Genomic DNA, 67,500 nt, shown 5'->3' on the forward strand with positions numbered 1-67,500 from the left:
CGGCAGGAGCGGGGGCGGGGGCGGAGGGCGAGGGCGAGCGTGAGAGGCGAGCGTGAGTGTGAGTGAGTGTGCAAGGCAGGGTGAGTGACGGGCGCGGGGCCGGCCGGGCCGGGAGGCGGGGCCGCAGCGGCAGGACGGGGAGGAGGGGCGGGAGGCGAGCAGCAAGGCCAGGGACCCGGGAGGCGCGGCCGCCCCCTGCCGGGCACCCGGCGGCGGCACAGGCCTCCCAGAGCAGGGGGCGGGGCTTCTGCAAGGACTGTCCCCGAGGCCACCCCTCCTAAGGCCCCGCCCCCTTCTAACTTCTAACTCTGTTTCCACCTTCCTCTGTGCTCGCCAGCAGCTGGTCAAGGGACCAGCCAGGGTCTTCCTGGATATAATGCTCTGGACCGGTCAGTTGCTGACCCACCCACACCCCCAAGGTAGTTCCCCATAAAAGGTTCAGTAAAAGTACCCGAATCTCATTGTGGCAGTAACTGATCGCATGGAACTGTCCCCTTTGGGGGCGACGTTTTTGTACTTTGCTATTTGTGCACGGAAATACGTGGGTCTGACCTCCAGCCATTGGAAGCCAGCATAGTCCGTCGTATTTTTAGGATCAGAGCGATAGGGCAGAAGGGGCCTCGGAGAGGAGAAGGTGGGGTTAAGTGGCTCAGAACCCCAGCATCCCAAGTCTAAAGTCGGCAGGGACTTCAGACACCCCTATCGACACAGAAATTGCCCGGAAATTGTAAAGAGTTAGGAGAGTTGCTGAGCTGGAATTGCAAGCCCGGTCTGGACTCCAAATCAAGCTTAGTTTCTGCTGTGACACTTTGTGGCTCTAGTGTGATCCTTAGTAACATTATTGTCATTGTTACACTTTGGGTTCAGTTGTCTTTGGTCTGTATCTATTTATATTGGAGGAGCTAGCTTGTACAGGAGACAAAGTCAACATTTGTCTGACCCTCTCTTAACTTAAACCTGGTGCTTCCCAAATCCTACATCTCTATATACATGCTAGCTCTTCTTATTCCCGTGATTTTCTGAATTCATATTTGTCATGCTTCAAAGGGCAATAGTGTTCCACTTAGCACAACTTTGTTGCCATATCACAAATGCTGAGGACACAATTTGTTTCTAGCTTTTTGCTGTGGTGTTTAGGTACTATGGGCCTCTGACACAGGGGTCCTCAGTAATAGGATTTCTGAAAGAGTTCTACCAGTGTTCCAACAGCATAGAATTATCATGAGATCATAGGTGCAGAGCTACGAGAATTCAAGGAGTTGATTCAGTCCAACCCTCTAATTGCATAGTTCAGGAAACAGTTACTATATCTATTTCCCCATATAAAAGTTGCCCTTTTCCATCTTTTACTATATTTGTCTGTAACCCCCACTTAGGAACTACACACCAATTGGACAACAAGAGATCAGGCTTACTACCTGAATTAGGCAATCTATTACAGTCCTAAATTTTAGGTATTAAAAAACAAAAGGGGCCACCATAATTATCTCAGTATTTTTTTGTAAACCCTTACCTTCCATCCTACAATCAATACTATGTGTTGGTTCCAAGGCAGAAGAGTGGTAAGGGCTAGGCAATGGGGGTTAAGTGACTGGCCCAGGGTCATACAGCTAGGAAGTATCTGAGGTCAGATTTGAACCTAGGACCTCCTGTCTCTAGGCCTGGCTCTCAATCCACTGAGCTATCCAGGTACCCCCCTCAGTAATTTTTTTTTTTTTTTAGTCCTTACCTTCTGTCTTATGATCAAGGTTTCCAAGCAGAGGTGATAAGGGCTAGGCAATTGGAGTTAAGTGACTAGCTCAGAGTCCAGATTTGAACCCAGAACTTCCTATCTCCAGTCTGTGACTCTCTATCCACCGAGCCACATAGCTTCCTGTGCCCCACCATTAGTTTTTCTTTAGCCCTCTGATTAAACTCTGGAAATACTTTAGTCAAAAGATATATTTTTTCAATTAAATTTAGAAAATATTTAATATTCACTCACACTGTGTTGGGTACTAGAAACATAAATAATAAAGATCAGGCAACTACAACACAGCACACAAAAAAGAAAGAAGATAGCCAGGGGCTCAGAATTTAGGTTTTCTACACTCTTAGCCTTATATCTCTGACTTATCCTTCTCTTCCCCAAAGTCTCAAGAGTCTGAAATCAAGAGATACTGTGAAAAAGAATTTTATTCCTTTTGTCTATTTTAAGTTAATTAATCATGAACTTAAAGTAGCCCAACTTAACACTTAGTAAGTTGCCAATAAAGTCCATGCCCGAAAAGGCCACAAGCACAACAACCCCCCCCCCATCACCACCCCCACCCCCCCCCCCCCCCAGTGTTAGGCAAATTGAAAGGCTGTGATCTATTCTTCAGATGAGGAGAGCGGATGGATGGAGGGAAACTGCATATAAGTGGGAGCCTGAGAGAGATATTCTTCATTCTTGGCTCCTCTTAGCCTCAGGAGTGTGAGATCTGGTGGGATTCTTAGTGGTCTTAGCCTGGTATGCGCTGAAGGTTCTCAGTTTTCAGCATCTTTTAGCTCTTCAGATTTTGCCTTCCTGATCCAGATTTTGGATTCTGGTGCAGATTCAGCTTCCTACACTGGAGACTCTGGCTGAAGAGGAACGGTTACTTGGGTGGGTGAGGCTCTTGCCTCCTTGGTGTGAGAGACTGCCCTTTTTGGCTCAGCCTCTTTGGCATCCGTTTTTGGTTGTCAGAACGCCTGACTGGAGATACTCTCACGGACTAGTGGGATTCACATTCACAGTCTGGAGGCATTAGGATTAGGATTTAGGGTATTTTTAGCTAGGCAATATTTTCTACCTCCTTCCAATATTTCCCACTTTAATATCTACCTTGCTGTAAATAGAGCTAATAAACAGCCTACTGGCTCATAGTTTAATTTTTATAAACAGCGATCACAATTTTTAAAATTCTTATATTTGTCAAACCCACTTTAATTATTACAATTTATAACACTAACATAAATATGTAAGGTCAAAAACAATTCCTGATTGGATAAGTGGCCAAAGGTTATGTACACAGTTCTCAAAAAAAAAAAAAAAAAGGAATGCAAACTATAAACAACTATATAAAAGAATGCCCCCAAAGAAGTAAGAAAAAAATGGGAAGGAACCTGTTTACACAAAAATATTTATTGCTGCTGTCTTTGTAGTGGCAAAGAATTGGAAACTTTATAAAGGGTTGTCCCTCAATTGGGGAATGCTGAACAAGTCGTGGTATATGATGTGCTATAAGGAATGATGATTTCAGAAAGAGCTGGAAAGACCTCTGTGAAACAGATGCAGAGTGAAATAAGCAGAACTGGGAGGACATTATACACAGTAACTACAATATTGTGGAATGATCAAATGTGATAGATTTTGCTACTAACGGCAATACAATGATACAGGAAAATCATGAAGGATTTATGGAAAAGAATGCTATCCACTGTCAGAGAAAGACTTGTTGGAGTAGAAAAATGCAGATGGAAGGATATGATTTATCACTTGTTTATTTGGGTCTATTTTAGGGTTTGGTTTTATAAAATTATTCACTTATGTTTTGCATGCTAATACATGTATAATCCAGATTGAATTGCTTGCCAGCTCCAGGAGGGGGGAGGAAAGAAAGAAGGGAGCAATTTGGATTCTATAATTTTGGAAAACTCATGTGGAAATTTATTAAAATTTTAAATGTTGTTAAAAAGAAAGTACAAGGTGAAAACCAATAAAAATGATGCATTATGACAAAAATAAATCAATAAAAGAGTGCCCCAAATCACTAATAGAAGAAAAAATGAAAATCAAAACTTTGATTTCACCTTATTCCCAGTAAATTGGCCAAAAAATGGATAAAGTCAATGTTGGACCAGTAGTGGTGATGGAAATATTAATGAATGGTTGGTGAACAGTACAACCATTCTGGAATTATGTAAAGAAGGAACTAGAATATTCATGATTTTTAATTCAGATGCTCCATTGCTAGGCCCATATTCTAAGGAAGTCAGCCACAAAAGAAAGGCCCTGTAAGTATACAAAAATATTTATAACAGCACATTTTTGGGGTGTTGTATAAAATAACTGGAAAGTAGGGAATAGCTAAACAAATTGTGGTACAAAAATGTAATGGAATATTTTGTTATTCAGTCATTTCATTCATGCCTAATTTTGTTGAACTCATTTGGAGTTTTCTTGGCAAAAATACTGGAGTGGTTTGCTACTTCCTTCTCCAGCTAATTTTACAGATGAGGACACTGAGGTAAAGAGGGTGAAGTGACTTGCCCAGGAAGTATCTGAGGCTGGAGATGAACTCAGTAAGATGAGTCTTCTGACTCCAGACCTGGCACTCTATCCTCTGTGCCACCAGGTTCCCCATAATGGAATAATACTGTTTCATAAAAATTGTATCATAAAAATGGGAAGACTTATATGGGCTGACACAAAATCAAAGTAGAAAGAAGGCAAATAATATATGCAAAGAGATATTAGAAGATACTTTCCACAGGGGTAGACTGTTACATGTAGCAGTAGACTTTTTTCCCCCAACATTGATTAGTTTCATGGCGTTTTTCTTCCTCCATTTTTTTTTTTAAACACTGGCAGGACCAGGCACGCCAAATGATACAACAATTATAATTTTACTTTGACATAAAAAATTTTCATCCTACAATTTTTATTTTCTTTGTTTTGTGTATAAAAAGAAATCCACTGCATCAAATAATGCAGCTTGGACCTTTTTAAGGTATTCCTAATTCTTCATTTTCAGGAAGGTCTCTTGGGAACAGAGGATACAGTGGTAAATGGAGGTGATGTCAAAACAAAAGCTATTAATAATAATTTACTTTTGAAAACTGTCTTCTGACTTGTCTCTTATTTATGAGATGTTCTCAAAACTCGTATGTCCAGGCAAAAATATATTCCAGATAAAAGTATAATACTGGGGGGGGGCAGCTGGGTAGCTCAGTGGAGTGAGAGCCAGGCCCGGAGACAGGAGGTCCTGGGTTCAAACCCGGCCTCAGCCACTTCCCAGCTGTGTGACCCTGGGCAGGTCACTTGGCCCCCATTGCCCACCCTTACCAATCTTCCACCTATGAGACAATACACCGAAGTACAAGGGTGTAAAAAAAAAAAAAAAAAAAGTATAATACTGGGTATATCACTTTGGGGCTGTTTCAGTATCTGTAAAATAAAAAAACACTAAACTAAGTGGTCTCTCAGGTTCCTTCCATTTCTAAACCTAGCACCCTGTGAATGAATTCAATTGAACAAATAGGAACTGACAAAAATGCAAAATTTAAATATAATGATATTTAAATATAAATAACCAAAATTTGAATATAGCCCCTTCCTTCTGGGAGCTCAGGAAAGAGGTTAGGGCAGGATAGGTCTGAGCATAATCTGCATAAAGATAATCATTGAATCTGTGGGAGTTTTTGAAGTTGCCAAAGGGAGTATGGAAGGAAAGTGGCTCCTAGACGGAGCCTTTGGGGGACATTCATAGTTAGAGAGTACAACCTGGATGAAAGTCCAGCAAAATCAACTGAGAACCAGGAGTTATTTCATAAAAACCTAGAGTGAAGAATGTAACAAGGATGATCTCAATGGCTGCGGAGAGGTCAGGAAGGATGAAGATTTGGAAAGGGCCATTAGATTTGGCAAGTTATTTTGGAGAGAGTAGTTTCAAGTGAATGATGAGGTCAGAAAGTGAATGGTGGAGAGTTAAGAGTGAGAGGAAAGAAACTGGAAGCAACAATTATCTAGCTTTTATGGAAGGGTTTAACAATGAAAGCTAGGAGAAATATAGTTATTGGAGTTAAACTGACAGAGTTATAGGAATTTGAAAAGGACTAAACTCAAACTTGATGTTAAAAAAAAAAATCATCCTAACAATTAGTACACTCCAAAAGTAAAATGTGCTACTTCAGTGTGGTGGGACCTCCCATCCCTCACTCACTAGAATCTTTGGACAGAGGCTGGATACATTGGAGAGAAGATTCTTATTGGGTTTGGGTTGGAATAAATGCTCTGACCAAATAGGAAAGGAAAGATATGGGGTGGGCGAGGGGAGGGAGAAGAGAAGGAAAAGGGAAAGCGATATGGGAAGGGGAGAGAAGAGAGTAACAGAAAGAAGGGAGTGGAGAACAGAGATGGCAGAGGGGAAGAAGTGAAAGATATGCCAGAAAGGAAGACAAGGGGAAGGAAGAAGGAAGAGAAGAAAGAGGGGAGGAAAGAAAAAATGGGGAGAAGAGAAGAGAGGGAATGGAGAGGAAAGGATGAAGGAGAGGAGAAAAGAAAGGGAGGGGGAAGAAGAAAGGGAGAAGAGAGGGAGGAGAGGACAGGGAAAGAAAGGGGAGAAAGGGAGGATATAGGGGGAGAGAAGGGGAGAAAAGAAAGGGAGAAGAGGAAGGGGAGGAGAGAAAAAAAAGGAGACGGGAGAAGGAATAGAGAGGACCGTGGGAGTTAATACTGTAGCGGTTTTATCTCCCCTGAAAAGGAAAGGAGCAAAGGGGAGGAGCGAAGGCAAGAGGGCGGGGGAGGCGGCGCGGGCTCTTGGAGGCGGGACTTCCGGGGGGCGGCCCAGATTTCCGGGAGAACAGGGATGAGCTCGGCTTTCTCCGTGCCCGTGAGCAGTAAGGGTCCATGAGCGCCGCACTCCTGGTAAGCTACAGCAGCAGCAGCAGTAGCTCAGAAGACGAGGATGAACCCGGGCCTAGGGCCGAGTCGGAGCACGAGAAGGACGGTGATGGCGGGTGAGGAGCCTCCCGAACAGGAAGCCGTTTTTCCTACAGTGAGAAACAAACGAGGGTCCCGCCCCGGAACCGGAAGTGGCTCTCTGATGGACGGGGGGGGGGAAGAGAGGGAAAAAAAAATGATGTCGCAGGCGCACTAGGGAAACCAGCGGGCTTCCGCTGTTCAGAGCCTTTGAACTCCGGGGAAAGGGGGGCCGCTGGGATTGTTCCCCGATTCCGCTGCGGAGCCTGAGAGACCGAGGCCAGTCTTCCCCTTTCTTTCGGATTCTTCCCCAAACTTAAAGCCCAACCGGGAGCTACTCTCCCGGATTCCCTGGTTTTCAGGGCCTCTCCCCAAACTTCCATTAACCCTTTCGTTGCCCTTCGGGCACCCATCTCTTAATTTTTGCTTTAAAGTGATGTGCGTTTGAACCCCATTCCTAGCTAGAGAGGCCACCCCCTTGCTGAGGGGTCCCAAGACCTGCCCAGGGTCGTCTCACTATTTAGTATCAGAGGTGAGATTGGAACCCAGGGCTTTCTGCCTTCAGAAGAGCCATCGAATGACTCATTACCTATGGGGAGGAGAGGGCTAGGAGCAGTGATTCCCTTTGAGACCTACCCCCACCCCCAAACAGTAAGTAGCATCAGGAGGGCAGGTTCTCAGGCCCCTGTGAAGAGATCAGTTGGGCAGAGAGTGGGGAACTCCTGTATCTTTTTGTACCAGAGATGAACAGTTCTGGAAAGGAAGTTGCTCTACTCCAGGAGAGTGGCACAAGCTAAATACAAATCATTCAGGCCAAATCCTCCACATTTCTTAGGTTCCAAGCTTGAATCAACCACACAAAATATTTGTATCTCCAGTATTGCTTCAAGAAGTAGAAGCCTTGCACTTCCTTCTCCAGTAGCCTCAAACATTCTGGACCTTAAGGACAGCATCCTGGGGCAGCTAGATGGACCAGTGGATAGAGCACCAGGCCTGTTGATGGGAAGTCCTAGGTTCAAATATCACCTTAGACACTTCCTAGTTGTGTAATCCTCATTGTCTAGACCTTACCTTTCTTTTGCCTTGGAAGCGATACACAGTATTGATTCTAAGATAGAAGGTAAGAGTTTAAAAAATAATACAGCATCTTTCATCCCTTAGTGCCTTCCCTTTCTCTGGTCTGAGGCCTCATCCCAGACACTGACAGTTGAGCAAGTCACCAGGAAGGAAAATAGTTTTTTCTTGGGGATAAAGTTAGAGGAGATTGATTGTGGGTAAAGATTAATGAGCTGCATCTTTATTACTGCATCTTTTTACACCTGTAGATGTCCTCCTCCGCCTCGGCTGCCCATTCCAGCCAGCGTGTTGAACATGTTTCCAGATTCAGAAGATGGGGTTGTGGATGACATTGAAAAACATGGTGGCAGAATTCGAACCTTCCCCCACGAAAGGGGCATTTGGGCCACTCATGTCTGGGTGCCTTGTAAGTGACTGCAGATAGATTTCCCCCACCTAGGAGAGGGTCAGGGATACTGGGAAAGACCAAGAGAAGAGCCTTTTCAGTGTTTGCTGAGTGAGGCAAGCCAGGGAATAGAACCCTATAAGGCTCTTATTTTTTGAGCAAATAATTAGGAGATTTCTCCATGATCTGGCCTGGGCTCTGAATTCGTATACTGAAGTCATTTTTGCAGCCCTCCTTGAATAAAACATTTTCCCTGTTCACAAGTAGGCAACCAAATAGGGATCTCTCAAAGGCAATCTGAGAACTGACTAGGCATGGCATGGCAAGTCCAACTTTGGTCTGGACTACCTGGCTGGTTCTCATCTGTCCCCTGCTTTTCAGAGAGGATGTCTTTTCATCAGCCTTAAGTGACATCCTGTATTTGATATCCTTTCAGTTAAATCAAAATGGTTGGTCCTTTAAATGTCTTCTTTCTAAAAAGAGAGAAGTAATCTCTCACTCCTAGGATTGTATTCATTTGTTCAGTGACAGTCCCACACAAATGGCACCTTTGTTTCCTTCCCCTCCAGATGAAGCAAGGGAAGATTTTTTTGACTTGCTCAGCCTCCTCATGACCCAGGCCCAGAGGGTCTTGCCCAGGCTCGTAAAGATGGAGGAGTTTCACCTCAGTCTGTCACAGAGTGTAGTGCTACGATACCATTGGATTTTGCCTTTTGTGCAGTCCCTGAAGAACCGCTTGGCCTCCTTCCACAGGTGTTCTTCTTTCTCCATTTGCCTCAGCTTTTTCTCTCTCCTCTCTGATCCCCTTACCTGTCATTCTATTTTATTGTTGGGTCTGTAGCCCTGAGAATACCCTAGGAATCAGCAAAAAGAACAAGGACTTGGGGGCAGCTAGGTGACTCAGTGAATCAAGAGCCAGGCTTAGGGATAGGAGGTCCTGGGTTCAAGTATGGCCTCACCTACTTCCTAGCTGAGTGACCCTGGGCAAGTCATTTAACCTCCATTGCCTAACCCTTACCACTTTTCTGCCTTGGAACCAATACACAATATTGATTCTAAGATAAAAGACAAGGGTTAAAAAAAAAAAAAAAAGATTTTTCAGCCCCCTACAGATACTTCTCAGTCCTCTTGTTCCTCAGAGCCAGAGAATGTATACCAAACTTAGAGGTTTATGGGAACCCAAAGAACTTGATGGCATTTGTTGCTAATGTTGGCAGGAGTCAAAAAGATGGGCAGAAATTGGCTCTGGGCTCCCCCCACTCCAGTCCACATGTACCCTGCAAAGATGTTGGCAAAATTGTAGTGATTGTGTCCTGGTTGGACCTAAAAGCTCCCAAATTCTTCAAAACACTAAAGAATCAATCTCTTAAAAAGGGTAAGAGAGAGATTGTGTGTGTGTGTGTGTGTGTGTGTGTGTGTGTGTTTTAACATTTAGACAAGAAAAAGGCAAATCAAACGTGAGAATACAAGAGATTATTTCAAAGGCAATAAAGAGGAGGAGAATTTTGGGTTCTGTGGTAGGTTGAAGTCAGTGGGTATGGGAGTTTGGATGGATGTTTCTGGCACACCCTAAAATTGTATCATTTAGGCTTCCACCTGCTCATAAGAATAGTCCTCTGTGTTGGCCTAATCAGGGGGCAAAGGGACCTAGAAAATGAACCTTTTTCTACCTTCTGTCCCCTGGTCCAGTCCCCCCAGTGTGATTCTGCAGCAGCCAGTAAAAGTCAGAGTATGAGGATTCAATGAATGGCAGTAGTTGAAGTCTAGAAAGAGTGAAAGGTTTTCTGATCAGGGAGTGTCAAGTGTCTTTCTCCTTCTCCCAGGGGGTTTTTCATCCACCACATTGGGACCACATAATGTAGCCATTGACAGCGGGGCTTCCCAAAATGCCAAGCCTGGATAATCATGTAGGACGAGACTCCAGCCAGTCCCTCTCAGGCTTGTTGCTTTATACAAGTAGGACAAAAAAAGCTATAAGATGGAATGGCCTACTTTAGCCCTGTGACTGATAAATCGAATAGCTGGTAATCCCTTAGGGGTAATCCTCTGTTTTCTGATCGCCAACTGCTAAGTCCTCCTAACCTGAATTTTCTTTACTAACCCTGCCTTTTCTTGGTCTAAATTGGTAATAACTACTCAGAGAAATGCATAATTTCATATACTTTTTTGTACAGTTTAATATAAATATGTTCTCCTCTATCTCATTGATGATTGTTTATCCAAACTGAATCTTTATTATCTATTTCTAACTTTTTTAACCCTTACCTTCTATCTTAGAATCAATACTAAATATCAATTCCAAGGCAGAAGAGTGGTAAGGGCTAGCAACTGGGGTTAAGTGACTTGTTCAGGGTCACACAGCTAAGAAATGTCTGAGGTTAAATTTGAACCCAAGACCTTTCCTCTCCAGGCCTGGCTCTGTTCACTTGGCCACCTAGCTTCCCCCATTTTCTATTTCTATTGACCTCCAAGGAATGAATTATTCTCTTATCTACATTATTACCAAGTAATATTAGAGTAAACATCTCTTCCCATTAATCTACTCATAAATCCAACCTTTCAATGTTTATTGAAATATAATTACAGAAGTAGGAGGTGGTTCCCACAAAATCCCATTTCTAGGAGTCAGAACAGATTTGAGTGACATCAGTGGGATTGAGTCCTCCAGGCCAGCAGCTAAACCTCCCTATGAATTGTCTTTCTGGGCCTTATTTGACCATGTGTAGAGGAGGGGTAGGATTCCTGAGCCAAGCCCCAAAGGTGTGAATTCAGGCTACTCCAGAATACTGTTTTATTATTTAATTCTAGATTCCTTCTCCTACTTGCTTTTTTCTTGTTCTAAAAAGTGATCATTCTCTTTTTTCTCTTAAATTTCAGGTTCTTATTCACAGCCAACCAGGTGAAGGTTTACACAAATCAGGAGAAGACGAGGTGTGTGTGTGTGTGTGCTCACTCATATGTATGTATGGGTGCATGTGTGTATTATACATGTAGGAGGGGTATATATATACACACACACACACACACACACACACACACACACACACGTGTGTTCCAGTGCAAGTGCCAAATGAGGGCTACTCTGAAGAGGAAGTAGGACAGCTACATTATGTCAGGCCTCTCTTCCTGAATGTTTGGATCAGTTAAAAACCCTGAAACTTTCCAAAAGAAGTCAGTTGTTTAGTTAAGAAAGCCTTAAACCAGCATGGGACAGTTGGGGCTGTCCTGAGGCTAATGGGGAAGAACCTGGCCCCAGTTTTGTTCTCCCAAACTGGATGGTCTTGGACAAGTTCTTTGACCTCTTTGTGCCATCAGAGAAGGCTAGGGATGACACCCACCCTGCCTGCTTCAGGAGGGAAAAACTAAAGTTGTTAAACAAATAGGGTGGAATAGTATTAACCCAGGCTTTCACACAAACCTGCTGACCCCTCTGGGTGCTGATAAGCAGAAATGGTCAGATCTTCAAGAGCAAGGAACGGTGGTGGTTGCGTTTTTTTCCCCTTTGAATTCCCATATTGCCTGGTACCAGGAGGGGCTTAATCAATGCTAGTTGACTTGTTCAGTCATTTTGCACCTTCCTGTGGCTAAGGCCAGGCCTTCCTTTCCCTCCAACCCTTTAGAGATGCTCCCTTGTCTCAGAGGCTTACTTCAAGCCCAGGGGCACAGTGGTGTTTAGCCTCCCTGGCTAGGCACAGCCCTGCCCCACTGCTGGATGCCACGTCTGATGCCCTGCACTCTTCTTCTCTACCCAGGACCTTCATTGGGTTAGAAGTCACTGCAGGACATGCTCAGTTCCTGGACTTGGTCTCGGAAGTGGACAAAGTCATGGAGGAATTTGATCTGTCAACTTTCTACAAGGTGAGACGCTTCTCGTTCCCTTTTACTATAACCTCTGTCAGCTAGGTGGGGCTTACACTTTACACTAAAGGGGAGGGTGGAATAGCCCATCTGGACTTCCGATCCACTTGTTCTATGAAGAAGGCACTAAACAAGCCCAGGGTCAATTGGGATGAATCTGGGTGACTGGCACTGGCCAGCCCTATCCCTTGGAGTGTTGCCACCTGGGACCCAGGCCCTCCGCATCCAGAGAGTTTGAAACTAGGACTTGAGTGACTACCCACTGGAGGCTCCACGTCTTCTTGTTTACAAACAAAAAGCGAGTGGTGTGTGTGGTGGGTCAGGGTGCTCCATCCCCTCATAACACGCACAGTGCCAGTTCCACCATTACAGTTGGCCCCCCAGCTAGTTAGTGACTGAGTGACCCCCTCCTTCTCAGGGCTGGCCTCATTTCAGGGCTGATCATCTACCCCTTGCTTGGTCCTTCCTGGTTGTTCAGCCATTGGCCTGTTGGAAAAAATAACTTTAGCAAAGATGCAGGAAATCAATCCCCGGCCTGTTGGGCCCATGGACTGACTGACAGCTCACCTACCCCTGGTTCCAGCTCCAGCCTCACCCAGCTGCTAACCCCAAACCCAAAGGGCTGCCCTGTCTCTGGGGGAGGATCATTAGTCATTTGGCATTAACAAGGATGCAGGAATGAGCAGTCACGGACACTCCATGGGACTCTGCCTGAGGGTGTCCCTGTCCCTCTTTCCCAGGAGCCTTCCTTCCACATCAGCTTGGCCTGGTGTGTTGGAGATGGAAGATCCAAGCTGCAGGAGCAGGTCATCCAGGAGCTGCAGGTAGGAACCCTGGTCCTAGAGGGGCCTTCCTGGGCAAATGGGAGTGGGCCATCCAGGTCACAGAGGGCAGCTGGGAAGCATATTGGCAGGAGGGCACGGCATGGCACTGGATGTCCTCCCCTCTGGTCTCTCGGACGCAGGCTTCACCCCCATCCTCCACAGGCTGTGGGTCTGGGACCTTAATGTTTGCTGTGACATGTTTTAGGAGATTGTGGACAGCTTTGAAGACTCTGCTCCGCTGCTCTGTGTGTGGGCCGAACAGGTCCGCTGCAAGTCTGGGAATAAGTACTTCTCCTTCCCACTAAAGTGAGAGCGGACGACAGGCCTTTGGTCCATGGCCCTCCTCTTGTGCCTGCGGTGGCCAGAGAACAAGCCTTCCTCTGCTGGAGAGTGAAGAAGTTCTTGGAGAGTTGTGATCCCGGCTTTATGGTTCCAGCCCATTCTTCCGGTGAAATGAGGGTGCCCCTGCCCACCAAACACATTCCTGCCCAGCCAGAGAGTCCCAGACAGGACCTTTGAGGCTCTGTCTGCCTGGGCCCTGGGGCCCCGAAATGCCTCCTCCCCATCTCTTGCCCCCTCCCTCCTGAGCAGTTTTTGGGGTGTAAATAAGTGGGTGACTGCAAGAGGGCCATTTCCACAGGCTAACCAGCAGAGGGCAGGGCAGACTGTGATTCCTGCCTGGGCCCCTGGCCCCAGCCCAGAAATCTTGTGTCCCTGAGCTGAGCCCACCCACCCCCAGGAGCCACATAGCTCCTCGGGATCCACGCCCTCACGCGCTCCCTTCAGCTGTTGGTGTTTTGGTACCATTGGCCTCAGCCCAAATTTTTTTAAATCCTTGTTTCCACATTTCCCTCTGATCCTGCCCTGGCTGTCCAGGTGTCTTCAGGAGGCAATATCTCTGCCCTTCTCACTTCTTCCCTTTGTCTGTCTCTGGCCCAGCCTGAGTCGTGGGGCTCTGTCATTCTGCCCCAATGTCCTCCAGCAGTCCATCTCCTTCTCACCTTCCTGTGAACTCCCTCCCAGCTGCCAGGGGAAAACTTAACCAGATGCTTCTGGTGACTTGGCTCTCTGGGAAGAACTGCCTAGATTCCCAAACTCCCAGGCCTCTGGCTTCCCACATTATTTTCCCCCCAAATAGGCCACAAGCCATTCCCACAGAGGCCCTTCTCCTGGATGTTCATAACTATCTCAAGTTTTGTCTCCATTTGCCCCTTTCTGCCTGATGAGCAACAAGAGTTTTTGGTTTTTTTTTAAACCCTTATCTTCTCGGTTAGAATCAATACTAAATATCCATTGGGTTCCACGGGAGAAGAGAGGAGGTAAGGGCTAAACATTTGGGGTTAAGTGACTTGCCCAGGGTCACACAGCTAGGAGGTATCCACCTAGTTGCCCCAGGAAAGCATTCAGAGCTTGGAGGGGGGACCCTTTTTATTTTTCCTTTAGGCCCTCACTTCAGTTTTTTTTTAAAGGGTTGTCCCTGGATTTCTGGTACTAGTGATGGGACTATATATGGATATTTAAGTTCAATGAAATAAATGTTTCTATTTCTGCTTCTCTGTTTCCAATGGGAGTATTTCTCAGGAACAAGGTGAAAGGAGGGATTTTTTCCCTTTGCCTTCCAGGACTGTTATTCCCACACCCTGGGGTTATAGGCATCAGGAGTCTGGGGGTGACTTCTTCACATCCCTTGTATTGTCCACCTCTTTTTAAACCCTTACCTTCTGTCTTGGAATCAATACTAAGTATTGGTTCTAAGGCAGAAGAGCTATAAGGGCTGGGCAATGGAGTTTTAAGTGACTTGCCCAGGGTCACACAGCTAGGAAGTGTCTGAGGCCAGGTTTGAACCCAGAATGCCCCTCTTCCCACTGAGCCACCTGGCTACCCGTCATTGTCCACGCTTCAAAGTAACATGGGACCTAGTTTCTTCAGGCCAGCATGGTCTTGGTGTCCTCCATATAGCAATGTCACAACCAACATTCCTGATAACACCTTGCAATTGTATGGTGCTTTCCCGATACACCAGAAAGAGCTCTGACCTTAGAGCCAGAAGGCCTTGGCTTGAATTCTGACTGTGCTGCTCACTACCTTAGTAACCTTAGACAAGTCAGAGAGTTTCCTCATCCATAAACCATGCGAGCTCCAGCCCCTTCCACCTTTAAACCTGAGATCTCTGCCCTTTCCTGGTTCTTGTAGCATCTTGGTAAGGGGAGTATTGTAAGAGAATTGTGAGGACTTACAACGATTGTTTCCTCGCTTGTTCCTCTTTTGCTCGTCGTAGTAGGGTAAGGCACATTTTCAATCTGCGTCTTACAGATGGGAAAACATGATTTCCCCAAACAAAGGTCCTACCTACAGTGATACAACTCTCTTGATATCTAGTCCCCGATTGCCTCCAGCTTCTGGCCAGGTCATTTTTTTTTTAATTAATCAACAAATGTCTGGGAATCAGAAGACAAACCTGCTCCCCAGACCTTGCAGAAGGAGTGAGTGGCATTGTTTCATGAATCGGATCTCCTCCTTCCATCATATCAGAATCTAGCACTGCCCCCTGTGCTGATGACAGCTCAAGGCTAACTGGTTACCAGCCCCACTCCTTGGGCTTACACTGGAGAGGGACAAAGCTTGGCATTTTTTCTGGGGGAAGCTAAGCCTGCCCAATTTCCACAGCAAACAGTATAACTAGTAGGCCCCAAACCAAGAGGGACAAGTCCAGTTGACTTTTCTGGTTGATTCAGACCCATCCTGGGCTCCTGCGCCATCTGGATGAAACCAGAAGCTGACAATTCATTGATGCTGGTGCTTTTCCACAGTCACTTATGGGCAATTACTGGGAACACATCGTCTGCAAAAGACAAATACTCTCAGAGTGTTCTAGGAAACTGGGCCCTTTGGAGAGTCCTGCCCGATGTTATTAGGCATTTCCATTAACCATCCCAAGGATGGATTTTACTAATCAAATTTGGGAAGCTGGAAGCCAGCTGTGCTGAATAGGGAATTAGAGTGCAGTATGACTTTGAGAAATGGGCCAAAATCAATAAGATGAAATTCAATGGGAGAATGGAAACTAGCTGATAGAGGAAGGAAATAGGAAATTCACTGCGAGATGGGGAGGCTGGGCCAGCAGAAGAATGGCAGAGAATCAGTGGGGGATCTTGGCTCTTATCCAATCCAGTGTACCTTTGGAAGAGTCAGGATTCAAAGTTTTTCAGCTTACTATCTGAGTCAAAAAAAGACTTAACAGAAGAGAATAAGGGCTGGGTTGAAACTGATCAGGCTCCCAGCAGCAGGCATGGAGAAAAAGGAAAATAGGGAAGGACAAGACATCTTGATCTGTTGAGGGATCACCAAAAAAAAGAAAATCTTATTTAATAGCCTTTTTATTGTCTTCAGAACCCCTTTGCCATTATTTACTTTTTTAAAATGGCACAAAAGGAACTATAAAACATCTTAACTCTTGGCCCTCTGTATTCCCTGCAGGGTAGGAAAATTATCCTTGGGTTTTAGGGGGTTTTTTGGGTGGGGAAGGGGCCCTCATACACCTGGTAAATGCCATTCTCACATCCAGCCTCTCTGGACCACCCCCAGCCCTGGATCCAAGAGGGGAGAATTAACACAACTTACTTGTTTATTCCTTCTCTTGGAACCAGAAGCCCTAAGGTTTATTTTGTCTTCAGTATTGGCCCTGAAAACCCAGTGGGGGTGCTTGGTAAGCAGAGTTCCACAAAGATTTGGATTGGGCCAGGCCCCAAAACAGAAATGTTTTCCTTAAGTGGTGGTCCTCAAAGTGAAAACTGTGGCAAACAGCTTTAGAAAAAGAAATCCTACAATCCATAAAGCAAAGGGTTCTCTGAGACCCTGAGAGGAAACCTTGCCCTGCAGATCATATAGACCCAATAGGCGATGCTCTGGTTTCATGTAGAAGAGAGACTAGATTTTGGCCTGAGGGATCTGAAGGGTGAGCATCGAGGCACAAGTTACCAAAGAATGACATTTAAACTTGATGTTGCAGGACAGGACTTTCTAATAATAGAGATGGAGTTAGCTGAACATTTGGGTATATTGTAGAGGGGATTTTTTTTTTCAGGTATTGGTTAGATTAGATGCCTGAGGAGATCCGTCCCCGCTCTGAAATCTGGGATTCTCCCAAGGTATTAATTCATTCCAGTGACCCTCTCATCTCACCATGCATATTCATTTCTCAAGTACCTGGCCTAAGAATTTGTTCACCAGCTCCTGCCCCAGTGATCTGAATAGCCACCTGGATCTTCTTCCTGTCCCAAAAAGCAAGATAGCAATCCCACAGATGTGTGAGACCATGTGGGGAGCCACCTTTACAGGAAGGCATAGTGAGACAGACAGGCTTTTCCCTGCACCCAGTCCCACCCACCGATCACAGAATTCAGAGCTGGAGAGACCTGGGCAAACATATTTGTCTGTCTGTGTTCCTTCATAGGGTGCCTTTTGGAAAACACAAGTGATCTTTAGTGCTTCCCGTGACAGCAACCCGCAGAAATCACTCCCTTTGTTACTGACTGCCTGGCAATGTTTGCTAAATGTTTATACTGCCCAAGTGTCTTGTTCTGTTTCCCCGAAACAAGATTACAGAATCCTTGAAAAAATAGTATCATAGAGTTAGAACCAAAGGGGACCTTAGAGTTCAACTAGTCCAACCCCTTATTTTACAGATGAGGAAACTGAGGCCCAGGGAGGTCAAGTGATTTGGCCAAGATCACCCAGGTTATGTTAGAATTGGGATTTGAACTCGGATCCCTGAGCCCAAGAATGAGCACCCTTTCTCCTCTACTTTGGGGATGAGTTGCTCATATTTTGCAATCTCCTCTGCCTAGGAACACTACAGAAATTCTGCTCTGGCATTTCCCTGTTCATTGTCAGCCATCTGAGAAATATTTGTTTAAGTTGAGTGAAACCGGCCTCCACTGATACATCTATGTCTAGGTGCTCCCACTCCCTAGGCCCTCCAGAGACTGGCCAGGGTGGGAATCTGGGTGTTTGGCAATGATTGGCCTGTTGAGAAATGCTCCATCACAGAGCATAAAAGTCATCCGGAGTAGAATTAACCCTAAGGGAGAATTCCACCATAAATAAGCACTTTGCAAACTCTCTGGACTGAAGGTCCCGAGGTACACTGTTTATGATATTCAGGGCCCCTCTTCAGCAGTATAAATGAACAGTTTCCTTCAAGCCAAATATTTTTGTCAATGTGGTGGATTTTGAATAAATGTTATTGTTAAAGATTAAAACATATTTCAGTCAAGCCTGGAAACAGAAATGGCCCATTTCTGACGGCCTCTACGCCAATTCCAAAACACTGAAAGGAAGGACTAGGGCTTGGAAAGCTAGATGACCAAAGGGCTGAGCTCAAAGAAATCAGAGATAACCACTCGGTCATTTCGCCTTCTGCATGAGAGGCCCCATAGGAGTAGAATGGGTCTGCTTCTGTTACCTTGGGAGGGCACAGGCAGGATGTCTGCCACCCTGCTCTGGGATCTTTTTCTTCTCTTGACCTATTCCAAGGAGGGGAAAACAGGATTCCCCAGATCCCGGTCAGCTCCAGTTTTAGGCAAGTGGGTCCTGCTGGGGGAGAAGAGGGGCTGCCACATTAAAGAGGAATGCGGCTCTGAGGGCAGCAAAGGGTGCCTTGTGGAAAGTGACGCCTGATAAAAAAGGTCACACTCTTCTGCCAAGTTAGTAGCCGGCAAGATAGAGGAAGACAGTAAAAGTCTCTGTACATTGTCAAACCCTTCTGGGGAAGGGGCGGGGGCGCTGGGGAGCTCTTTCCCCTTTATCTGCTCAGGGCTGGGTTTCTAATTGGCTGCGATTGCTTTGAGCCCCCCTTCCCCCCTTTGCCAAGAGAGCCCCTGCAGGGATGATGTGGGGCGGCAGCCGCTGATTTGTAAAGCCAGGATGTCATTCAGAACTCCTGCCCGAGTAAAGTGGAGGGATGGAGGGATGGAGGGATGGATGGATGGATGGATGGATGGATGGATGGATGGATGGATGGATGGATGGATGGATGGATGGATGGAGAAACGTGTGAATGGATATTCCTCCTGCCTTGCCTTTCCTTCTTTCCCTCTTCTTGCTTTTCTTTTGTTTTTGTCTTTCCTTCCTCCCATGAGTGCTAGGGGGCGCAATGGAGACAGCGCCGCACCTGAACTCACAGCCCTCGGTTCAAATACAATCTCAGACGCTTCCCTGCCTCAGTCGTTTTCCCTACCCTGTCGTTTCATCTCAGTCCGCCTCCTTTTCGTTACATACAAAGGCAACCCGCCTGGCATTACTATGGCTCACTTTTAAGGGCAGCAAAGGTCAAGGATTTTATTTTTAACCCACCCATACCTTAGTCTCCTTCTGCCCCAACCCCACCGAAAGTCCCGGCGGACCGAAAGGGGCGGGGAGGGGAGAGTTGAGGAGGGAGGGAGGATCTCGTTAGTTTCGTGTTGAAGCCCCGCCTCTCTCTCGCTCTCTTTCCCGGCTCCCCGGGGATCGGGGTCAAAATAAATCCCTCGCGCCCACCCCTCCCCCAGGTCTCCCGAGGAAACTTGGTAGAGAGTTCTGCCGAGTGGCCGGAGGAGAGCGGGCTCCCGCCTTACACCTGCTTTGGGGAGGCCCCAGGCGCGGGGTCGCGGCAGCTCCGGGTGCAGCCTTCCAGGCCGGGGCGACCGCCCCCTCCCCGCAGCCCCTCGGGCGGGCCGGCCGGCGCACGGCCCCTTTAAGAGGCGCGGAGGAGAGGAGGAGGAGGAGGAGGAGAGGGAGGGGGTGGGGAGCGGGCCCCGAGCGCCGGAGCTGGCTTAGAGCTGCGCCGATCCGGCCCCAAGGACGAGCGGCGCTCGCTGGGCTCGGGCTCCCCTGCCCTCCCCCGCCCCGCCCCGCCGCACGCCGTGGGGGGCCCCCTCGGCTCATTCCCTTCCCGCAGACCCCTGCGCGGGGAGCAAGGTGCCCCGGGCACGGGGAGGGGGCGTGCGTGCCGCCTCCGCGGGGCTCCGGGAGCGCACGCCTCCGCCTCGCCGGCCCGGGGCATGGACAGCAGCCGCAGGCGCGCGGCGCGGAGCCCTGGGGAGCACAGCGGCCCCGGGCAGCCCCGAGGCTGAACCCGAGACAAAGGCGGCGTCCAGTGGGGAAGGAGCCCCGAGCGCCGCCCGCCCGCACCTGGCCTGCCGTCGGGCTCGCCCCCTCGCCGTGCCCTCCACAGGACTCTCTGCGCGGAGCCGGGGGAACTTGCCCGGGGGCGCCCGAGACGCTCCCCGGGGGAAGGGAACAGAGAGGAGGAGTGGAGGGGTGGGCTCGGCCCCCGAGCGTCTCGCTCCAAGTTTCGGAGCTCCCCGTGAGGGCACCTCGAGCCCGGGCAGCCCAGGCCAGCTAGCGCCGCGGGCATGAGCGGTGGCGGCGGGGCCGGGCGGGGCGAGCCCCGGAGACCGGGCTGGGCCGGGACCCTCCTGGGCACCGGGGAGCTGCTGCTGCTGCTGTTCGTGTGGCTGGGCCCCCTGGGCTGCAGCGGGGTGGCCGGAGACAGCGAAGTCAACGCCGAGGTCAGTAAGCACGATCCCCTGGGCGGCTGCGGGGGGTGGGGGGCACTAGGCCCTCCGGCCCCCCAACCCCCCCCTCCCCGTTTCCTCCTTCCTTCGCTTTGATTGTCTTCTTAGCCAAAGTTTGCATCCTGCCTCCCCCCTCCCCCATTCCTTCCTCATCTAATAAATGTTTGGACTGGACTGATCGGGTGGGGAGACTGCCCCCTCCCTAGGGCTCACAGCTTTCCCTGGGTTGCGGCTGGACCCCTGCGCCGGTGCCCACCCTGGCCGAACCAGCAGGATCTGCTTGAAGGGAATGGGCTGAAAGAAATCTCAGCCCTTCCCTGCCTGTCTCTGGACCATCCTGCCCTCGGGGATTAACTCTTCCAAGCTGGGCACCAAGGGAGCTAACCTTCGGGTAGCCTTACCGGTGAAGCTGCCCAACCCGGGAGTCTTTGCCCTGGGTCTGAACTGCCCAGGGGGAGGGCCAGGCTCAGCCCCCGTGACTTAGGAGCAGGCTAGGGGGGCTCCTGGGCAGTGGCTGGCTGGCTGGCTGGCATCGGAGCTAGGGCTAGGCCTGCGGCTGTTGGAGTGAGTCTGCAAAGGCCCTCCCTCCTTAGTACAGGGCAAGGCACTGGAGTTCCCAGGGAACAGCCAGAGAGATGGCCAAGATCTCCCAGAGCCTAAAGGAAGCCAGGCACTGGCCCCAGGTGGAAGGAAGCCAGGGCCCTGAAAGCTGGTAGCACAGGTGCCCAAGGAAATGCCCAAGATCCTGCAGGCTTCTGCGGCCAGGGTGGCATAGCGAAGGGCCCAAACCGCTGCCTTTGGGACCAAGGAGGAAGCTTAGGAACAGATAACCTGCAAATTGTGGCATCCTCAATCCAGGAGGAGCACCGAGTGCCCACTCCCTCCCTCCCTCCGGAGGGTGCATCCCAGGGGGCTGGAGAACAGTCCCCATTCACAGGGACTAGAGGAAATGTGGGCAGAGCTCTGGAAAAGCCATTGGAAGAGGAGGCACCCGAGCACATTCTGCCAGCGGGGTGGGGTGGGGTGGGGGGAGCCATAAAGTAATGAAAAGACCAGCAGGGATGAGAAATGCCTCCGGGAAGCTGAAGAGAGATTCAGGGGAGATCCAGGAGGTGGGGTCTGTCCCTGCTCTCCAGGGCTGCCCAAGTTGGGCCTTGAAGGAAGAGGAAGGTTTCCACAAGCAGAGATGTGAAGGGAGGGAGTGTCAGCTCCAGTGGATGCCAAAGCCCAGAGGTGGGAAAGGGGTCAGACCAAATGACCCGGTTTGGCCGGAAACTAGGAGTGCCATAAAAGGAACACTGAAATGAGTCCGGCCAGATGGGCTCTTTCTTATCTGCCCGGAAGGCTCCGTTCTAGCCACCCTGCTTAACTGCTGTTTCTTCTGCTTAGGGATGTCATCTCCGGACTCCAGGTCTTTGCACAGGCTGTTCCCTGTGTTTGGAATCCGCTCTTTTTTTCTTTTTAAACCATTGCCTGTCGCCTTCTAGGTTTATCTCAGGTGCCGGTGCCCCCCTCTTCTGTTCGATTCCCCCTGAGTCGTCCGTGCTCTCTTTTTCCTCGAGTTGCAGTTACTTACTTGTTTTCATGTCCAATCTCTCTTCCTGCCCTGCCCCCTCCAACATGTAAACTCTTTGAAAACAGGGATTGTCTTTCATTTGTTGTCTCCCCCTGTTCCTCCCTTAATTTCCTGCCTGGAGTAGGCGTTGGAGGCCCTTGAATGCCAGAGTAAGGTCTTCTAACCAAGCTAAGCAGGGCAGGCTGTTAAGGAGGGGAGGAGGAATCCTACCTGGCTTTAGACTATTTTGGCAGTGGACAATGTGGAAATGTGTGAGCTCTGAGCGTATCCCTGTGGTCCAGGGGCAGTGAGGGCCCAGAGGGTGCTGGGGCTAGGCACAGGGGGACAGAACTCCATGTAGGGCTCTCCTTAGGAGTAGGAAGGCCCAAGCTGCTCCCCAAGGACCTGCCTGAATCCTCCTCCGGCGTAGGGCCCTCTCTCCAGCCCTCCCAAGCTTCTTCCTTTCCTTCTGCCTAAAACAAGAACAGAGAAAGAAAACAACATAGTCCCTGTCCAGATCACCCCCAGCCCCTTAGCACTGAGCAAGCTTGGGGGGGGGGGCCCCAAGAGTCCGAAAGAGCCCGAGAGTCAAAAAATAGGGAGGCATCGGGACGGCATTCGGTGACTGTCCAGACTGGGCCTCTTAGACGGACTCCAGGGTTTCTTTCCATCTTTCTGGTGCATCGGGCAGTGAGGAGCCGGCCTGGAGCCGGCGGGCCGTGTAGGCCCACTTCTGGGGCCGTGGGTCTGGGGCTCAGCAGCCACAGGCCAGGAGGGCAGATGTGGTGGGGACTTCCCTGCGTTCTGACAAGCCTCGGCCCATTGATACCCTTGAGCTAGGTCTCTGGAGAGCAGCCCAGTGTGGGGGGCCTGGGAACTGCTTCTATTTTCAGCCTCCTTCTGGGCGCTCCCTTCATTCTCTCTGCTGCCTGGCTGCCCACAGCTCCCCTTAGCCCCATTCTCTGCCGCCCCAGAGATTTTTCCGATCGAAGCCAGCTGGTTCCTGACCTATTTTAATAAACTCCTCTGGGGAAGGGCAGGGAATTCCTCCTCAGCTCCGGTTACACCAGGGAGCCAGCTGAGGCTTGGGGGGTGGGAGGGGAGGATTCGGCGCCCCACTGGGTACTCTGTGTGTGTGTGTAGTCATGGAAGTCCAAGCTCTGGACAGGGCTGAAAGGGAGGCCTGGCTCATGCTAAGAGGCTGCTGGACTAAGAGCCGGCAAGGCAAGCCTCCTAGAACGGACGCTCTCTCTACTCGGGGCCCGAGCCTCGCCGAGAGGGTGCCGGCTTCGGAGTGTGGGGGCCCTGGGGTTCACCCCTTCCACCCGGGTCACCTTGAGCTCCCTGGGCCTCCTTCTCTACATCTGGGAGCAGCTAGGACGGCCCCAGACACTGCCGGGCACTGTGGAGATGATCCTAGCAGAGTCTGCCCACCTAGAACTTACAGCCTCACTGGGGAAACGAGACACTAAGATGGCGTGATCTGGTCCTATGTAGGCAGCTTGGTGGTACAGTGGATAGAGCTCGAGTCAGGGAAGATCCGAGTTCAAATCCGCCTTCAGACACTTACTGGCTGCATGATCCTGGGCGAGTCACACAACCTCTACATGTCTCATTTTCCCCATCTGTAAAATAGGGACAAATAATAGCACCTATTTCCGAGGGCAGCAGCGAGGTCAAATGAGATCCGAATTGCATCATTTTCCTTATTATTAAAGGCTCCTTTGGACCAGTCTCACAGTTGCCCCCCTAGTTCCAGCCTTCTGTCATGGCTTCTAACTGGTCTCCCTCCCCAGCTCAGGTCTTCTCCTTCTAACCCATCTTCTGTTCAGTGGTCAGAGGGATGCCCCCCTCATCAGCCATCTCCCAACTCCAGAAGCTCCCCCGGCTCCCAGTGACCTCCAGGATCAAATGGAAACTCCTCCTTTGGACTCTGAGAGCCCCTCACCCTCGGAACCCCTCCGCCCCTCCGCGGTCCATCAACGCCAGCCTTGTTCCTCATCCTGGACCCTCCATTTCCTGCCTTTTGCCTTTGTCCTGGCAGCCTTCCATGCCTTGAACACCCTTCTCCCTCACCCCTGACTCCCTCCCAGGCTCAACTGAAACCCTACCTTCCTTTTCCTTTCTCTCAGCCCCCTAATCCCACCCCCAGTGGCTAATGCCTTCCTTTCCCTCTGAGATTACCTTCCACTTACTCTGTAGAAATACTTATTTTTTATGTGTTGTCTCCCCACTAGAATGTGAGCTCTTCAGAGGTAGGGAAAGGAAAAAAACAAACATTTATTGAGTATCTACTGTATGCTCAGGGCTTTACAAAAGTATTGTGCTGTTGGATCCTCACAACAGCCTTGGGAGGTAGAGGCTGTTATCTCCATTTTAAAGAGGAGGAAACTGAGGCAAACAGAGGTGAAGTGACTTGCTCAGGGTCACACAGCTAGAAGTGTCTGAAGAGAGAAAAATATGATCTCTTTGGATCCTCACAACAACCTTGGGAGGTAGGGGCAGCTGGGTAGCTCAGTGGATTGAGAGTTAGGCCTAGAGACGGGAGGTCCTAGGTTCAAATCTGGCCTCTGACATTTCCCAGCTGGGTGACCCTGGGCAAGTCACTTGACCCCCATTGCCCACCCTTACCATTCTTCCACCTAGAAGCCAATACACAGAAGTTAAGGGTTTAAAAAAATTAAAAAAAAAAAACAACCTTGGGAGGTAGATCCTGTTATTATCTCCATTTTACAGATGAGGAAACTGAGGCAAACAGAGGTGAAACGACTTACTATGAGTTACACAGCTCAGAAGTAGTTGAGCTGGATTTGAATTTGAATCTTCTTGACTTACAAATCCACTGAGCCACCTAGCTACCATGATCCCATGCTTTTGCCTTTCTTTGGACCCCCAACCCTTGGCACGATGCCTGGCACATAGTCTGCATTCACAAGTGGCTGCTGACCAACTCGTTGGCATCAGCATTATATTTTACAGCTGATTGCCTCCCTAATTCACTGAGATAGGAGGCGTCCTCAAAGCCTGCTGTTTCCCTCTTCTGACCTCTAGATGACAATCTTTGGTATTCCCTTCCTTTCTCCAGTCCCGAATTACCATGAAAAGAGAAAAGAATGGGCAGCTGATGGTCCCCTTTCTTGCCCAGAGCCCAGGACCTCTGAGAGGAGAGAGCCTTGGTTCAGGAGCTGGAACTTCAAGCTCAGTTTCTAAGTTTAGTCAACAGTTATTGATTGAGCCTGCCCTGGGCACAGCCACTAGGATACCCTAAAAAGTGACAGGATAGACGGGTGCCATAGCAACCACATTACACTTGGATGCAGTCAACAAACACGTCCTGTCCTATGTGCTGGGCATGCAAATAAAGAGAATGAGACCATTTCTGCTCTCCGTTCTGTTTCGTGATGCTACCATTTAATATCCGTCTGTCATTAAGGAACATGTTAGCCTTATCCAAAAAATGAAGAGATTGGACGGGAGGGGGTGGCCTGGGGTCCCTGGCTGCTCTAAAATCCCATCATCCACTACACTGAATCTGGGTCAAAAAGGCAACTGTAGCCCTCGACAATCCACTAACCCAAGACTCGGGATGAAAAACATAAAGCCTTTGACAAAGATGGTGAACAAGAAAGATAACCCTGTCTTCCCATATGACATCCTACCGTGCCTCTACCAAAGAGGGGATCGTGGGACAGATGGACCCTTCCTTCTAGGCATCGGGCTAGTCCAGAGGAAAGCCGAAACCATGGGATTTCCATGATCTCAGCTAGGGAAGATTCACATTCCTGGAGCTTTATGGAACAAGACTCCCTTCATCCCTCACCTGCTCCCCAGAATGCGATCTTTTCTGTCCATCTTCCCAACCTCCTCAAGAGGGAGGCTCTGGTTCCTCTCCCAAAGGACTCCTGAAGATGCGATGCCTCCTCTGTTGAGCTGATACTGCCGCCCCTCCTTCCCCTCCCCAGAGGAAATAATTAAATACACAAGCTTGACTGAACAAGAAGAAGGGAGACCTAAACCACAGGAGTTTCACAGATTGCTAAGAAGGGAGCTTTGGGGTAACTAGGAAGAAGGCAGAAGACCTCCGTTCAAATCCTGCCTCATAACTTTCTGTATGGTTTGGGGCAACTCATTTAGCCATCTGAGCATCAGTTTCCTCACCTGAAAAATGGGAGAAATATAGCATCTCTCTCCCAGGGTGGTTGTAAGGAACTAATGAGATAATACCTCTAAAGAGCTTTGCAAACCATATCCTACTCTATTAGCCCACCACCGGTGACCGCACCCAGATCCAGGGATCCCTAAGCAATAGAAGCGTGGCTCTCCGTGGGTCAGATGTTGAGCCTAGACCAAGGGCCTGGGGGAAAGGGCAGCTGGTCATCGATGCTGGCCCTTCGCTTCCAGGGCTTCGGTCCAGGCAGCTCATTTTCCTTTTTGGCTGAGGCCTCTGGGAGTGACTTAAGCTTCTCATGTTTGCTTTTGGGTTTTTTTTTTTCTTTTTGGCTAAACTAAATATTTCCTTCTGCGCCCTCCACCCCCCAGAGGGGGAGAGAGGACCACTCGTTTGGCTGTCCCCAAGCCGACTAGAGCCCACCGCCCTGAGCCAGGTGACCCCGGCTCCGTGTCTCTGGGTGGAGAGCCAAGCTAGCCGAAGCGTGAACACACCTGGCCGCCTTTCGATGACTCACCGAGGGAGCTTTGGGAGCCTGAGCAACCTTTGAAACTGGATAACACCACCAAGCAACGGGGCAGGGTCTGTTTGTTTTCCTTCTGTTTCTGGCTGCAAATTGCAGCCGTGCCTCCAAGCACATGCCCGGCTTCTTAAAAGGCGCCGGACAAAGAGGACTCGAGATGGCTAAGGAAAGCAGCCGGACAGGAACGAGCCGGACGCCCCCGACAGGCCACGGGTGGCCCGGTGGGACAGACCCAGTTACAGGATACTTGATCTTAGCGCATCTGGCAAAGGTCAGCCCATCTAGGCCTTGACCCAGCTCCTTGGAAGCCGCTCGTGGCCCTTCTCGCTTCTCGTTCCCCTCCCCACCGAGGTGCCGTGAGGGTGCTCCAAGGAGGGAGGGGAGCTCCCAGGATTCTCGCAGATAAACCTTGGAGAGGAAAGCCAGTGCCTGCAGGTTTTCCTCCGAAGCCAGGAGGTAAACAGAGTGCGGCGGATTTGGAAACGTGCTAGTGGGGCAAGGCTCGCTCCCCAACACCAGTGGAAAATGCAGGGAGGGAATGGGAGAGCTGCTGTTCTGAAGCTGACCCTGCCGTGCCGATCTTAACCCACAGCATGGCGCCAGGGACTTAGGAGGCACTTCATAAATGTTTATCGAGGGGGCAGCTGGGTGGCCAGTGGATAGAGAGCCAGACCTAGAGTGGGAGGTCCTGAATTCAAATCTGGCCTCAGACACGTCCTAGCTGGGCCACCCTGGGCAAGTCACATAACACCCCCCATTGCCTAGCCCTTGCTGCTCTTCTGCCTCAGAACCAATCCACAGTACGGGTTCTAAGATGGAAGGGTTTTAAGATAAATAAATAAATAAACGTTTAGCCACTGCTATGAAGCCCAGGATCCTTCATGCTCTCTTTCCCCCATTTGCTTGTGGCTCCCACCGCACAACTGCCTGGAATAGTAGACGTGGGGGGGACCCACTGGATTTGGAGTCAAACTGTCTAGGTTTAAAATTGCAGCTCTGGGACGACCTGTCCTGCTTTGGACAAGTCCCTTAAGCTTCCCAGGCCTCGGTTTCCTCCTGTGTAAAATGAGAAGAGCGGATTAGATGGTCTCCCAGGACCCTTCTCGCCGTGAATCCTCCGATCATATTCCTTGGGTATCTGCCTCCGGCACAGCTGAGCTGTGTCACGGGCTGTCATTTGGGGCCCCCCATCAGTGGCTGCTGGCCCAAAGAAGGCTCCAAGACAAACCACCAACAGATGGTCATTCATCGCTCTGGCCTGGCAGCTCAACTTTTGGGGGCCATTTAGCATCCTCCTCCTGCTGCAGGCTCCTGGGGTAGAAATGGATTAAAACAGTGGGCCGGTGGAGACCCAGCAGGCGATCATCTGCCCCTCTCTTCAGGTTTCCAGTTCAGATTCAAAAAGGAGGCCTCGGACTGAATGGGAGGATGGCCCACGGGCAGCCGTGACCAAGTGCTCGTTCAGCTGTGTCCTACTCTTTGAGATCCCTTCTGGAGTTTTCCTGGCAAGGAGAGTGGAGCGATTTACCATTTCCTTCTCCAGCTTATTTGTCAGAGGTGGAGACCAAGTGAAATGACCTGTCTAGGGTCACCCAGCTAGGAAGTGTCTGAAGCCAAATTTGAGCTCAGGAAGAGGAGTCCTCCCGACTCTAAGGCGCAGTACTCTATCCAACTCGCTGATGGTAGACTTCTTGGGGGCAAAGGCTGGATCACTGGCTTTGGGGTACTCCCAGGGCCTCAGATGGTATCCAGAACCTAGAAGGAACCTCATACTTATTAATATCCATAAAGAAATTTGAAGCTTTCTGCACCAAAGAGCAAACGATGAGTATTCTGCAGCAGACCTGGGTTCGAATGCTGAGTTTATTCAGAGCTCCTGATGTGTGATCCCCATGGAAACTTCATCTCGGCTTTGGAGCCCAAGGTAGAACTACTTTTAAATTCTCCTACAGTTACCGTCCTAGGATTCATGCTCCTGCCTCAGACGCTGTTCAGTCTAAAGCTGGGCTAAGAATTTACCAGCTGAGGAGCGGCTAAGGGGCTCAGTAGATCGAGAGCCAGGCCTAGAGATGGGAAATCCTGGGTTCAAATGTGGCCTCAGTCACTTCCCAGCTGTGTGATCCTGGGCAAGTCACTTCACCCCCATTGCCCAGCCCTTATCGCTCTTCTCCCTTAGAACCAGTACACAGTATTGCTCTAAGAAGGAAGGTGAGGGATTTGGGCTTGTTTTTTAAAGACTATTATCTGCTGGTCCATCCAAAATTTGGAAATAAAAATAGGCATCGGAGCTTCCCTTCAGGCCATCAGTGACCTTATGCAGCCTTGCTGGAAGGAGCATCAAGTGCAAGGAAGGACTTCAGTCAGCAGATAGGCTTCAGAAGAGGAACATGGGTCCAATCAGGAGCCAGATTAAATGCCAGGCTAAGGGGAGTGGAGAACCATGGAAGGTGCCTGAGCAGAAGAGTGACAGCTTCTTTGTTAAGATTATTTCTTTGAGAAATATGCGGAGTTTGACTAGGAAAAGGAAGAAGCTAGAAACAGAAACCAGTTAGAAGCTATTTCCAATGAAGTCTGGCAAGAGGTGACCTAGAGTGGGGTCTTCTTCATGACTGGAGAGAAGGGGACAAATAAGAGATGTTATACAGGGAGAATTGACAAGACACGTCAAGAATTGGATGTGATGATCGCTTCTTGGCCTTTTGGCTAAGATCAAGTGTCGAATTGGATGTGATGGCCAAGAACCAAGATCATGAAATGTGATCGACTTGAAAGACAATAGGGCCCTGGGAGAAGCTAGATGGCTCAGTGGATAGAGAGAGAAGCCTAGAAATCAGAGGTCCTGGGTTCAAATCTGGCCTCAGACACTTCCCAGCTGTGTGACCCTGAGCAAGTCACTTAACCCCCATTGCCTAGCCCTTACTGCTCTTCTGCCTTGGAACCGATCCATAGAACTGATTCTAAGACAGAAGGGAAGAGAAGGGGAGGGGGAAAGAGAGACAGACAGACAGACAGACAGACAGACACACACACACACACACAGAGAGAGAGACATAGATAGACGGAGAGAAGATGGAAAAAGGAGAGAGGGTGACAGAGGGAGAGAGAAGAGAGAGAGAGAGAGAGAGAATATGAATGAATGAATGAATGAATGAATGAATGAATGAATGAATGAATGAAAATGGAGCCCTTAATAGAAAGTTTAGGGAAGATGCAGGTTTAGTCAGGAAGATAATGAGCCCCAATTGGTTGGGCTATCTGAGAGGTAGCTGGTAGCTACGGGTTGTTTTTGGATGTGCTCCATCCAGATTGCTCAGACTGTGACATGTAGTTGATGAGGTAGAACTGTTATTCCATCACCAAGCATCTATCTTTTTTCATTTTTTTTATTTTTTAAAAACCTTGCCTTCTATCTTAGACTCAATACTGGGTATTGGTTCTAAGGCAGAAGAGTGGTAAGGGCTAGGCAATGGGGATAAAGTGACTCTCCCAGGGTCACACAGCTAGGAAGTGTCTGAGGTCAGATTTGAACCCAGGGCCTCTCATCTCTGGGCTTGGCTCTCCATCCACTGGGCCACCCAGCTGCCCCCCATCACCAAGCATTTAAATAGGTGGCTAGGTGGCTCAGTGGGTAGAGTGCTAGGCTTGGAGTCAGGTAAACCTAAGTTCAAATCCAGCCTCGCACACATACTAGTTGGATAACTCTGGGCAAGTCCCTTAACCTCTGTTTGCCTTAATCCACTGGAGAAGGAAATGGTAAACCAGTCCAGTATCTTTGCCAAGAAAACCCCCTGGACAGTATGGTGCTTGGGGTCATGAAGAGTCAGACGACTAAACAACAGCAATGTGTCAGATGCCGGGCTGGGAGCCAGGGATACAAGCACAAAGAATGAAACGATCCCTTTTCTCCTAGAGCTTACCGTCGGTCTGAGAAGACACGCACCCCCAGCACTGTATCTCAAAGGAAAGGAAGCATTCTCTGAGGCATGAGACAGAAGAGAAGCCCATTCCAGCCTTGGGGAATGGCCTGTGCAAAGACACGGAGATGGGAGATTGGAGCGACAGGTGTGAGGAATGGAGAGAGCCAGTGTGAGCATCCCGGAATTTGGGAAGAGGAATAACAGGAGTCACTAGAAAGATTGGTGGGGCCAGATTGGGAAGAATTTTCGAGACCAAACAAAAGAGTTTATGTTTTATCCTAGAGGCAATAGGGAGCCAAAGGAGTCTGAGGAGGGGAGTGACATCATCAGATTTGTGCTTGAGAAAAATCATTTTGACAGCTGCGTGGAGGATGGATTCATATTGAGAGAATTGATGTGGAAAGGCCAGTTGGGAAGCCATTGCACTCCTCTAGGAAAGAGGTGATGAAGGTCTAAGATAGTTGCTATGGGAGTGCAAAGGAGTAGAAATGTGTGAGAGAGATGATGGAGGTAGAAACGGATTCCGTATGTGGTATGGAGGAGAGTAAGTAACCGAGGAGGATGCTGAGAATAAACCTGCGACACCAGGAGAAGGTTGTGTCCTTGAGGGGAGAGTTTGCAGGGAAAGATCACGAGCTCAGCTTTGGACAGGTTGGTGGCTTCGAGACCTGGACTTTGGAATGGCCGATTGGCAATTAGTGGTAGAGAGCCAGAACTCAGGGGAGAAAGAGGCTGGACACAAAGCTCTGTGAGTCATCTGGAGAGCAACCGCAATTAAACCAATGAGTGCTGACTAGGACTGAGCCCTGGGGTTAGAGCCACAGTTTAATCCATGTGCTATGGATAAATGACTCGGCAAAGGAGACTGAGGAGGTGCAGTTAGACCGGTAGGAGAACCGAGAGAGAGTGGCATCCCTGAAGCCCAGAGGAGAGAGTTTATTGCAGGAGAAAGTTGTTAGCTGTGTCATATGCAACAGAGAAGTCCAGGAGGAAGAGGGTCTCCAAAAGATCGTAGACAGTCCTGGAGACTGGGAGGTGGTCCTGGGTAGATACTTCCTAGCTGTGTGACCCTGGGCAAGTCACTTAACCTCCACTGCCTAGCCCTTATCGTTCCTCTGCCTTGGAACCAATACATAAGATTAATTTTAAGGCAGAAAGTTGTTTTTTTTTTAATGATTTTTTTTAACATCACCTACTTTTCACAGTTTTTAACTTTCTTCTCCCAGACAACCATCTCTATAAAGAAAAAAGTTCATCAAAACAAACCAACCCCAAAACCAAGGTCAATGTTCCTTGTGTTATTTCATATCCATAGTATCTGGGTCTCCTAGCCACAGAAGAGAGAGAGCTTTCTCGCTTCCCTTAAATCTTTAGCAGCTTTGAGATTTGATTATTTCCATTTACATTGTTACAGTCCTTGTCTAAATTCTTTTCCCGGTTCTCACTTTACTTTGTATCAGTTCATAAAGTCTTCCTACACTTTTTTGGTGCTTCCTGTTCCTTCTCCCTCACAGTGCCGCGAGGTCCCATTTTAGTCGTGGGTCCCATTTGTTCAGTCGTTACCCATTGGGTGGGCACCCATTTTGGCGATCAGTTTCCCTTTGGCTGAAGGCCTGTCCGGGATTGAGGGCTTCGACCTTTGTGCAGCTGGTGACGCTGTTTGTCGGTCACTCCTTCCTCCTCAATGTGACTGTGCGTTTGCCTCGTTAGCTTTCCACTGTCTGACTGCTCCTTCCTGTCTCCTTGGCTGGTCATCGGTTGTCCCCTACGTGATGAACATGCATCTCTCTTGGGAAGAGATTCTGGGCTCTGTGCTTGAGGCAGCCAGGTGGTGCAGGAACTAGTCAAGAAGACCCGAGTTCAAATCCCAGCTCAGGCATTTACAATCTGTATGATTCTAGGCAAGTCACTTAACCTCTGTTTCCTGGAGTTTCCTCAGCTGTAAAATGGGAGATACAATGGCTCCTCCCTTCCAGAATTGTTGGATCGAATGAGATAATATTTATTATGTGCATAGCAAATGCCGACATATCGCAGGCGCTATAATAAATTCTGGATATTATGATACTCTCTCCCTTGGTAATCACATCTGTTCTTTAGCTTTATGTGTCATCTCTATGCAAATAGCACCTAGATCTAACTCTGCAGCCCTCATCTCTTTCCTGATCTCCACTTCTTCTGTGTCACATACTTTCCTCCTGCGTGTCCCGTTGGCATCTCAAACATATCTGAGATGGAATGAACTATTTCACTCCCAAACCCAACTTTCCTCTGAACTCTGTGGTTGAGGCACCATCGTCTTCCTGGTCACCTTGACGGCCGCTCTGGCTTCTTCTTATTTCCCCTCCAGCTCTAATCAGTGGCCGCCTTTGGTCAGTTCTCCCTCTACAAGGTTCCTTCCACCCACCACTGGACCGACCACCTTAGAGCATCTCTTGCCTCCTTGGTATAATAACCTTCTAATTGACGTTTCCCTTTCTTTTATCTCCCTTCTTCTCTTCATATCTTCCCCCCCAAAAAAATCTTTTTTTAAACCTTTATCTTCCATTTTGGAATCAATATGGTGTGTTGGTTCTAAGGGAGAAGAACAGGAAGGACGAGGCAATAGGGGTTCACACAGCTAGGACATATTGAAGGCAGATTTGAACCCAGGACTTCTGGTCTGCACGGAGCCACTTAGAACCCCAATCCCAAAAGAATCTTAAAGCCTTGATGGGTCTGTGTTGTTGTCCTGCTCCCCATGACCTGTTGGCTAAAGAAAACCCCTCTACAGTTTGTCTTCCCAACCTTATTTCATTCACATTCCTCAGCCTCAACCTCCATCCCTTACCACACTCTGCATTCACACAAGCCTTCCTGCTTGCTCAGAATATCCTCTCTGGGGGCAGCTGGGTAGCTCAGTGGATTGAGAGCCAGGCCTAGAGGCAGGAGGTCCTGGGTTCAAATCTGGCTTCAAGACACTTCCTAGCTATGTGACCCTGGGCAAGTCACTTGACCCCCATTGCCCACCCTTACTGCCCTTCTGCCTTGGAACCAATACACAGCATTGATTCTAAGATGGAAGGTGAGGGTTTAAAAAACAAATACTATCTCTGTCCCTTTTACTTCTCGGAACCTTTGCCAGCCTTCAAAGCTCCACTTAGGTGGCACCTCCAAGAGAATGTAAAGCCCTTGAGAGCAGGGCTAGTTCGTTCTTATCTTTTCACTGTGCCTTGCCCAGCGTAGGCATTTACATTGTTGTGGCTGAGTCATTTCAGTCCTGTCCAACTCTTCATGACCCCGTTTGGGGTTTTCTTGGCAGAGATCCTGGCGTGGTTTGTCATTTCCTTCTCCAGCTCATTTTACAGATGAGGACATTGAGGCAGAGTTAATTGACTTGCCCAGGGTCACATAGTTAGTATCTGAGGCTGGATTTGAACTCATGAAGAATTAGAGCTCGACGTTTTATCTACTTCACCTACCTTCTCTAGGGACTTAAAATTTGAGCTTAAAATGAGTCAAATGACCATAAAAGCTATCCTAAAGGCAGTAAGTTCTAACAGCCAAGTGAAGAGGGACAGGAGCTGAGCCAAAGCCAGGATAATAGCTAAGATGGAGGGGCCAAGGTACTTTAATGGCCTGGGATTTGGAGTCACAGGATTCAGAATGAGTCAACGGTGTGATAATGGCGGCCAAGAAGGCTGATGTAGGTCTAGCTGTATTCAAAGCATCAGAGTCTCCAGGCCCATAGACTTGATGATCGTGTGCATGGAGTATTGGGTTCACTTCAGAGCACAGAGAATATCCATAGGAGGCAGTCAGAATGGTCAAAGAAAGGCCATGCGGCCAGTGAGATGGCTCGGTGGTTAGAGAGCCAGGCCTGGAGACTGGTGTTCTCAGGCAGTTCCTAGCTGTGTGACCCTGGGCAAGCCACTTAACCCCCTTTGCCTGGCCCTAACCTGCTCTTCTGCCTTAGAACCAATACACAGTATTGTTCTGCCCTCTGGGAATTGGTTGATGGAACTGGGGAGTGTTGAGCGTGGCAGAGGGGAAGATTTAGATGGGGAGAGGATGAGATGTGATGGCATGGAAGAGTCCCGAGAAACAGATTTAGGTCTGATGTGAGCACATACTTAGCCACCATGAGAGCTGTCCGAGAGTGGGAGGTTCCTTCTCGGGGGTCCCCAGGGAAAATCGAGATGGCCACTCTTTGGGCATGTAACAGAAGGGATTCTTTTTCCAGGACTAGATGGCCTCTTGGGTCCCTTCCAGAGTCCAGCTCTGAGACACTGAGATTTCCCTTTCTAAACTATAAGTAAATTAGGCAAACACAGACTACTGTACTTGTCAGATATCTGGGAAAGGAAAGGATTTAAAACCAAGCAAGAGTTAGGAAAAAATTTCAAAATGTAAAATAAATAATTTTGATAACATTAAATTAAAAGGTTTTTGTACAAACAAAACCAATGCTACCAAAATTAGAAGGGAATCAACAAATTGGGAAAAAAAAGCTTTATAACAAAAAACTCTGACAGAGGTCTAATTACTCAAATATATAAAGAACTAAAGCAATTGTACAAAAATATCAAGCCATTCCCCAATTGATAAATGGGCAAGGGACATGAATAGGCAATTTTCAGATTGAAGGGTGGTTTCTGCCCCTATCTTAGACCCCTTGTTCATCATTTCATCCCGGGGGCCCTGGGTAAAAGAGGGAAGGCTGGATCGAATTCAGTCCTCTCTAAGGTCCCTTTTAGTTCTCAGTCCTGTGTCCACAAGATTGATTTGCCTCGTCTACACTTGGAATCGCTCCTTGGACCAGCAGTGACTTTCAGATCTGCAGTTTCCCTTGGTAGAGTCCACCAGTGGATGAAAAGTAAACCCCAGCCAGGGTCTGTTTCAGAAGAGGCTGGCCCCTAGGATGGGCCCCACGGCCCTTTGCTGGCAACCTGGAGCAGGCCGGAGAGCCCTCCTGATCGCTGGCCAATGGCCAGCACAGAAACTGTGGGCAAACAGCCACCTCCGCTCAACCCCACCCATGCCCTCGCCCATAGGCCAAAGGGCCTGTTTGGTTATTTCCTCAGTGGAGTCTGTGGTCAGGACAAGTGTAGGAAAGTGTTCACCTCCAGTTCCAGGGAACCGGTTGCTGGGGGTTGATCTGTTGGACCTTGGCTTGAGTGGACAGTCTATAAACAGCATCAGAGGGGAGAGGCCCAGGTCCCCTTTGTCAAACTCCGAGGTCCCCATTCCCCCCACGGCTGTCAGCACCTCTCCCCCAGACCCAGGTTCCTTCCCCATCTCCTGCCTCTGATCTTGCTTCCTCCTCTCACTCATACCCCAGCTGGCCTGTGTCTTCCTTTGTTTCTCTGTCCTCTGGACTGCCAGACTGCTGGGTAAGGTGGGATGGTGCCCCAGTGGTCAGAGGCCCTCTGGACTGGAATTCAAAGGGGTAGCCTTGCCCCCATCCCCCAACCCCACCCTTCCTCCCCCCAGGAAGGGTCTTTGTGGCTCAGGAGAGGGACAGCGATGCAGATAAGGACCTCCCACCCACCCCCAAGCCTCCAGTGTGTCAGGATGGATCAGCTGAGCCGGAGCAGACCCAGGCGGAGAATGTCCTTATCAGCCAGGCCTAGATAGAGCTCCCAGGGAAGGTCTGGACACTGCTGGAGCTCTCATTGTCTCAGAGGAACCAGGAAAAGCTGGGATTTGGCTGTGAGCTCAGCCAGCTCTGGGGGGAGGGAGATGGGCCGCCTAGAAGTGGATTATCATCGATCCTGGTGTCTGGCTTCCCAGACGGGCCCATCGGAGATCCACTGTCTGCCCAGCAGGCAGCCCCTCCACTCTGCCCCCAGAGTCGGCCCCAAGCTGGCAGCCAGGCCAATCTCCTGGATCCTGAGCCATTCCACAAAGGTCCTAAGATAGGCCATTGTGAGAAGGACAATCCACAGCCCTGCCCCTCTTTGGGAGGCCTTCAGGGACCCCAGTGAGAGGAGGGCAAGGGCCAGCCAGAAAAGCTGTGCAACCCAGCTGGGATTGGGCCCTTTCTGAAACTTGGCCTACTCTGGCTCACTTACTCTGAGCGCCTTTCAGGTTCAGCCCATCCTTCCCAGCCATCTCCCCGGGACGGCACACAGTGGGCTCCTTTCCCAGATCTCTAGGCTCCGGCCTCCGTCTGGCAGGGCCATTGAGCTCTCAAGACCCAGCAGCGCATGCTTCAGAGCTCGGCCTTGGGGTCTTCCCCCTCGTTGGACGGGCCGCTTCCTGAGGTCCAGCTAGAGGGCTCTTGCCTGTCCTGTGGCATTTTCTTAAACCCTCGCCTCCTGTTTTATCAATACGAAGGCTCAGTCCCGGGGCAGAAGAGCAGTGAGGGCCAGGCAGTGGAGTCCAGTGACTTGCCCAGGGTCCCCCGGCAGCACTTGGTAGAATTCTCTTCCCTTCCAAGATTTACAAAATGCTTTCTTTAGTCGTCCCTGTTCCATGGGGCAGCTAGGAAAGGCTCGGGAGCCCGAGGACCCAGGTTCAAATTCTGTTTCTTCCCCCTTAATACCTGTGTGAGGGGGTCATGGAGAGTCAGGCAGAATGGAGACAACTGCCCACCCAGGACTCTGGGCCATTCCCTTCAGTGGGTCAGACAGCCCGAGTTTAGGATAAATGGGAAAAGCAGTCCCTGCCCTGGAGACGCTTCCTTCACCTGTCTGTAAGCGGAGGCAGCTGGGCTTCAAAGTGCCGTCCCTATCCTTAAGGTCATCCCCATCTTCCATTTGAGGAAACTGAGGCTTAGGGGATGGAAGGGGCCCGGCAAACAGCTGGAAACCAGTTCTCGTCCCAAGAGTCCAGGCTGCCAGGTCCCTGTTGGACGGAACAGCCATGAAACAGCACCTACTGTGTGCCAAGTACTGTGTCAGCCCTGGGGACACAAATAGAAGGAAGGAGACCGTCCCTGGGGCCATTTTACAGGAGGGGGAGAGTTCAAGGCCTTGCCTAGCTGAGTCCCCGAAATCCTGACCCCACCTAAGTCTGTTATTCTTTCTGCCACACTGGATTCAGAAGCAGGACAAGGGAGAAGCATCTCCCCTGGGTGGCACAGTCCTTCGGGGGTCTCGTGTGCCCCCCACTCCTCCCTAGAGAGGGGAATTCTTCCCCTGACCTCAGTTGGGAGCCGCCATCTTGGTTTCTCTAACTGCCTCCTGGGGAATAGGGAGATGGTTTGGGGGCCTCAGCGAGCAGCCCAGCTCTCTCTCTCTAGGAGATGAGTCAGCCAGCCCGATGCTGGGGGCCCGGATTGACCCCCTGCCTGGATGGCATTTACCCCATCCCCTGGGCTCCCCATTCCCATTGAAGCCCATTTGCATGATCTCAGGAAACTTCATTAGGATCCTCCTGAAAAGGCCCTCAGGAAGGAAGGAGAAACCCAGCATGGCGCCACGTGATGACACCCCGTGTCTGCCGCTGATTTATAAGCGCCTGGCATCCGGCCACCCGAGCCCGCCAGGAGGGCCGAGCAGAATTGATCAGCTTTTTTCTCGGTGTCTCAGTTCCACCCTCCTTCATTTCCCCATCAGCCCCTGCCCCGCCATTTCCTGCCCCCTCCCCGCCGGCTGCTCTCCTGAAAAAGGTGAGGGCCCGGCTTCCTGGTAGTTTAATGCCAGTGCGGCTCCTCTGGGGGTAATTGCCCGGAGGGGGGAGACGACCCCATTTCCTCTGGCTCAGGAGGGAAGTTTTATCACTTGACCTTTTCCCTGGCCCCCGCTCCTCCCCCTCTGCCTTTGGGACCCTTCCTTAACCCCATCGGCTCCTGGCTGGGATGCTGGCCAGCCCCAGAGGAGAGAAGCCAGGCCTGACACCGGAGGGGCCTTGGGTCCGGCCTGCCCCCTCACCTTCCAGGAAACCAAAGGCTGAGACTAGAAGACCCCTTCTGGCTCTCCGAGTTCTGGAAGCCCAGAGCCTCTGAAAGCTGCCCCGCTTGGCGGCAACAGCCAGACCCATTCAAAAAGATAGATATTTGGGGAAATAAAGTCTCTCTGAAGAAAAAGGAATGGTCAAAAATCATCTGAAATTGGATCGTGTCCTATAGGGCAGCAAATGCATATAAATCAAAATTTATGTGCCATAAAATCTCAAAATCAGTATTTTGAGAGGGGTAGCTAGGTAGCTCAGTGGATAGAGCACCAGGCCTGGAGTCCCGAGGTCCTGGGTTCAAATTTGACCTCAGACACGTCCTAGCTGAGTGATCCTGGGCGAGTCACTTAACCCCCATTGCCTATGTAAAACTAATCATCATCATAATAGCAGCTGCCTCCAATGAGAACGTATTTCTTTTTAAAGCTCCTAACCCAGGGCCTGGCACCTAGTAGGGGGTTAATAAATGCTTATTTCCCTCCAGCCCCTTCCTTTTATAAGCAAACAAACAGAGACCCTTTGGGGGGAGGCACCTGGGACAGAGAGAGTCGAGATTCGAACCCGCGACCTGGGAGGGGGCGGTAGAAGTGTTTTACCCTTCAATGTACATCCTCCCCAGCCTCTCCGCGCTCTCCTTTCCCAGGAGCGGGGAGGGAAATGCCTGGCCTTAATTGGCTTAATCCTCTCTTCCATTCCTTCTCCTCCCCCTCCCCCTTCCCCCCCCTCCCCCATTTCCAATCAGCCGCTGCCCCGCAGGTGACCGAACGCTAACGGGAGGGGTTGGATTTATGTAAATACGACTCTGCAGGGGAGGGGGGCGCTGCTCCGGGTCCCTCACACCTCCCCCACCGGGGACTTTGGGGCTGGGGCGGAGCTCCTCTTCCTGCTTTCCCGGGTCCCTGAGATGCCTAATGAGCCATTGTCTCCCCGAGGGAGCCTCCCAGCTCCTCCCGCCGCCTCTGCCTCCTTTTATAAGTAGCTTCCGGGCTTCTTCCCGGTGGCGGGTGAGCCGGCTGGAGTGGAGTCCGGAAGACGTGGGCTTCACGTCCACTCCGGACCTCAGTCTTGTGTGTGTGCGTGTGAGCCTGGAGAAGGAGGGAGCGATCCTCCCCGAGCCTCCGTTTCTTTATCTGTAGAATGGACACAATGCTCGCAGTACCTGCCTCGGGCATGTCTTTTTTTAAAACAAGGGGTGCCTCCCGCCTTGAATCCCTACTGTAGGATGGTTCCGAAGAGCAGTGAGGGCTAGGCGGCGGGCTAGGCAGTGGACGGCCCCTCCCGTCCGGAGATGGACTCAGGCCTCGGAATTAGAATGAATCCCATCCTGGCTAAGTCACTTCACCTCATCTGCCTCCGTTTCTCCATCTGTAAAATGGGGGTCCATAATCGCTCCCCAGCAATTGTGAAAATCACTCAAAGCGTTTTGCCAACCCGGAAGCCTGGCAGGGCTGACGGCTGCAGGTCCGGCTTCTGCGGATCTCACCAACCCAGCTGGCCCTGAGCAGCCGCCCCCACGGATCCCCCTCCCCAGCCCCGGCGCAGCTCAGGAGAGCTGCCTTCTGCGTCCCTTCCGTGCTGGGGCTTCAGGGCTCGGGACTCTTGGGTCCAGCCAGTGTCAAAGGCTGCGGGAGGGAAGCGTCTGGGGAGCCGGAGGTGACGTCCCTGGCCGGGCCAGACCTCTGCCCCCATCCCGGCTCTGCAGACTCTTCCCTGAGGTTGGAGCCGGCCATATGGAGGTCTTTGGGGCGGCGGCCATTGTGCCCTGGTCAGGGGAGCCTCCTTGACAACCTTTTAGCGGTCCCCGAGTGGGATGGACTACTCTGGGAGGTAGTGAGTTTCTCATCACTGGAATTCTCCAAACGGAGACTAGAATAACTACTTGTTGGGGCCATTGTAAAGAGCTTTTCTGCTCAGAAATGGAGTTTGGGGTGGGTTGGTTTTTAACCCTCTCCTTTTTTCTTGGAATGGTTCCGAGGCAGAAGAGCTGTAAGGCCTAGGTAATGGGAGTTAAGTGACTTGCCCAGGGTCACCCAGCTGGGAAGTATCTGAGGCCGCATTGGAACCCACATTCTCCTGATTCCAGGCCTGGTGCTCTAGCCATTGTGCCACCTTGCAGCCCCTAAGCCATTTCAGAATAACCGAGCCCAGGAAAGGACAGATGATTTATTCTGGATCGTCTTTTGCCCAGCCAGGGCGTTTGTTTTGGTGCCCACTTTGTAGCATTGAAGCTTTTGCCCCCCTTGGTATGTCAGGAACCACGAGGGTTGGGTGGCTGCTGCCCGTCGGCCCCCTTGTCCTGCTGTGCCCCTTTACCCCCATCTTTCACTCACAGGGAATCCAAGACTGAGATCTGTAGAGGGGGTTGGAGGAGTCACTGAGGGATGGCCTTTTGGACCCAGGACATTGCCCTTCCGGGTTCTGACCCGTCCCGGCACCTTCTTTCTCTTCCCCCAGAACTGGCTGCGTTTCTACGGCTACCTCCCCCAGCCCAGCCGCCAGATGTCCACCATGAGGTCAGCTCAGATCCTGGCGTCTGCCATCTCCGAGATGCAGCGCTTCTATGGGATCACGGTCACCGGCGTGCTGGACGAGGAGACCAAAGCGTAAGTCCGTCTGCTGGGGACCCCGCGCCTCTCTCCTCCCTCCCTTCCTCTCCCCTCCGGACAGTGAATCCTTTACCAAGATGGCACCAGCTCTTGGCCTCCTGTTGGTCTCTGGATGGTCCCAGCCTTCCCTCCCGCCCATCTCCCCTCCCTGGGAACAGCATCAAGCCCTCCCTGCTCAGGAGCCCTGCCAGCGTGTTGTGTTGTCTGCAGGTGGATGAAGCGGCCTCGATGTGGGGTGCCGGACCAGTTTGGGGTACGGGTAAAAGCCAACATGAGGCGGAAACGTTACGCTCTCACCGGGAGGAAGTGGAACAGCCATCACCTGACCTTCAGGTAGTTTGCCGGCCAGAGGCCCTCCGCCCGGCCGCTGGCTTGGGAGGGGGAGATGGCCCTCCTGTGAGAAGTGTCCCCCCTGCGGAGGCCCCCCAGGAGCTCGTGTCCTGTCCCTAGCCAGGCCCTCCTGTCTGGGAGGTTTCCTTTCCCACACTTCCCCCCCAGCCATTCCCACCGCAGCCCCTCCGCGGGAGCCCACAGGGATGGGAAGGGGGCCCGGCTTCTCTGCGGGAGGCTCATCTCTGTGTACTCTCCCAGCCCAGGGCCGTCTCGGGCCTGCGGGGGCTCTCCCCAATGAGTTAAAGGCTCCCTCATCAGCTTCCCAGCTGTTCATCCCTCCCCTTCCCGAGAAGTTCCAGGCTGCCCTTGACGAGGACCTGGGGCTAATGGCAGGCTAGGCAGGGGGACAGAGGAGGAGTGGAAGCGTTTTCCCGGGCCCCCAAGTCCCAGGGGATGAAGAAGAAGCCCTGAGAAGAGAAGATCTGATGTGAGAGTAGCCAGGCCAGACCCCAGCTCGTCTGCTCCCTCCCCAGCGTTGCGGGAGGCTCAGGAGTCAAGTCCATTAGAGTCACAGTGGATTGGCCAAAACAGACTGATTTCGAGGCGCAGGCTCTGAGTTCAGGGCCGTTCCTTTAGCCTTTCTCTCCTAGTTTCCTCATTAGACTAGTAGCTCTTAAAGACCCTCTGATTTAGCGCTCCCCTCGGCCCTGGGAGACGAGCCCCTTAAGGGGGAGCACCCCCCAAAAAAAACAAGAAAAGGACCAAGATGAGGGAGAGTCGAGTCTGCCCATCTCGGTTCCCCCGCCAGCCACAAGAGCCTCAGGACCCCCTAGCTCCCCCGCAGGGAGAAAGAGGAAGCACTCCCCTAGTAGGAAGGGTTGCCCTTGGGACTATGGGAAGAAGGATCCCAGTGTGGTGGGTCCCTTCTCCCCACCCTTTCCATCCTCCCTAGCATCCAGAACTACACAGAGAAGCTGGGCTGGTACCACTCCTTTGAGGCGGTACGGCTGGCCTTCCGAGTGTGGGAGCAGGCCACTCCCCTGGTCTTCCAGGAGATCCCCTATGAGGATATCCGGCTACGGCGGCAGAAGGAGGCCGACATCATGGTGCTCTTTGCCTCTGGTTTCCACGGTGACAGCTCCCCCTTCGATGGGGTGGGAGGCTTTCTGGCCCATGCCTACTTCCCCGGGCCGGGCATGGGAGGAGACACCCATTTTGATGCCGATGAACCCTGGACCTTCTCCAACACAGACCTACACGGTGAGGCCAGCCGGCAGGAGGAAGGATGGGAGGTGGGGGGCTGGGGAGGTCCGGCTGGGTCCCGGGCTCTGGGGTCACCACCTTGCTCTCTTCTCCCCGTCATCCTGCCAGAGCACTTTTATGCCCGTGATCTCATTTATCCTCTAGCCACCCCCCCAAAGAGACACGGAGACAAAGATCCATCTTCCCGTTTGTCAGAGGGAAAACTGAGGTCCTGATTGGGGAAGCGGCTCCCCCAAGGTCCGAAGTAGAGCCAGGAGTAAACTCTGATCACTGTGTCAGCAACAGTGTGTCGGTCCACCTGGCTGGGCGTTCTCTCCATCGACGCCAGCCTAGACTAGGCACGTGATCTCGGATTCCATGCTTTGGGACCAGTTTGGTGCTAAGCAGCCAGGCTGCTCCTCGGACAACGTACAGGGTCCATCTGTGTATGATTACGCATTACTCTCCTTTTCCCTCCCAGCTTGGTAGGACCCGTCGGAGCTTGTACCCCCTGGCTTAGCCTTCAGGGACCCCAGGCGCCTTTCCAGGGAGACCTCAGAAGGCCTTTAGTAGGTCAGAGTAGTAGACTTTAAGGTACTCAAGGCATTTTACCCCACAACAGCTCTGTGAGCAAAAAGGGAATTATCCTCTTCTTACACATGAGGAAACTGAGTCAGAGAGAAGGAATGGCTTGCACCAGATCACACAGCTAGAAGATGGAAGAGCTTGGCCACAAACCCAAGTTTTCTGACTCCTTCTCTAGCCAGCTGTCCTTTTTGCCTCTAGAATAATTCTTTGAATCTAAGGGACAGTCCAGAGACCTGGTAGACCCTCTTTTACCTTCTGTCTTAGAATTAATACCAAATATCAGTTCCAAATCAGAAGAGCAGTAAGAGCCAGGCAATTGGGGTTGAATGACTTGCCCAGGGTCATACAGCTAGGAAGTATGTGAGGCCAGATGTGAACCCAGGACTCCTGGCTCTATCCACTGAGCCACCTAGCTGCCCCCCCTTCCCCCCCCCCCTTATATACCCTCTTAAGCCCTGCCAATTGCAAACAAGGTCCTAGGAAAGAGCATAACGTCTCTCCTTTTGCCTCAGGAAACAACCTCTTCCTGGTGGCTGTGCATGAGCTGGGCCATGCCCTGGGGCTGGAGCACTCCAACAACCCCAGTGCCATCATGGCACCCTTCTACCAATGGATGGACACGGACAACTTTCAGCTGCCTGAAGATGACCTCCGGGGCATCCAGCAGCTCTATGGTGAGTTTCGGTTTTCATGGGTGGGTAGACCCTGAGCCTGGCCTTCTGAAGAGGGAAGACATCGATTTGTGTTTCGCCATTTCTATTATCAAGTTAATTTGTTTTTTTCCATCTTGTTAAATGATGAGCTTCTCTGCAGTAGAAACCATATCTCTGCCTTCCTTTACCTCTCCTCACAGTGTTCATCATTAGGTCCCAAGCAACCTCAATTCGTTCTCTGACGCTATAGACTATGGGTAAGGGACCGTGTGATCCAGCGCTTTCATTTTACAGATGAAGAAACGGAGGCCAAAAAAGCAAATAACTTGCCTTCTGACTCAAATATACTGACGGAAAAGTCAGTAGCACTGAAGAGTTTGTGTGTGTTCTGTAGAGAGAGCCCTCCCTGCCAGGCTTCTCAGACACCCTCATCTCCAGACTCAGAGAATGCAGAGCCAGAAGACACCTTAGAAATCTGATTCCCTCTTTTTCTTTTTCTTTTCTTTTTTAAATTTTTATTTAATTTATAATTTATAACATTTCTCCATGGTTATAGGATTCATGTTCTTCCCCTCCCCTCCTCCCATAGCCCACAGACAATTCCACTGGGTTTTACATGTGTCATTGATCAAGGCCCATTTCCATATTATTGATAGTTGCACTGGGGTGATTGTTTAGAATCAATATCCCTAATTATATCCCCATCCACCCATGTGACCAGGTAGTTGTTTTTCTTCTGTGTTTCTACTCCCACAGTTCTTCCTCTGAATGAGGGTAGTGTTCTTTCTCATAATTCCCTCAGAGGAATGAGGAAACATTCATGGAGACAAATAGGAGCACCCAGACTCAAACCCAGACTTCAATCCTGGGCTCTCTCCATCTCAACAGACTGTCTCTGTTCTGTCTACTACGATGGCTGGCGCTCTCTACATTGGGCTTGAGGTGGCCAACGCCGGCTACTTCTTCCGCGTCTCTCCTTTGATTCCTCTCTTCCATGTCTTAGGTACCCCAGATGGCCAACCTCAGCCCACCAGGCCCCTTCCTACAGTGCCCCCTCGACGCCCGGGCCGGCCTGATCACCGACCGCCCAGACCACCCCCGCCCCAGCCTCCGGGGGGGAAGCCAGACCGACCCTCCAAACCAGGGCCTCCTAGCCAGCCAAGAGCCACTGAGAGGCCAGACCAATATGGCCCCAACATCTGTGACGGGAACTTTGACACCGTAGCCATGCTGCGAGGGGAGATGTTCGTATTCAAGGTGAAGAGCCCCTTCGGGCACCCCCTCCTCTTGGTCCTTTCCTTAGCCCCGCTTGTACGTAGGGGTGCTGGGAGCTCTAGGAGCCATCGCTGGCGTCCTGCTGATAACGGGGTGTCTGAAAGAAGCCCTTTGTTAGTGGGCAAGAATATCTGTGTGAGGGCAGGGCTTGACACGCAGCCAGGGAAAAGACTCCAGCCTTCAAAGGCCAGAGGATGGGGAAAGGAAAGGAGGGAGACAGGCACAGGAGGCAGCTGAGATAGTGTCAAATCTTGGAAATCACTGTGTAATTAGATCACGAATTCCTGAGAAGGGGTCAGTCCTGCCTCCTCTCTTCTCACTTCACCATCATTTTTTCTCCTCTCCAGTCAGAACTTCTCCTGACCCTCCTTCCTGTGGGTTCAGTCTGCCCTGGTGTGTCCCCAAAGGCCTTTCTCTGTCTCACACCCCCATATTCTCTGCTTCCTCTGGGGACACTAAGGCAGGGCCAGCCCTGATGACCCACAGAGATATTCCAGCCCCTTCCACACGTAGGGTGTGAATTCTTCCCCATCGTCCCCATCCCTGACTTACCTAGCCCCATCCTCCCCCTGGAGGTCCAAGGGCTGGGCAGCACAGGTCAAAGCCTCCTCTCCCTCCTAGGGCCGCTGGTTCTGGAGGGTCCGGCACAACCGGGTGTTGGACAACTACCCCATGGCCATTGGGCACTTCTGGCGGGGACTGCCCAGTGACATCAGTGCTGCCTACGAGCGCCAGGATGGACGTTTTGTCTTCTTCAAAGGTGAGCCAGATGGCCGGGTCGGGGAGGAGGGGTGCAGGTGGGCTAGAGGAGGGGGACCTCTTCACCAGTGCAGGAAGGGGAGGGCAGGGGAGGGGGCCTGGCTTGGCTCCTCGGACTCCCTACTCATGTTTTCCCCATTATGGGCTAGATGAGGTCATCTCCATCTGCAAATGTAAAGAGAGACAAAGGGAGAGAAGAGCCAGCCTTGGAGGGAGGAAGTAAGAGAAACTGAGCTGCAGCCACAGTGGGACCAGGGCAGGGGGAGAAGAGGGGGGCTCTGACTTGGTTCAAGTTTCTCTTCTTCCCTGCTCCATCCCTGGAGGAGCTGGGGTTCCAACCTCTCTAGCCTGCCAGAGTGCATGGAATATAGTACAGCCCCTCTGCCTGAGGGGAGCAGAATTCAAAGCCGTCCCCTTTCCCATTGAGAGCAGAAAATGGACCATAAGGCTCAGAGACTTGGGACTGGAGGGCAAGGCAGGGCAGAGCCCCCTTACCTGAAGACCCCGGGTCTCCTTCTTCCATCCCTTCCAACTTCCCATCCCTTTCCCTATGACCAGTCAGTCAATCAACAAACATTGAATACACCCTTAATGTTGTGCCAGACATTGTTTGAAACTTGAGGGATACAAAGAAAGATGAACATAGCTTCTGCCCCAAAGGACCTTACGTTCTGCGGGAGGAGACAACATGGACAAAAATTAGGGCGTACACAGCAGATTAAGGAGATCACAGTGAGGAAAGCATTAGTAGCTGGAGAGAAAGCTCAGTGCATCTGGAAAAGCTCCCTGAAGAAGAAGTCCTTGAGTTGGCCCAAAGGAAGCCAAGATTCTCTAAAATGAAGCCTAGGAGGTGGTATTCCAAATATGGCGGACATCTAGAGTAGACGTGAGATGGGAGGAGGAGTGTTGTGTGTGAGGAACAGTAAACAGGTCATTATGATGAGATTGTGGAAGGGAATCATATAGTAAAAGACTGGAAAGGGGCCAACAAGGGGGCTTAGGGAATTGAGAGCCAAAAAGTCCAGAGATGGGAAGTCCTAGGTTCAAATTTGGCCTCAGACACTTCCTGGCTGGGTGACCCTGGACAAGTCACTTCACCCCCATTCCCCCATTCCCTAGCCCTTACCACTCTTCTGCCTTGGAACCAATACACAGAATTGATTTTACAATGGAAGGTAAGGATTTTTTTTTTTCAAAAAAAAAGTGGAAAACCATGATGAAGTCAAGAAAAGATTTATATTGGATCTTAGGGGAAGTTACTGGAATGTATCAAGTAGGGGTATAAGCTGCATGGGCAGACCTATGCTTTAGGAAGTCCATTTGGGCAAGTGTGAGGAGAACAGATTAGAGAGGGGGGCAGAGGAGGGAGGCAGAGAGACTGATTAGAAGGCTATCGCAGTCATTCAGGCGAGAGGTGGTGACTGAATGTGGAGAAAGGGTCATATGCCAGAGGTGATGTGGAAGAAGAAATAATAAGACTTGGATATGTGGGTTAATTGGATAAATGGGGTGGGCAAGAGAGAGAAATTTTGAGGGTGATAACTGTGACTGCAAACCTGGGAGACCGAAAGGATGACGGCACCCTTGATGCTAACATGGCAGCTGAGAAGAGTGGCTTTAGGGGGAAAGAATGAGCTCTCTTGGACATGTTGTGTTGGAGGTTCCTACAGGATACTCGGTTTAAAATGTCCAAGAGGTAAATGGTAATACGGGAATGGAGCTCAGGAAAGAGTTGAGGGTTGGATAGCCTAAACGCGATCGTTGAACCCAAAGGAACTCATGAGATCACCAAGCGAGAGAGTACATAGAGAAAAGAGATAAGGTCCCTCTCCGTGATCCTTCCCACTCCTACCCCTTCTCTCTCTCTCTCTCTCTCTCTCTCTCTCTCTCTCTCACTCTCACTCTCACTCTCTCTCTCTCTCCATTAGTCACTGTGTTCTTCCTTTGGACCCAAACAATCTCATCTTGTCTATAAATGTACATGCTTGAAGGTTCTACCAAACCTCTCCATTTTTGTGTCCCTCCACCTAGATTGTAAAATTTGGGAAGATCCAAGTCACCAATGACTCTTCCCTCTCCCTCACTCCTATCTCATCAGTTGACAAGGATACTCTAGTCTCCTCAGACAAAAAAAATAAAAAAATAAAATGAGGTTTCCTCATTTTACAGATGAGGAAACTGAGGCCCAGAGTGACTTGCCTAAGATATCATGGGTAGTAAATATCAGAGATGGCAATTGAACTGAGGTTCTCAGACTCTAGAGCCAATATCCATCCCCTTGGATCACACGGTTCTCATAGTCCTCTCTTCGTCCTTCTTTGCATTGACAGGACCACCATCTTACATAAAGACCTTGTCCTCTTTTGCCTGGATGATTATGACACTCTATTGGGACTTACCAATTTTTCTTCTCTAGCCTGTCCTCCTCACAACTGCCAAAGTCATCTTTCCTAATTTTTTTTTCTTAAAAGCCTTGCCTTCTCTTGCTGCCTTCTTCCATCCTCTCACTGTCTCCAATTCTTGTGTGCCTCCATCTTCAGGGGATCAGTACTGGCTCTTCCGTGAGGCCAACCTGGAGTCCGGTTACCCCCAGCCTCTCACAAGCTATGGGCTGGGCATCCCCTATGACCGCATCGACACAGCCATCTGGTGGGAGCCCACGGGGCACACCTTTTTCTTCCAAGAGGACAGGTGAGCAAGCACAGAGACTGTTTGGCAGTCTGAGAGGGGTTTGGGGACTTGCTCTTTCTTTTTAACCCAGAGGGTAATATGTGGGGGAGGCCCATCAGGGAGGAGAAGGGACATCTCAGCCCAGCAGGGCTCACTTACCTTGAGATGTCTGCCCAGAAAGTGGGTACAGACAAGAGCTTTTCTTCCTTTAAAAGAACTGAGGTCCTACATGTTCTAAGGACTGCCTGGTAGTGTCCCTTCCAGAGGCTGTTGGGTGACTCATGACCAAACATGCCCATAACTCTAAACCTTCCTGCCCTGACTTCCAAGGCTGGATGAGATGAGAGCCTGGAAGCAAAGAGAGAGAAGATCTGGGAAGATCTAGGCCACAAAGAGGGCCAGAGCATCCTCAGCCCTAGAAGTCAGGTGGTGACAAGGCTGTCCTTAGCATATGAAGGCCATTTTCAGAAGGGTCTGGCCTTGGCATTGTGCTTCTGGCCGAGGGTTTGCTGCTCAGCCATCCAAGCTTTCTCGCCTTTGCAAGCAATTGGGTTGGCGTTAGAAGGGCAGTCTGTGCCCTAGAAGAGGGTCAGCCTTGAGTGGCCCCCAGAAGAGTCCGACCCCCAGCCTTGGCCTCACTAGCACCCAGGCTCAGACAACTGAACAGACCAGAGACCGAGCGTGGCCCTGGTGGTTTTGAAGAGAAAGCCAAGCATCTGGCCTTCTTCCCTGGGCAGGAGGGGACATCCAGCTTCCTACTGACGGCCGAAGAAGGAATTGGAATAATGGCCACTTGGTAGAGAGGGAGCTCTGTTCTGGGGAACTTGGGGAATTCACTTTTCTGCCCTCCACGCAGAAGGCTGGCATCTCGGAAATGAGCTGAGCCTGCTGGTCCGGGCTGTCCCCCTGAGTCGCTTTGGGCTAGAGGGTTACCAGCTTGGGCACTGTAGCATACAATCTTGACTTCACGAAAGGGGTGACGGCAGCGTGACTCATATGGAAATAGGTTTTGCGTGGCTGCACTTGTATAACCTGTATCAAGTTGTTTATCTTCTCGATGAGGGGGAAGAGAAGGGAGGGAAGGAGAGAATTTGGAACTCAGAGTTTTAAAAAACGAATGGTAAGAATTGTTTTTACATGTCATTGGAAAAATAGATTTTAAAATGAATGAATGAATGAACATTAAAATTAATTTTTAAAAATAAAAATAATTTTTTAAAATAAAATCAATACTGTGCATTGGTTCCAAGGCAGAAGAGGGGTAAAGGCTAGACAATGAGGGTTACATGACTTGCCCAGGGTCACACAGTTAAGGAAGTGCCTGATATCAAATTTGAACCCAGGACCTCCTGTTTCTAGGTCTGGCTCTCTGGCCACCTAGATGTCCCCTAACTTTTTTTTTAAATAAGAGATGATGGGATCAGCCTGTTAGGGCTCTGGAACCCCATTTTCTTGACTCTAATTACAGGTATTGGCGCTTTAATGAGGATACTCAGCGAGGAGACCCTGGCTACCCTAAGCCCATCAGCGTCTGGAAAGGAGTGCCATCTTCTCCCAAAGGGGCCTTCCTAAGCAACGATGCAGGTATGAGTAACCCAGACCCCTGTTGGGCATTATTCCTTCCCTATCAAATAAGGTAGCATTTGTAAAAAGCATCTAACACAGTGTCGGTGCCCTGTAAATGTTTGTTCCCTTCCCTCTGGTGCCCGAGACGTCCTGAGATTCTGGCAGCATCGCCCTTCTGCACCAGCGAACGGGATGATTTGTGCCTGAAGTTGGGCGAAACCAGGTTCATCCAGTCCCACCTCTGACCCTCATTAGCTGCGTGGAAAAATCAATAGCCCTCAGTTTTCTCCTCTATAAAATGGGGAAAATAGCAACTTTAGTACCAGGTTGTGGTGACGTTCAAATGAGATCGTATCTGTGAAGCTCGTTGCAGATACGTGCCAGCCATCCTTATTAGAGAAGCGCAGTGGATGGAGCATCAGGCTTGGAGTCAGGAAGACCTGAGTTCAAATGTGACCTCAGATGCTAGCTCTGTGACCCCAGGCAAGTCATTTAATCCTGTTTGCCTCAGTTTCCTCATCTGTCAAATGAGCTGGAGAAGGAAACGGCAAACCACTCCAGTATCTCTGCCAAGAAAACCCCAGATGGGTCGAGATGAGTCAGACAGCAACAAGAACATCCTTATTGGATCCCAAAATAAAACCTTTGCTTCCTGACCAGATTGGAGCCCTTTGTGGCCTTCTCAGTAGTTGAGTGGGAAGATTCTGAGTCTGCTCCATAAAGTCACCCACTTATGACTCAGGACAGAGCATCAGGACCATCACTGCAGAAAGGCAAAGTCCTTAAGATTACACGATTTAAGGCTGGAAAGAATCTGAGAGATTGTCTGGGTCTCATTCTGAGCCCCAAATCCTGGACCCCTTGGAAGGCAGTCTGGAGAAGCAGCTAGGTGGCTCAGTGGGTAGAGAGCAAGGCTCCGAGATGGGAGGTCCTAGGTTCTCTTCTGCCTTGGAACCAATACTTAGTATCAGTTCTAAGTCAGAAGGGAAGGAGGAGGAAGAAGGAGAAGAAAGAAGGAGGAGGAGGAGGAGGAGAAGGAGAAGAATCATCATCACAGTTTTAAATGCATCAAGCTAAGTCCATGGAATTGCAGAGGAAACCAATTGTATTGAATAAAGGGGGGAGAGGAGAAAGGATAAACGTTTATTTGATGCTTACTTTGTGCCAGTTGCTTTTCACCAACATGATCTCATTGGATTCTCACGGCAACCCTGTGAGGTCACTGTAAAATACTTTCTTTAAAGCAGCTGAGCTAGAGGAGTCAGCTGGGGCCAAAGGACTAGGTAGGGCTCAGAGGACCAGGGTCACCTCCCATCTCTGCTCCTGCCCGTCTGTGTCATTGACCTCTGAGCATCAGTTTCTTCTTCTGTAAAACAAGAGGTCTGGATATCTCCCCTGAGAGCCCTGCAACCTAGAACCTACCTAGCCCTATACTGTTTCAAAGGCTTTGTCTCCACTGTCCCCCCCTCCCCAGTAGCCTATGACTGGAGTCCCCTGCCTCATCTCACTCTGCTCTCCTTCTCCAGCCTACACCTACTTCTACAAGGGCACCAAATACTGGAAATTTGACAACGAGCGGCTACGGATGGAGCCTGGATACCCCAAGTCCATCCTCCGGGACTTCATGGGCTGCCAAGAGGAGACAGCTGATCCCGATTCTGGGCGCCGCTGGCCCGACCTGCATCGCCCACCCTTCAACCCCAACGGAGGAGGCAGGGAGGAAGAGGAGAGAGAAGAGGACAGGGGCTACCCGAGGAGGCCCGGGGAGGAGGAACAGGAGAACGAGGTGTCAGAGGATGAAGAGGGAGACTATGGGGATGACGGCAAAGGCGGTGGCAACCGTGTGGTGGTGCAGATTGACGAGTACACACGGACCATGAATGTGGTCATGGTGCTGGTGCCACTGGTGTTGCTGCTTTGTATTTTGGGTCTCATCTATGTCATCATCCAAATGCAGAGGAAGGGAGCCCCAAGGATGCTGCTGTACTGCAAACGCTCCTTGCAGGAGTGGGTCTGACCTCAGCCCATCCACCTACCCACCCACTCTTCCATCTACCCATCCATCTACCCACCCATCCATCCACCCACCCTTCCATCTACCCATCTACCCACCCATCCATCCACCCACTCTTCCATCTACCCATCCAACTACCCATCCATCCACCCATCCATCCATCTATCCATCCATCTACCCATCCATCTATCCATCCATCCATCCACCCATCCAACCACCCATCCAACCATCCATCCATCCATCCATCCATCCATCCATCCACCCATCCATCCATCCATCTATCCATCCATCCATCCACCCATCCAACCACCCGTCCAACCATCCATCCATCCATCCATCCACCCACCTATTCAGGCCACAGTCATCACTGGAGCCTGCCCCATCCCATTCCACACGGTGCTAACCCATAGACATGTATGTATATACTGTGTTTGTTGATGACGTCTGCTGATGCTGGCATTGATCTCCGTCCATGGATGTGGGTGGAGGTTTTCTGCCCATCATCTATCCTTAACACAAACGTTTGCTTTGCCAGCCCCAGAGACTGGCAGCAGCCTGGAGACTCCCTCACCCATTCCCCTTCTCTATTTATACTAAGATGCTTCTCTCTCTCTCTCTCTCTCTCTCTCTCTCTCTCTCTCTCTCTCTCTCCCCCCCCCTCTTTTTTTTTGGGGGGGGGAGTTCAGTGAAGCTTCCCCTGTCCCAGCTTAGTGAGTGTAGGTGGAAATCATCCCTTCTCCCTCCACTTCCTCACTTTCTTTAGGTCCTCTCAATCCAGTTCAGTTCTTAAATACGTGTTGTCCCCTCATAGGGGTTAGAACAAGAAGGGCCCTTGGCAATCTTCCTTTATAGATGAGGCCTTCGAAGAGAGTGACTGGCAGGGCCCAGATTTTAACTCAGGTGTTCTGACTTGAAATCTAGGGTCCTGTCCAGGTCATTGTCCCTCCTTTCCCATCCCAGGGCCGGAGCCGGAGCTGGAGCCAGAGCCATGGGGGCTGCCACTGCCCTGGGTTCCTGGGCCTCCTTCCTTTGCTCTTTCTGGGCTGATATGCAAGGAACCGAAAAGGCCAGTACAGGTGTCCGTGTTTGCTTTGGAGACCAGTTGCTTAGCTAGGCAGGGAGCCCAGGGGAGCCTGCCTGAGGAAAGAGTCTTGGGCTTAGCCTGGGAAATCCCCCAGCCCTGGATTTATCCCACTTCGGGGGCTGAGGACATGCCTGTGTTTTCCCAGAGGCCCCTCCTAGTTCCGCTTAGTAGAACAGATGAATCCCTTAAATAAATGGGGCTAGGAATTATTCTCCCAGCCTTCTCTGAGCTAGGGAGGCTCAAGCCATGAACTCAGATGTAAGTAGGATGGGTCCTAGTCAAAGCCAAGTTTTCAGGGCTTTCCCCTAAAGCTAATCCCAGCCTTTCCTCCCCATCCCCTCGTAGGCACCCAGAGGTCACCACCTAGCAGGGTCGGGGTCTCATCCACCATTGCCTGAAGAAGGGGAGGGATGGATGAGGGAGAAGAGTGATGCATCCCCACTTGCAGAAAGCTAACCCAAGACTCCTACACTGACTCTGCATGGCGTCCTTAGCAGCTAATTAGTAAAAATCATTAGGTTAAGACGGGAAGCTCTCTCTCTTCAGGAGTCTGCTCTTCCCTCACCCCTTGTGTGGGGCTCAAGGCAGGGGACTCAGCTTTGGGGTGTCCTTTCTCAGGATCGTGAAATAAATTGCATATAGGATTACAAAGGAAACCTACTGAAGAGTTACCAAAATATAGAGTCTGCAGAGTTAACAGCCCCCAGGCTTAGAACCACCCTCTCTCCACTCCCCCCCAATCCAGGGGGTCCCTGTCTTTTCCCCACTGTCCATCCTGCTCATTGAGCGTACCTTCCTGCCTCTGAACCGCACATAAGAATTCTTAGTTCCAGATCTGTATAGAATTTAGCACCAGAAGGGACCTTAGAAACAATCCACTCCGAGCCAGAGGGCAAGTGAGGGGCACCTGTGTGGCTCAGGGAAGAGAGTCAAGTCTGGAGACGGGAGGTCCTGGGTTCCAATGTGGCCTCAGATGCTTCCTAACTGGGTGACCCTGGGCAAGTCACTTCACCCCCATTGCCCGCCCTTACCACTCTTCTGCCTTGGAAATGATACTTAGGATCGATTCTAAGACAGATGGTAAGGGGGGTTGTGTGTGTGTGTTTTTAAGAGGGGGAAGGGGCAAGTGACTTACAACAATTCAGACTTGGGCTCTAAGCCCAATCTTTTGGCTGCACTAGGGGTTCTTCACCTGCAGTGTCTGAACCCCCAAAGGGTCCATGGAGAGGTTTCAGGGGGTCTGTGAGCTCCAATGGGAAAAAATATGACTTCTTCATTTTCACTTACTTTTGGTTTCCTTTGTAATCCTCAGCCTTTGATTTTATTCCTTTAAAAATATAGTTTTGAGAAGGAAGAGGTTCACCGAATGGTCACCCAAAGGACATGGGAGACAAAAAAAATTAGGGCTCTCTGGGCTCTGCCACAGAGGTTGGCAGAGTGACTCGTCCTGGGATGTGTTGTGGCTTGGACTGGCCTCTCTTTGCACGGGGGAAAATGGCGGCAGCTCCCTGCGCAGGGCTCCGACTGAGGGAGAGCTCCCGGGACCCTCTCTCTACGGGACTTGGAAGAAATGGTGCTCTGGAACGCTCATTAAACCAGACCTTCAGAGGGGTTCGAGGAGGCCAGAGACTGGACTGTGTAGGCCTGGCCGCCGTCCCGGCCCACTGGAACGGCTCCACTCTCAAGACCGCGGTGGGCTCCGTCGTCGAGGTTGCTCGGCCGGAGATGGTTTCCTTCCTCTGCTTTCCGTCCCAGCCCCCCAGCAGACAGCAGTGCCTGGGGCTCGGGAGTGGACTTGGGGCGGTGCTTGCTTTGAGCTGCTGGGCCCAAGCGAGTGCTCCGGCCGGAATGGCGGGAGACAGGCAGGCAGTGGCAGCCACGAGGAAGGCGTCTCGGGGTGCGGCACCCGATGCCGTCCTCGCCATCTCCGGGTCCCTGGACTTGGAAGAGCGGCCGCCGCAGCATTGGGGTGCTTCTGGGTTTAGATCGGGGAGAGAAGGGAAGAACGCAAGCAAGAAGTCTTCCTTTGGCCAACCAAAGACGGGAAGAACCAAATGGAACCCCCAAAGTGCCGCGGCTGCCTCCCTCCCTCCCGGAGCTCTGCCTGGCGGCTCCCACCCGCCTTGGGCCAGGGCCGCCCGGGGAGGGGCTGCAGCCACGGGCGAGTCCCAGAGGTCCTCCCTTCATGCCTTGACCCGCTTTGCATCTGCTCTCCTCCCCCTCCCTCCTTCCCCCTCCAAAGTAAACATGAGCCTCCGGCCACTGTGGGAAACGGTACTGGGAAGCTGGGCGCTCTGGTCTCTCCATTGGCCCTCCTCATCCTCGCCTCTCCTCCCCTCTCTTGGAGGCCTTGGCCGGAGCTGGCCAGTGACCCCTCGCTCCTGGGGCCAGTAAGGAGCGGGGAATGGCTCTCCTGGTACGCAGCAGGCTCTCTGCCCTAAGCAGTACTCGAGGAGCCCTCGCCTGCCGGGCTCGGCCGTCCCAAAGACCCCTCGTTCTTTCTCCCCGTCCCTCGGCCACTTGGGGGGCCCCGGGCGGGCCCAGGAGTGGGAGCTCCTCTCCGCTGCCGCTCCCACCCCCCCAGGGCTTCCTTCTGGAGAGCCACCCGGACAGGCAACGGGCTGCTTCCGTGGCCAGCGTTCAGTGGCCCCGTGTACATGTCTGTAAATAGCGCGCAGCTTATTAAATTGTACATACCGCTTCCTACAGGTGTGGCTCGCTTTGTGGTGGGGGAGCATGGCAGAGCCCGGGGGGCTTCCCTCCCCGTCCCACGGGACAGCATCCAGGGCAAACCCGTAGCTTGAGCTCCCCTGGCACTCGGCTTTAAAGTTTACACAGTGTTTTCCTCACCACAGCCCCGGTAGAGGTGTTTGTGAAGATTGCGAATGCCCATTTTATAGATGGGGAGACTCGAGGCTCAGAACCGAGTGATTTGCCAATGACGCAGGGGTCAGAGCCAGGCCTTCTGACTCCAAAGCCAAAATACTTTCTCCTCCTTCAGTGCCTCCTGGGTTGGTTTGCTTTTTTCCCCCTCTGGCTCCTGCTTATGGGGGTGGCCTATCAGAAGGAAAGAAGCATCCATACTAAAGGGGGGGGCAGCCAGGAGGTCCAGAGACGAGGTCCAAATCCGGCCTCAGACACTTCCTAGCTGTGTGACCCTGGGCAAGTCACTTAACCCCCATTGCCTAGCCCTTACTGCTCTTCTGCCTTGGAACCGATACTTAAAAAGACTTTAAAAACTGATATTTAAAGAAACTAAAGATGGCTTTTGGCCAGGAGGGGTATGACTAATGCCAAAAGAGCCCAGATGTTCAGGCGACAGCTTGGACTTCAGGCCTGGCCTGGCTAGAGAGCTGTAACCTCATCTTGAGAGCAAGGGGCCAGGGAGAGCTCCAGGCTCCTGGGACTGCTCTGTGACCCCCGGGGGAGGACAAGGAGGGGGAAGGAATGTGCCATTCTCAGTTATTTTCACCTTCCCCATGGGAAAGGGCAGCCTCTGGCTCCATTCCCCACCCCTCAGTCCAGGAGTGGGAGGGAGCCTCCCTGTGGAAACAAAGCTGGAGCTGTCCCTGACCCCCTCCTCACTGCTCCGTCCCATCAGCCCCAGCCCAGCTTAGCGCCTTCCCCAGTCAGTCTGAGAAGCCAGCCTGGGTGGAAGCCAAGGATGGGGAAGAGATAGAGGCAGGACAGACTGGAAAAACTGTACCACTTGGAATCCTGCAGGTGCAGGCCTGTGGTGGGAGAAGCCAGGGCTGGAAGGGAGCCAAGGCCCTCCCCCCTCCATCCTTTCATTGACTTTCCCAGAATCTTTTTTTTTCTTTTTCTTTCTTTCTTTCTTTCTTCCTTTCTTTCTTTTTCTTTCTTTCTTCTTTTCTTCTTTTCTTCCTTCCTTCCTTTCTCTTTCTTTCTCTCTCCCTCCCTTCCTTTTTCTTTCTTCTCTTTCTTTCCTTCTCTTTCTTTCTTTCTCTCTTTCTCTTTCTGTCTCTTTTTTCTTTCTCTGTCTCCCCTTCCCTCTTTCTTTTGCTTTCTCTATCCATCTGTTTCTCTCTGTCTCTCTCTCCCTCCCTCCTTCCCTCCTCTCTCTCTCTTTTCCTTTTTCTTTCTCTATGTTCCTCCCTCTCACTCTCATTTTTCTTTCTCTGTCTTCCCTCCCCTCTTTCTTTTGCTTTCTGTCTCTGTCCCCCCTTCTCTTTTTTCTTTCTCTGTCTCCCCCTCTTTTTTTTTCTTTCTCTATCTGTTTGTGTCTGCCTGTCTCTCTCCCTTTCTCTCTGTCTCTCTCTTTCTCTCTCCCTTTCTCTTTCTTTCTTTGTCTCCCTCTCTCTCTTTTTCTTTCTCTGTCTTCCCCTCTTTCTTTTTCTTTCTCTGTTTCTGTCTGTCTCTCTCCCTTTCTCTCTCTGTCTCTCTCTTTTTCTTCCTGTCTTCCCCTTTCTTTTTCTTTCTCTATCTGTTCCTGTCTGTCTCTCTCTTTCTCCCTTTCTCTCTGTCTCTCTTTCTTTGTCTCCCTCTCTCTTTTTCTTTCTCTGTCTCCCCCTTTCTTTTTCTTTATCTGTTTCTGTCTGTCTCTTTCTCCCTTTCTCTCTCTCTCTTTTTTCTTTCTGTCTCCCCTCCCCTCTTTCTTTTGCTTTCTCTGTTTCTATCTGTCTGTCTGTCTCGATCTCTTTTTCTCCCCCTCTCCCTCCTTCCCCAACTCTGTCTGCCTGCCTTTGGTATACATCCCTTTTACTGTGAATCCAGGATCAAATTTGATCAGAAAAGTCTTCATCTTTTCTTTTCTCTCACCTTTTTTCTCCAGGATTCTCTTTTGCCCCCTCCCCTCCTTGCCGTGGGTCCAGGACTCACTTAGGGGGGGAAAACAGTGCAAAAAAACCCTTTTGTGTGGTCCCTGAGGCTTCCAAGGCGTGTGTGTCATTCTCCCCAACCTTCCCTTTCTCCAAGCTCCATCCCTGCCTGGGTTGGGCATCCGTTCCCTTGAGCAATTTCTGCTATGTATGTTGGTTGTGTTTTCTACAGTCCATGCTGGTCATGATTCAAGGCTCTACAATAAACCTATGAACAGCTGTGGTTCAGGGCTCCGTGTGTCTGGGTATCGCGCCTACTGATGCCAGTGAACTCTGTCTAGGCTGGAGGAATGGGGTCCAGTGGTGGGCAGCTGTGAGCTCCAGGCCCAGGAACTTGCTTTTGATCTGAGTCAAATGGGAGCCACCAAAAACATTTGCACAGTGGAGAGGTAGAGCCAGGCTCTCAAATCGGAGGGAGATGCTCTGGTGTTTCTTCCCCTGCAGGAAACATAACTTCCCTCATCGACCAACGGTCTCTAGACAGCATGGTTGGCATGGCAACAGGATTTGCTTTGGGACCAAGATGGAGACTGAGTTCAGAGATGCTTCTCTATCTTAATCATAAACAAATGGAAGGACAACGCTAGAGAAGATTCTAGAACAGGGATTCTTAGCCCCAGGTCCACATGGGTGGGAAAACAAGTCTATTTTTATTTCAAAAGAACTGGCTTTCTTTATAATCCTGTGGGTTTTATTTTATGCATTTTAAAATATTCACATCATTCAGAGAAGGTGTCCACCGGACTTCCAAGGGAGTCCATGACCCACAGAATTGGTGAAGAATCCCTTTATTTGGCTTTAAGATGTAGAGCAGTGGTTCCCAAACTTTTTTGGCCTGCCACCCCCTTTCCAGAAAAAATATTACTTAGCTCCCTGGAAATACATTTTTAAAAAATTTTAATAGCAATTAATAGGAAAGATAAATGTACCTGTGGCCATCACCGCTCCCTGGATTGCTGCATCACCCACCAGGGGGCGGTGGCACCCACTTTGGGAATCACTGATGTAGACTATCAAGAACATTTGAATGTGGGGCCGGCTAGGTGGCTCAGTGAATAAAGAGGTCCTGGGTTCAAATGTGGCCTCAGATATTTCCTGGCTGTGTCACTTCACCCCTATTGCCTAGCCCTTAACCACTCTTCTGCCTTGGAACCAATACGTAGCACCGATCCCAAAATGGAAGGTAAGGGTTTAAAAAAACAAAACATCGAATGTTAGAGCTAGAAGGGCTCTGGAAGAAATCCGTTGTGATTGTGGAATCTCATGGTCTAGTCAGACCCATTTCTTTTCTAGATGGAGAAACTGAGACCCAGAGAAAACCCCAAATCAAGTCTCAAGATTCAAATCCAGGTCGTGACACCCAAACCAGACCTCTTTCCCTCTGCCATATTGCCGCTTCCTCCATCAGTCGGAGAATAGGATTTTAATGCAAACTGACATTTATAGAGTACTCTGAGATTTACAAAGCACTTTACATACATTATTTCATCTTGTTGGGAAGCCTTCCTCTGCTTAAGTCGTAAAAGCCAATATCTCTCCCCCACATCCTTCCAGGCCATCCAAAGCCCTGGGCTTAATGGGGGTGATGACTGAGAAGAAGAGGGATGAGCTCCCAGGGCCAGGGGGAGGGAGGGCCCAGGGAGAAGTGGTGGGGATCAGCCCAAAGGCCTCGCCTTGAATCCCTGCCTTGAGGCTTTCTCCCGGGGACAGCGAGGCCTTTGAGAGTCTTGGCAGAGGCTGTGGCTTCTCAGGAAGCCATGTCAGGAGCTCCCCCCTGGCCTGTCTGTCTAAAATTAGGCCACAGAGAAACAATAGTGTGGAGGGGAGGACCCCTGTGAGGACAGGCTCCATGCCTTTGTCTGCTCTTGCGCCGGGTGGAGAAATGGATGAAGGAGTTGTTTCTGTGGCAGCAGGAAGAATGCCGAGTTCTGGCCATCGATGTCCATCACCCCACTGCACTGGGCTTTAGAGGGGCAGAGGACGGGGGGAGTTCCCTGCCCTCCACTCTCCAGGCACATTTCTCAGAAGGCTGGCTTGTCAGAATCGAGGTCGAGGCCGTTGGAGGGGGCTTGAGGGACCCCAAGGCAGGCTGGGACAGGGAGGGGAAGGGAAGGGTGAACACTGGCCCCGCTTTCTCCTCTGCTGGTTCCCCTGGCCAGGCCCCCTCATCCTACTTCTTGCTGTCTCTGAATTTATTCAGCATGTCAATGAGCCAGAGCTAGATGGGTAGAATGTGGGCCCCAAGTTCAAATCCAGCCTCAGACGCTGATCAGTTTGTGAGTCTGGGTAAGTCACTTAACTTCAGTTTGCATTCATCCGCTTGAGGAGGAAATGGCAAACCAGGATCCTTGCCAAAGAAAATCCCATTAACAGCACCGTTTGTGGCATCACCAAGAGTCAAGACACGCCTGAACAACAAGTAGCCAGGCACTGTGCCAAGCCCTGGGGGTGCAAATAGAAGCAAAGAGACCGTTCTCACCCTCCAGGAGCTTACATTCCAATGGCAGAAGATACCCCTAAAAGTGCTGAGAAGAGCGGGGAGGAGGGCAGAAGATGGTGATGAATTCAGGAGAATTAAAAGCACCACCAAGAAGGGAATGGAGCCCAACCAGTCTAGACTCATCCCCCAAATGGAGACTTTTTTTTACGGGAGAAGTGGGCCAACATGGCAGAGGGATGCTCCAAGGTCAGAAGGCAGTTGAGTCACGATGGCACCCACTTCCCTGGGAAGGAGGATAGAAATCTGATCACCTCCATTAGGATCCCAGAGTCCTGAAAGGCACCTAAAGGCTTCCTCTTGGGGATTAAGGTGGGAGCTCTAGTTTTTAGCTACACCAGACTCTTCCCAAAAGTTCTGGGATTTACCCCCATCTGTTTCCTTGAAAAAGAGATTCCTAGGATCTTCTGGGAAAGAACCTTGGAGGGCATCACCTATTCTGGGGCTTCATCTCCGTTTCTGTATCATGGACCCCTTTGGCAGTCTGAGGAGGCCTCTGGACCCATTTGAAAAATAATATTTTAAAACATAAAATAAAATCCATAGGATTGCAAAAGAACTCGATGATATTGAAATGGTTATCAAAATACTATTTTTGAAAGTTCGTAGGCCCCTGAGAAGAAAACCCTGATCTAGCCCACACCCTTCAGTCTTCTCGAAGAAATGGAAATCCACAGCGTTCAATGACGCGTACAAAGTCATGCAGGTGTTAAATAGATTAGAATCAGAACCCAGATTCTGGACCTTCGGCCAGGGTGCTACTCTCTAGCACAGCAGCTAGCAGCTAAGCCCCTTCAGCTCTCCCTGTCCTAGCTCCCGGCTGCCAGGCCTTGGATTTAGCAATCACAACGGAATTGAAAAGGAAAAAGAAAAAGACAATCAGGCCCCAGCATCGTTATCAGGCTCTCCTCATCCTTCGAAGGAAGGGAGGGCGATTGCTTTGAGATGGGTCGGCCAAACAATAGTTTCTCCCACAGCTCTGAATCAGGGAGGAGGGAAGACTCTTGGACACTGGAGCCATGTTTGAAGGTGGAGTACTGGCCAAGGGTCTCAGCTAGACAGGACCACCCTCTGCCTCAGTGGGTCTCTGCTAAATATAAGGCACATTGCTGCCATTTATAGAGTTGGGCATTCTCTGTCCTCGGTGATCCTCCTCCTCCCTTCCTGAGTTGAGATTCCTGAAGAGTAATGAGCCCTTCCCAGAGGAGCTATCCTTTGGGCTCACCTGCCTTGGGGAACGGATTTGGCAGCCCCACAAGTGACTTAGAAATAGCTGATCCCTGCTCTGAGAGGGACCCTACTCCAGTTTAATTCATGGCTGCAAAGGAGCAGCTTGAAGGCAGCCTAGAAACTATTGGCTCAAGTCCCTGTGTCTCTGACATTAGCGTATCATCTTGGGCAAGTCATTTATCATCTCATTGTAGGAATGGTGCTGACCTGCATCAATAGAGAAGTTCCCTCACCTGGGAGTTCTCTATACCAACCAGATCCCCGTAGCCAGTCCTTAAGTGGTGAATTAGGGCCATGTGCTCATATGCTCCATATGAATCTAAAGACAGCCTTCTCGAAGTGCCTACACTCTTACCAAGGACCCCAAGGAATGATTGTTGGATACACTGTCACCTGTAATGTAAAAATGGCACTGCTCTGCCATTCCCCAGTAGATAAATGGGCAAGGGACATGAATAGGCAATTTTCAGATAAAGAAATCCAAACTATCAATAAGCACATGAGAAAGTGTTCTAAATCTCTAATAATTAGAGAAATGCAAATCAAAACAACTCTGAGGTACCACCTCACACCTAGCAGATTGGCTAAAATGATAGCAGGGGAAAGTAATGAATGCTGGAGAGGATGTGGCAAAATTGGGACGTTAATGCATTGCTGGTGGAGTTGTGAATTGATCCAACCATTCTGGATGGCAATTTGGAACTATGTCCAAAGACTGTCTGCCCTTTGATCCAGCCATACCACTGCCGAATTTATACCCCAAAGAGATCATAGGGAAAAAGACTTGTACAAAAATATTTACAGCTGTGCTCTTTGTGGTGGCAAAAAATTGGAAAATGAGGGGGTGTCCCTGGATTGGGGAATGGCTGAACAAACCGTGGTATATGTTGGTGACGGAATATTATTGTGCTGAAAGGAATAATGAACTGGAGGAATTCCATGTGAACTGGAATGACCTCCAGGAACTGATGCAGAGTGAAAGGAGCAGAACCAGGAGAACATTTATACACAGAGACAGATACACTGTGGTGGTATAATCAAATGTAATGGACTTCTGTACTAGCAGCAACTAGAAGCAGACTTCTGTACTAGGACAACTCTGAGGGACTTATGAGAAAGAATGCTATTCACATCCAGAGAAAGAACTGTGGGAGCAGAAACACAGAAGAAAAACAGCTGCTTGATCACATGGGTCGATGGGAATATGATTTGGGATGTAGACTAAACAATCACCCTAGTGCAAATATTAATAATATGGAAATAGGTCTTGATCAATGACACATGTAAAACCCATCGGAATTGCTTATTGGCTATGGGAGGGGGGCGGAAGGAGGGGAGGGAAAGAACATGACTCATGTAACCATGGAAAAATATTCTAAATTAATTAATTAAAACTTTTCAAATAAAAAAATGGCATTGCTCTGCCTGCCTCAGTTTCCTCAACTGGAAAATGGGGAAAATGATAGTATCCGCTTCACAGGGTTGAGGAAATATTTGTAAAGTCCTTAGCAAATAGTAGGCACTTCCTAAAAGTTGTTTCCTTTGACTCTCCTTCCTCCTCTGCTTGGATCTGCCCTCTGTAGCCAAGTAGAACAAGAAGTCTCATTTCTCTTCCACATCATGGCCCTTCAGATACTTCAAATTAATATTTACTAAGCACCTACTGGGTGCCAGCTCTCAAGGTGCTCACACAGTCTAATGCAGGAGACAACATGCAAACAAGCTGTAGACAAGATAAATGGAGCTGATTAGCACACATATAGAGGAGATCAGGGAAGACTTTTTATAAAAGATTGAATTGTAGCTGAGACTTGATGGGAGCCAGGAGGACAAGACAAGGAAGGGAGAGGGTTCTGGTCTTAGGAAAAAGCCTGTGGAAAATGCAGTCAGGAGATAAGATATCACGTTGTTGTCTGTCTTTTATTAACAACAACAACAACACAAAACAACCCTTACCTTCCATCTTGGAGTAAATATTGTGTATTGGTTCCAAGGCAGAAGAGTAGTAAGGGCTAGGAAGTTGGGGTTAAGTGACTTGCCCGGAATCACACAGCTAGGAAGTGTCTGAGATCAGATTCAAATGCAGGACCTCCTTTCTCTAAGGATGGCTTTCAAACCACTGAGCCACCAAGCTGCCCCCTTGCCCTTCATTTTCGAAGAGGACCAGTAACATCAAGGGTCATCCTGACTTTTGCATGAAGCGGATTTAAGTGAGGCAGAGTTGCACAAAGTCCTCAGCCTCACTCTCTCTTCCAGAGTCATCAAAGTCCAGTGGGTAAGACAAAAGTCATGATGATTGGCGAAGGCCCAGGATACAGTGGATAGCCTCAGTATCCTCTATGACTGACCAAGCTCTAGGTACTCCGTAGCTCCTGCTTGAGCTGCCTTAGTGGTCATTGGAACAGATTATTTGGATCTGCCCATTCCACTGGGGGAAGGCTTCACGTGCCTAGGGTAGACAACCCCCCAACTCACGGGCAGGTCAGTGACCCTCAACCTGCTTTAGCATAAATATAAAAGCATATAATATAACCAGTATAAATTGGGAATATAAAGAAAAGCAAACACAAATTCCTGTCCTCAAGGAACTTACACTCTAATGGAAAAGCCAAAATACATACAATACATACAAGATGACCACAAAGATGATGGAAGCTTGTAAACCACAAAGCACTATGGGAATCGGATAGTTCTGACCATAAGCAGAGCCCTGGATGAGGGGATCAGTGACATTTTAGTTCAGCTCCATTGTTCACTGCACAAAATGCCCCCCCATCCCTCTCTTCCTCTCACAGCAGAAGTCCCTTGCTAATTCACCAGTTCTCCAAAGATTCTCTCTCTGCCACAGAAAGTCCTCCAGGGAAATTCAGCAGGACAGCCCCAGTGGCTAAGGCCAGGCTGACCAAACCACTCAGAAATGGGATGTTTCTGCTGTGTTTTGATCCTGTTCCAAGTGGTTGCATCAGTGTCAAATCCCCTTTCTACCCACAGGGTCTTTCACTTCCCCCTACCTCCTGTCCATTCCCTCTTCCCTCAGGGGCAGCCAGGGGTGCCCAAGAGGCCCCCACATTCTGCCTGAGTCAACAGTAGTTCATGCCAGAAACTCGAACTTGCTGAGGCTGCCAACAGACCCTCCTTTCATGGCTGGCAGAGGGAGTAGGGCCGGGGCCAGGGCCACCAGCCTTATTTCCATCTTCCCAATGGCTTTTGTCAGAAAAGCCTTTTTGTTGTGGAATCACACAGCATCAATTCTACTGCTCACGGGAAGGAATCTCGCTGCTTCCTGTCCCCGCCGATGGGGCCACTTGCTTCCCAGTGTGGGTCCAAAAGGCTCAGACTTCCTTCTCCTGCTGGGTCCTGATGACCGCTCCGTCTTCGCCTTGGCTTTTGATGGCTGAGGTCATCCCGCAGGGGCCACGCCAACCCTCCCACATCTACCCCACCTAAGACATCAAGGCCACAGGTGGCATAAAGCTTCTCTGAGTCAATGGAGTAATGAATATCTTTCTCGTGAGGGGCAAAATGAGTGCCCAAAGAAAGTGAGGAGATCCACCAGAATCTAACAGTCGAGTCACAGCACCTCCTTCCTCCATCCTCGATTATACAAACAGGCTATCATCTATCGATCCATCTACATTATGTGCCAGGCACTGTGCTAAGTGTTGGGGGATACCGCAGGAAGCAAAAGACAGTCCCTACCTTCAAGGAACCCCCACTCTAACGACTGATTTTGGGTGTGGATGAAGTAGATATTGTCCTGGAGAAGGAAATGAGGTTCAGGGAAATCTCTACTGAGTCCATGAGAGCCTCGAAAGTCCTGAGTTCCCAAGATAGCCTGAAAGAACATTAGATGTAGAGTCAACCCGAATGGGATTCCCGGATCTACTACTTGCTATCTGTGCGAGCTTAGGTCAATCATCTAAGCTCTCTAAACCTCAGTTTCCCAACCTGTAAAATGGAGAAATTGGATTTAATGAGTTCTCTGGTATCCCCATATGTCTCTGTGATCCAGTGAGCTAAATAGGAACAGACTATAAGAGAGGGGGCCGGACACTCTTCCTAACCTGGCACTAACCTCTCCAGGTCTCAGTTTTCTCATCCGTAAAATGAGAGAATTGAACCGAACAATCTGCAAAGTCCCTGGCAGCTCGAAGTCCTAGGATTCCACCAGCCTTCCCCCATGCCCTGGTTTTCTAGCTGTCACGGGAGGGGAAATGCAGCTGTGTCAGAACCGGACGGAGAAGCGGACTCCGGGGCGAGGGGCGGCCTATTCTGGACCTCCCACGCTTGCTGACGGCGCCTCAAAAATCGAATGATGATTTGAGTGGGGAAAGGACCCAGCAGAAAATCCAAGGAAGAAGCAGAGACCGAGCAGAGCCTCCCGCCCCACCCCAGGCTTCTCCCGGCCCCTCCCACATCTCCTGGAATAGTCCAGCCTTGGCCATTCTGGATTTTGGCCAGCTGCCCTGTGGCTGAGGAAACTTGAGTTCCATTTGCTATGTGGCTCCCTCCTCCACGAGCAATGACATCACTCACTTCCTAACCCCTCTTGACAGCTGTCAGGTCGGGACTCTCCTGGGGCCCCGGCCTGAACTGTGCTGATAGTCAGGCAGCCCTTGTGATCCGCCAGTCGTGGGGAGCAGGGCAGGGGCCGGAAGCTCGGGGTCTCGTGGGGGTGGGAAAATGGGCACGTCGAATCTAGAGGGAGGAAAGACTAAATGAGCGAGTGAGCGAACGAATGGATAGAGTGGAGGGCTGAGGAGGGCCGGACAGAGAGAAAGGAGCTCCTGTCAATCACTCGTGCCTCCAGCGTGAGGACCCCAAGTGGCGGCCTTGGGATTCCTTCCTCTCCGTGGGCTCCCCTCACAGCTGCGGAGGCCCCCGCTCAGTATGTGCCCCTCATGACACAGGACAAGGTCTCTTTCTGCCCCTCGTGCCCTCCCCCCACCCCCAGAGGAGAGGGACTTCTGCAGGTCCCCCGCCACCAGCCGCCCCCCAAACAGCCCCAAACTCGGTGCCTGCCCCGCTCCACGCCCTCCTCCTTGGCTCTGGCTGTTGGCTTCAAAGAAAGATGATTTCGTTTCTGCCCCCGGAATTAGCGTGAAGCTACGATTGGCTCCAAGTGGCAAGACGGACCCCCCAAGAGGTGGGAGATGAGGAAATGGATGCATTTCTCCTCCTGGCCTGATGAACGACCCACAAAAATACATGCAGTCTATTACTCTGCCATGGAGTGAGAGAGCCAACACGCACGGGACGACGACGGACATTCCTAGACGTAATTCTCGGAAATGTGAACCGGGTCTGCTTGGCTTTAAGACTAGCCTCCTAGCGGGCCTGACCTCCGGAGCGCTCTGCTCCCTTCTGGGTGCCACAGCTTTAGAAGGATGGGCTCGAGCCCCGAGCAGCAGTGAGGCGAGCGTAGACCACGGCATCCGAGCATCCGAGAATGCAATTAGCATTATTCAGCCTGGATAAGAGATGATTTGGGAAGGAGGGCAAAATAGCACACGATCCAAAGGCTCTCGTGAATTGGAGAGATTATATGCATTTTCAATATACTTTGTTTCAGCAATGTTGGACCCGGAGTCAGGAAAAGACCCAAGTTCAAATCTAGCCTCGGGCAATTACTAGTTGTGACACTCTTGGCAAGTCACTTCCCTTGCCTCAGTTTCCTCCTCCATATAATGGGATAATAATA

General features: G+C 50.5%; 2 protein-coding genes across 2 annotated transcripts; both read left to right on the forward strand.

The window, feature by feature from the left end:
• Nucleotides 1–6,467: 6,467 nt before the first annotated feature.
• On the forward strand, nt 6,468–14,398 carry USB1 (U6 snRNA biogenesis phosphodiesterase 1). The gene is made up of 7 exons (XM_044660454.1): nt 6,468–6,741; nt 8,029–8,186; nt 8,735–8,918; nt 11,043–11,096; nt 11,918–12,023; nt 12,764–12,847; nt 13,053–14,398. The coding sequence occupies exons 1-7, from the start codon at nt 6,632–6,634 to the stop codon at nt 13,155–13,157; spliced, it is 801 nt and encodes a 266-aa protein (XP_044516389.1). The 5' UTR covers nt 6,468–6,631; the 3' UTR covers nt 13,158–14,398.
• A 5,843-nt stretch (nt 14,399–20,241) lies between these two features.
• MMP15 (matrix metallopeptidase 15) lies at nt 20,242–52,207 on the forward strand. Its single transcript, XM_044659357.1, has 10 exons — nt 20,242–20,397; nt 40,899–41,047; nt 41,261–41,383; nt 42,336–42,643; nt 43,726–43,887; nt 44,870–45,123; nt 45,763–45,901; nt 48,441–48,591; nt 50,039–50,154; nt 51,663–52,207. Exons 1-10 carry the CDS (start codon nt 20,242–20,244, stop codon nt 52,151–52,153), a joined length of 2,049 nt encoding a protein of 682 aa, XP_044515292.1. The 3' UTR covers nt 52,154–52,207.
• Nucleotides 52,208–67,500: the final 15,293 nt, after the last annotated feature.

This window comes from Gracilinanus agilis, chromosome 2, assembly GCF_016433145.1.
Source record: "Gracilinanus agilis isolate LMUSP501 chromosome 2, AgileGrace, whole genome shotgun sequence".
In the NCBI taxonomy this organism is placed as follows: domain Eukaryota; kingdom Metazoa; phylum Chordata; class Mammalia; order Didelphimorphia; family Didelphidae; genus Gracilinanus; species Gracilinanus agilis.

Coding starts and splice junctions, on each gene's coding strand:
- MMP15 (XM_044659357.1), top strand. CDS start 20,242: ATGAGCGGTGGCGGCGGGGCCGGGCGGGGCGAGCCCCGGAGACCGGGC. Junction 41,384..42,335: donor AGCCATCACCTGACCTTCAG/GTAGTTTGCCGG, acceptor CATCCTCCCTAG/CATCCAGAACTACACAGAGA. Junction 48,592..50,038: donor TTTTTCTTCCAAGAGGACAG/GTGAGCAAGCAC, acceptor CTCTAATTACAG/GTATTGGCGCTTTAATGAGG.
- USB1 (XM_044660454.1), top strand. CDS start 6,632: ATGAGCGCCGCACTCCTGGTAAGCTACAGCAGCAGCAGCAGTAGCTCA. Junction 6,742..8,028: donor GAGAAGGACGGTGATGGCGG/GTGAGGAGCCTC, acceptor TTACACCTGTAG/ATGTCCTCCTCCGCCTCGGC. Junction 8,919..11,042: donor CGCTTGGCCTCCTTCCACAG/GTGTTCTTCTTT, acceptor CTTAAATTTCAG/GTTCTTATTCACAGCCAACC.